Source organism: Monomorium pharaonis, chromosome 5, assembly GCF_013373865.1.
Source record: "Monomorium pharaonis isolate MP-MQ-018 chromosome 5, ASM1337386v2, whole genome shotgun sequence".
Lineage (NCBI taxonomy): Eukaryota > Metazoa > Arthropoda > Insecta > Hymenoptera > Formicidae > Monomorium > Monomorium pharaonis.
In genome coordinates this window covers 9,056,958-9,129,046 of record NC_050471.1, presented here as the reverse complement: position 1 = coordinate 9,129,046, position 72,089 = coordinate 9,056,958, and the positions used below count along the sequence as shown (strand labels likewise).

At 35.7% G+C, this 72,089-nt stretch overlaps 1 protein-coding gene across 1 annotated transcript; it reads left to right on the top strand.

Annotated features, from left to right (window-relative positions):
- Window positions 1–45,073: 45,073 nt before the first annotated feature.
- On the top strand, window positions 45,074–48,161 carry LOC118645539. Its single transcript, XM_036286821.1, has 2 exons — window positions 45,074–46,521; window positions 46,834–48,161. Exons 1-2 carry the CDS (start codon window positions 46,193–46,195, stop codon window positions 46,883–46,885), a joined length of 381 nt encoding a protein of 126 aa, XP_036142714.1. The 5' UTR covers window positions 45,074–46,192; the 3' UTR covers window positions 46,886–48,161.
- The last annotated feature ends 23,928 nt before the right edge of the window (window positions 48,162–72,089 follow it).

Here is a 72,089-nt window from a genome sequence, read left to right as displayed (position 1 = left end):
ACAATTTCTATTTGCCTAACGTTCCGAGTGTAATAAAGCATGGTAGTCCTATATAATTTTCAAATAATTTCATAGAAACTTTACAAGTTCAGTAACTTGAAAATTATTGAACTTTTAGGTAAGGTAATGCAACTTTGGGAATCTTTCTCTATTTATCTTTCAAGGAAACAGTAATGCTTAGCTAAGCATTCTGAATTAATAAAAGTTTCTATATATAAATTTTCATTCGAAAATTCGGCAGAGTAATGCAGAACTCACAGAAATTTGCTTTACTTGCCGAATTTTTTTTATCGCTACCGCGTTCACGTCTATCGTATATCGCGGTTGATTTTTATTTACGTTGACAATAGATTGCTGAGAAAGAGAAGGAAACGTGGTAGGTAGGTATTTATCAACTATTACGAGCCAAAACGGGAAAAAGGCTTCTGGTAACAACTCCGCTCGAAATGATTTTGCATGAAGGGGTCGCGCGCGCGCGCGCGCGCGTGACACGGGCGCGCAATCCCCGTTTTGTAACCGAGTTTGCGAAGTCGTTTATGCATATCACGCAATTTTCTTACGGTTTTGTCGGTGTTAAAATATGTATGGAATTGAGTTAAGCCGCGCCGTGCACAACACAGTCGGCGTGTCCGCCGCGCAGAGAATACAGGCGCGGAAGCTGTTACCGGGCCATTTGCATGGCATCACCACGATTTCGTTAAAATCCCTCCATTCTCCGTCTCTCTCCCCCCCTTTCCCTCCCTCTCTCTCTCTCTCTTTCTCTCCTTCTCGCACCGTAGAACGCCGCGGTAGCGTCTACGTTGAACTCGATTTACCGAGCGCAATCTAAATGCATCCATCACGTTCGTGCGGGACGATATCACGCTTTATTCTAGCCGGCGTTGAAATTGGATATCCTGACGTCGTCGAAATCCATTCGCCGACGTGCAAAATGTCAAGATATCCTCAATACTCTTGGTCGGAAAATTTGGCTGGGACACCAAGTACAGTGTCTTCCCCCCGATTTTGCTTTTGGCTGGAAATTCTTTAACCAATAAAAAAAAAGGTTCTTTCTTTAAGAAAATAAAATGTTAATTTTATTATTTATCACGATTACTTTTTCAATGTCGATTTAATAACAACAGATCCCAACGTCGTGTGTTGCAATTAAAGATACGGTATTTAAATTTCTGTTAAATTATTGTACTTAAAATCTTGTTGAATTTTTCGTGCTTGCAACTGATTAGAAATAATTGTCATTACGTGGATGTACTAGTGTCATTCCGGAACTCTGAGCAAAATAGATAGATAGATAGAGAGAAGAGAGAGAGAGAGAGAGAGAGAGAGAGAGAGAGAGAGAGAGAGAGAGAGAGAGAGAGAGAGAGAGAGAGAGAGAGATGCTTAGTACAATGAAAATCACGAAGTTGGAAACACGCCTTGCGACATTCGCGACGCAATATTTCTCGTTTCCGGAAGACATATGCACGACGTGTCGAAGAGAACCGACGTTACCCCCTTTGCATACTCCCATCTCTTTGTGAAATAGGGGCATATCGCCAGAAGTTACGGCATCAGCGAGCCAAAGAACAGCGAGGGAACGGAGGGGATTCGATTCAAGGGATGAGACCAAAGAGAGAGAGAGAGAGATTGGCGCCGGTAGACTTTTGTTTCCGAAGAAACATAAAAATCATTTCCCCCCGAACGCTCCCCCTTCACTTTCCTCATCGTCCGACAAATTCCAGAGACAGTTTTATGCGTCTCATATTAATTTGCATAATCGAATATAAAATTTGAATAACGCGTTTCCGCGGCGCACGAAGTCGTGTGTCACGCCGTAGAGAGACCGCCCCTCACTCTCGCCGTATTTTCACCCCCGCCTTCTTCCTTGCCGTTGATTTCTGCCTTCTCACGTGGGATTGATTGTTTGATTGCCTGATGAGGGTCTTGGCATTCGTTGTTTTCGAGGGAATTCCGCGAAATTGTTTGTCCGCGAATAATAACAATGATTATTGTTGAAACGAAGGATTACGAAAGACAAGAAGATTGGATTATTATCGTTTTATCAGCGGATAGGACGAAACCGTCGATAATGGTACAGGTTTATATTAATTGTCGATAGAGCTTGCTAGAAAGTTTTGTTCTTTATCGGATACACAGATTTTTAGACGAAATATTCGACCGTAGGACACACACCGAGTATTAGTAACCGAGCTACAGTTGGATCAATCAGTTGAAGGGATGTTAAAGCAGAAATTTTCTCATACGAAATCTCTACTTTATCCGCGGTTAGTCACGTGATTTCCTGAAAGGATTCTTTGATAATAAGATTGTTGCATACAGTTGAAGGGTTTATTGCGAAAGATTTATTTTCTCAAGAGTTCGAAGTAATTAATTTGAGAAAAAATAGTTTATTTTATTAGTTTATTAGTTAATTTTTGTATAAGAAATTAAATCATATGTCATTATTGGATACTAAATTTTGGACTAGTGTCGTAAATTTCAAGATTACGTCTACATAAATTATTTATATTATTTAAATTTACATTATATTTATATTTATATAATTTTTTATGTAGACAATGTAAATTATTATAAATTGTACAACAAAATACAAAAAGGTAATTAATTTTTAAGATTGTTAATATGTCTGATTATGGTATTAACAAAATAAGAAAATATATTAAAAATAAAAAATGTAATATAATATGCACTATTGTAGATAAAATTAGATTTTTCTATTAATTATTATTTACATAAATACAAACATGTAAAATGTAGATTACACGCGTAAAACATAGTTTACACATATAATTTACATTTTAAACATGTAATGATTATTTATATTTTACATATAAATGCTAAATCTTGCTAAATCTTTCCTTCAACTCCGATTAATATTTTGCTGAAGGGTTGGTTGCCTTTATGACTCCAATAGATGTCAGCATGTTATCCCATTTGTTAAGTTGGGTTTTAATATTCTATATTAAAACCCAACTTAACAAATGTATATTAAAAATGTTAAATGAAGAAAATATTTTGTAGATATCTATTACACGTATTACTAAAATGTTATATATTTAATATAACTCGTAAAAATATTTGAAGTTGTATTTTATTTGAGAAAATAATTGATAAATTAAACGTTAAAAATTACACATTTGTGAATTACATTTTTTAGTGTTTGTTTAATTTATTTAAAGAAAGTATTTGACTTGTGAGATGTGTTACGATAAAATATTTTAAAAATAATTTTGCTTGCAAAATACTGCAATCAATTTGCTTTAATAACGGAGTTTTTATGAATTTAAAATAAACAACACAGCGCGTGCAATAATATTTTCATCGCGCAAAATTATGATTGTGTTTGATGAGACTGGAAATAAACTATACTTTTCACACGCCGATATTAATTTATACCAAAAGTGGATCTGGAAATATTGTAGTATTAAACAGATACGTTAAAAACCAAAATATCATATCAATCTCAATGAATTTATCAGTTTCTCTAATTTGTCAGGACAATACGCAAAGTAAAGGCATAAATCGATGATTAAACGAATTAATCAAGCGATTGGACTAATGCGATAATTAGAGACTACTGACTTTAATCCACAAATTACAACGGCGCGGTAACCACTCATGCAAAATTTGGTGGCGCGGTGAATATCAGATATTTTAAATGGAGTTCAGGCAAAAGCCGCGCGATCGACGCGTATGCATAGTAACGGATAACAAGCACGGCTTATCGCGCGGTTGACACCATTTTCGACTAAAGGTGTTTTCATGCAGTGCGTTTATTACAAATATTTGCCGATATAACTATCGCATCATGATGAATTTTATATGTACAGATACATGGTGTATGGAATTATGAAATATGAGCAATTCTATTTTGAATCATGACATGTGAATAATAAATTATTTGATATGGATTTTATGTGGAAATAATAAAAATTGAACGATTACTGATTACAAAAACAATTAAGAATGAATACCTTTTTACTTTTTAATTTATCTGTTGCTCGATATATAAAGAATTATAAAAAATAAGATGAATATTTAAGATAGATACTTAGACGAATGGTTATATATTACAGTAATGCATAATATTTATCCTTATGATTTAAAAAATGAAGTAATTTTTTAATGCAAAACGGATTTAAGTATTTTCTCATACAGGAAAACATAATTTGCTAAATAATCTATGTAGAATATAAAAGAAAAGATAGCAAATTAAAGTACTTTTTTTTATTTTAATTTTTATTGGTATTAAATTTTGTAAATTGACTAATATTTGTAGTAGAGAAATTAATTAATCTAGTTGGTATTTACAAAAAAGTAAAAAAAAAAATGAAGCCATGAGAATCAATGGGAGACAACGATAATAATAAAATATCTTGTTTGAAGAATTATTATCTCATGTGTGTGTGTTTCTAATCGTAAGAAACTCCATGTGAGTATGAATGGAACGTTTGCGAATCTAAATGAAAAATGTACTCGGTTCGAGGAATTGAGAAAAAGAATCGGGAGAGACTGCATGCTGCTACATTCTGGAACGAGGTTGGAGGTGGAATGAAGTGGAAATTGGCAAATTGTCTATCAACACGAATCGCCGGACCATTCAATATCCGTGTGAGATATTGTGGCAAGAAGGTCGAAAGGGTTAGAGATAAAGGTGACTCAAGTACGGGTAGTTTTCTCGTGTTCAAAGAACTCGTATTTCTTTTTTATATGTGTCTATTGATGCGATTATCTTTGGAATATTTCTCATGATATTTTATTATTTGGAAAATTATCGTTTATAAATTTTCTATAAGATAATTTCTGTTTGTCGAGTTTATTTTATCACATCATTATATTTATATTTGCAGTTACATACATCTATATAAGGTATAATAAAATTTTATTACTTCGGAAATTGTTTCCTGCAGTGTTAGTATTTCTAAAACTATAATTAGTTTACAGCAATTGCACTATTGATAGCTTTATCATATATATAATTATCTTAATTTAATTTTAATTATTATATAGTTGCTGGTACTAATGCGTGTAATTACTCAAGTATTGCTTTACAGCAATAATATTAAAAAGTACTATATTGTAATAAAATTTGTATTAATATACGTTTTATATTTTTCTAGATAATTAAATATTATATATATATGTTTAAAAGCTATAATTTACATTCCATAGATATGTACGTACATCAATGACAATTTTACACTCAGTATTCAATCATTGTTAACTGTTCTTTTAGCAAAAAATTTAATATTTTTATTAAAATTTTGTACAATGTATGCAGAGCATTTATACGATATCGAAACGCATATAAAATCTTTTTATAGTGCTTTGTTATTATTGTCTCTTGTTAACTTTTATTTGAAGAACATAATTTTTTAATTCATGTAGATATTGTAATAAATTGTTAAAGTAAATTTTATAAATTTACAATGTTTATATAATCTCATCAACTAGAACTAACAATAAGTGTCAATTAAGAAATGTGCTCTCATTTTTATTTTGCGTGTGTCGTCGTTTGTTCCTAACACGATTTCCGCGTGTCGCGTAACACAGCTGGGCAAACGACGGGAAGAACACGGAAGAGGCGGTTGTGCATCCGGTTTGCGTATCTTAGGTACAAAGGTCTTTCTTACGAGCTTGTGCCGGCACGTACTTCCGGGTTTGTCGGACCTGATTATATCCCTTCAAAGCGTACGCGATACCTCTTCAGAGAAAAAGCCTCCCTGTGTACATCTTCACGTATAAACGCGTCCCTGTCGCTCTCGAAGTTCAGCAAACGGCGCGACACTGCATGTTGTATGTTGTATATTCCGACGACTGTTTTTCAGTAAATAATACGGCGCGTTTAATAATTATCTAATAGTTGGACTGCGTAATCGATGATACGCAATTTCAGCTTCGTTGCAATGGCAGTTTCACGTTCCGCATTAAATGCCGATATTGATGGTATTATAGAGTAACGAAGCATTTCCGGGTGATCAAATATGCAGGAAGGCCGATCGCACATGTGCACATTGCTCGCTTACATCTGTTTATATATCTATATTCACATGTAAAAAAGTTAATTGCGCATTCTATTTTTTTAATGTGACAAGTGATGAGACTAATTTTTGCCTGATATCACATTGCGATCGTTTTAAATGTCAGTATTATTTTTACATGCAAAAAGAAATTATTTAAAATGTTATCGATGGACAAAGAAAAGTTCTATAATTTTTATAATTTGCATAAACCAAGCTATTTTACTTCATATCATATTTGAGAAGTTTAAAAATACTACTTTTTCAACGTACGCATAATTTAAACAACACTTTTCGCATCTTAAAACTTTTGCATTTATGAAAGAAGTAAATGTACCTAATCTGTCGATGTGCTCGCTACACCGTCGGCTACATTTTATTGACTTAATTGCTCCAAATGTGAAATTTGCGCTTTAGTACACAAATATTACTACGTTCCCTATCTACTGCGTTTCTGTATTTCCGTATTTGAGTATTGAGTTATCACTCGTATGTATTTACGCTATCGCATCAGAACTCGCGCACAATCAGCGTAATTGTATTACTAGACTCTTGCAATCAAAGGATTAATCATGATTTCTAGGAAACCAACTTTTAATAGCTGTGACTTTTCTAGTTGTAGACGTAATGTTTTATAAGTTTTATTAATATATTGTATATTTTTTAATTAATTGGTTTTAGTTTATTATTGAAGTTTTTATTTAATACTGCAAATAGCTTTCTTGTAATATATAATTTGTTATATTACACGGCAATATTGTCACAATAATTCGTTGTAATTAAAGATGACTTTTATATTTTGCTTTTTCGTGGATTTCTCGAATTCCACGATCGTCAAAGATCGTCATTGTCGAGAAACTGAATAGATCATGATACGGAATTGCGTGATCTTGCGCGCTGTCGTATTGTGCCCGAATTTTTCTCGCAAACGCGAATTCGTTTAACATACGATGAAGGCCGCGATGTACATGTACATGTTCATTTTACTGTCTCCTCTCTCGCGTGGCATCTGCTCGTTCGCCGCAAAGAGGGCAGCTAGTTTCAGCGACGTAGAGATGTAAAAAAGGACGATTCGTCGAAAAGATAGCCTGGCGCGGACTATGTCGGGACTTATGAGCACGAGCATACACATGGCATCGCGATTCCTGTCCGCAGCCATTTAGAGTCAGCCTTGTCTTTGGCTGTTTATGGTATATTACTTGAAAACCCGCTTCTCTCTCTCTCTCTCTTTTTCTTCTTTTCTCTCTCTCCCCTTCCGTGGTCTTTTGTTCCATAATCTTCGTCCCAGGCCTTCGTTAATTCAATCACTGAAAGTTTTTATTTCGGGTTCATTGATAAATAGGTTCTAAACGAATATTCTATATTTGACAATCATAGCCATTATATTTTTATTATTGCAAAATGAAAAGTTCGCACAGCAGAGTGAAAAATATTTTTATATTTAAAAAAGCAATTCTAGTTATATAGAATGCTTTAAGGTTTCGTAAACTCTAAATCTGCTACTACTTCTGTATTTAATTCATGCCAATAAAATTCGTTTTTCTATGAAGAACTTAGTAAAACTCGTTAGTCCATAGAATGTATTTTTATTAAATTTTGTAGCAAAAGACAATTGATTGAGATTTTATGCACACAAAGATCGTGGAAAAAAATTATGCGATGAGATTTGACAGCTGGCGATCATATATCTCTAAAGCCCTAAAAGGTAGAGAGAAGAAGTCTCGATACCGTGGTGGCTTTACCGACATTTGTTTAGTAGTTCTGTGTCTTCGTAGCACGCATGCATACTGCGGTGCACCTTAGAAGGCGTCAGATTGTCATAAGGCTTTGTCTGAGATCTTTCTCAGACTCTCTTCTTCTTTCTCAGAACTCTTATTTCCTACGAAATTTCTGGGAAACGTATAGCGATCGTTTCGAGTGATCAATCGCGGATAGAAGAATGATGTTTCGATGATTTCGCAACAATTATTATCAACGAGATTCCGCGCAAAGGAAGTCTTTACCTTATTACGTGTTGTGCACGATTGTATGCGTGTGTCTCACAAGTAAATCTGTCTTTGTGTTATTTGCTGAATTTATTGAAGCTCAATATACTCTTGTAGAGCAGCCAAAAATATGAAACATATTTTTTTCTCGACAACCGAACGTACAGGATAAAATCAGCTAAATTTTCGTTCATAATTTTTGAAAGAAGCATACGATAATAAATATCATAAATTTATAAAATTTCGAAAGCTATTTATTTTGTATAACAATTTTTTATAGCCAATAATTCAGTTGATTTTCGAAGTCTGATAATACAAAGATAGATTTACTTATCAGACTAAAAGACAAATATCTTCATTTGATTTTAGAATCTTCAGAAATTTGATGATCTATATGCTGTCTCTTTAAATCGATTTGAGAAATCTGATATATGGAGTTAAAAGATTAAAGACAACTTTACTCACACAAACGCGTACGCGAAGATATTTTCTACATGTATAATAATTCGGCATTCTCTCGTCTGTCAAACTGACTGTTCTCGTTTCGTCGGAGTGAAGCTTTTAAGGCGCAAAACCCGTTCTCACTGTGTCGAAGCTTTTTCTCGGGGCAATGTGGCGACGAGAAGCACTTTTCACGCGACCGAAGACAGTGCATTCTCTTCAGTAAGATTGATGCTCCTAAAGACAGTAAGAGCCGCCAGCAAAACGTGCGAGGTCGTAAGATCGGCAGTGCTGGGCCGAATCGCAACATAGCGAATGAATCTTGTACAAGGTGACACGAAAGGAAATTATTCTAGGAAACGCGTTATCTGGAGAAAACGTTAGAGTGAACAAGAAAATTTATAGAATTATAAAGTGAGATTCTCAATATGTCTCAATATGACTCAAAGTTAAATATAAAAAATTTGTATTGAACTAAGTCGGCTTTCTCCAGTTATTTATAAGTACAAATAAGTATTTATTATTATCACGATTATTTAAGATCCTCTTTCTCGTTCGTATCTCGCCTAAATTAAAAGTAAATTTTGTAGCTTTTCAAGAGAAGCTTCGTTTATCTTCATAAAATAGAGTTAAAAAACATGCTCTGTCTCATTTATAGTATGCATTATTAAATTTCGATGTCTTTTTATAAAGTATATTAAGAATTTAGTGAGCGTGTGAAGATAGACTTTTGTTTGCAAATTTTTTTACAAATATTAAATTATTAACAAATTTCACACACGCGCAGTTTACATTAGTGAATTAACATTTAAATTGATATATATTCCCAAAAATTAGCTAGTTTTTCTTAATTAAATTTTATTAAATAAATTTCATTAAAGTAAATGTTTTCGTTTTTCTGTCAGGTTTGTTTTTCTGAGAATTGATTCTATGTTTTATTATTAACACACCGCCGTACTTCTTTTACACAGCGGAAGTTGGAACCTAAATTTATCGAGACTTTTCTCTTTACTTTTATTCCCCAGATACGTTTTTCAGGTATTGCGGTTCTCGAATCACCCCATATAAATCGATCCATCCCCGAACGTATCCGCCCGGATTTTGCACCGGTTCTTTTCGTAATAAAATAAAGCTACCGTAACTTTTTACGGTAGCGTTCTTATCGAGTTTACCGCGCCGATGATATTACCAAAGGAAGGAGGAGTCTCTGTCTTCTTGTTTTCCACCCAAGAGAATCGGCATCAATATCGTCCATACGTTGCGCTAATTTTTTTTGCTCGTTTCTCATGATACTTTGGAAAAAGTTGCTATTCGTATGTTTCACGTGAATCATTTCCGAATATGACGAATGATAGACTGTTAATTAAACCGTACTGATGAATGGCACGAATGAAATAGAGGACGGAAACAGACTAGTGCTCAAAAATGAATATTTTTTGTTACCATCTACACTGAGAGACCTATTCGATTGAATAAAATAAATTTTTTTAGCTCAACTATTTTATTAATTGAATTTGTAATACGTTTGTATTATAGTTATGCTTTCAAAAATTTCTTATACGTTTGTGTTAATAAAAAACTATGTTATCAAAAGCAAATCAAATTTTATAATAATTGCATTTGGATTTGTTTCAAAAAATTTGTAATAGCAATAATAAACCCATTTATCTTACTGTGTTTCAAATAATTATATTTGTGCTACTTAAATTAAATGTGAGAAACGTAATTGCACGAATCAAAAGCGCGAGTAAAAATTACCTTTTAGCGGAATATAACAATATATTAAAATAGTGATGAAAATGCGTATGTACGTTACATGTGGCATCTTCAGAAGGTTTTCTTGTGAGAAAACGGGCATTCCGCTCGGAATCGCTTAACGGTGACGTTCACGCTCTCGCGAGGTTCTCACTCTTACTCAAACATCCCCACTAATTCGGGAATTATTTGGGCAAACATCGCTTGCGTACACCACGATCAAATGCTGCCGGCTCGTTCCCGCTGGGACGTGAGAAATTCAAGACCTACTTGAAGCCGCCTTGCATGTGTATGCGACGATCCGAAGCTTCCGAACTCACGGAGGAGGTCGGAAGGTGTTGTCCCGCGGACCATCGTCTTCCCTACAAACTCTGCATTCTTGAACGACATGCTCTTGTCCCCCCTCCCCGCTCTCTTTCTCCATTTCGAGAGTGCCTGTCGCTCCTAATCCGATTCTTTTTCAGGAATCGGGTCAAATTGTGACGTTTAAAAAAATTTAGCTCTTGTTAGTCTTAATTAAATAAGCTCTGAAGATTTTGCAATGAATAATCATAACCTGTGTAAACATTTATAGCATCAATTCAGTATGCAAAATTATATTGGACGTCTTGTATAATTTATATTTTATAAAATGTACTTACACAGCCCGTACGATCGAGTGTGATATCAAGATTCAAAAGATTATCATCAAGAGATGAGAGTTGTCTGCGTAGGACGATAAGATTCGCCACCGCCTAGGAAATCTTTTTAAATGCATGGCATTTGGACACAATGGAAGGATACGTATTTACAAAGAATAATGCATATAAAGTAAGCCAGAGAATAGGAGGTAGAGTAATACAGTGCCACAGCTGTAATGGGAAAAGTACAGAAGACAGAAAAAAAGAATCGCACATATACATGTGTATACATATATGCAATATATGTACCGGTTTCCACTTTTTAGTTGAATTTCGCCAAAACGAGACCTGACGTAATTAAGAAGAAGCCAAAATAATCATTTCGTAATTTAACCAAAAGTAATCTTTATACATAGCTTGCACGTTTGCACTTTATATAAATCGGCATTATCGGTCAATGAAAATATGAACGAGTTCACAAAATTAATGCCATGAATATTGCAACTGTTCTACACTCTACTGTCTGACGTTTATTACATATTAATAGACATTTTTGTCTATTTTCAAGATAGAAAAGAAATCGACTCTTGAACTGCTCTTTTGGAAACAAGCTCTTCGATTGATTTTTTTATATTGAGTAAAGTCGACACGAATTTCAACACGACTGTGGTTCGATAAAATCGAAAGGAACGATTGAGTGTCACGAAAGAGAGTCTACCAGTGCACATTGCTCGTAACTTTAGTTTAGAGAAGGAGAAAGGTCGGCGTTCATTTATCGATTTATTATTCAAACTCCAATCAGACGGCGGAGTACGAGAGAATTGCGTTTCCGTACTTCGCTAACAGGAACGCTTACGACTCCGAAAGAACAAATTTCTTCGCATCTGACATTTTCCTTGCATTTCACGACTTTACGAACGCTCGTTTACACCGCCATACCGAAATTTACGCGGCCGTATGCAATCTGAATTGTTTCGAGAAGTTTTTTTTTAAATATATTTACTTACTTTTTTTTAGACATTTCTTCTTTCTATGAAACAATAAAACACAAATTTTTGATAAAACTTGGTCTTTCGCATTGAAGATATTTATTTCTGACGGTTTTTACGCCAGAGAAATTACATGTCTTGAAGCTTCTAAAGTTCTCCTACAAAAGGAACATGATAACATCTTGCATCGTAAGAATAATTTATAATATGATAATTCAACCCTTAATCTAGCAAGCTCAGCTACTACAAGCTCTGCTTGTACTCGCTCTACGCTTCACTAAAAAGATGTACTTCTTTTTACATGTTTATAATGAATTTATTCGAAAATTATATGGAAAATAAGTAAGCAACGTTTTTATATATTTATTATTTAAAGTAAATCTATATTTAAATATATAACTTTTTTAAAGGTGTTTTAAGGTTTTTCTCCTATGTTCAAAATTTTCGGTGTTAAAATAAATGTATGTGTATGTATATATGTATGTATGTACGGACGTATGATATTTTAAATTAACGATTAATTAACGATAAAATTAATGATATTAATTTAATTAAAACAATAAAGTTAAATTTAATATATATATATATATATTTTACTAGGTGCACACACATTAATATGAACGTTATTTTAAAATTAAGTAATTCTATCACAGAAATTGATTAATCAGATTCTTTTTTTCTTCTTTTAACTTATAATATTAAATTAATAAATTTCAATATACATGAAAGTTGTAAAAATAACAAAATGTTATTTAACTTAAGTAATTGATTTAAATTTGCTTTTTTAAGATTTAACAGTGTAAATAATTATATGTGCACCCCATATACATTCTTTCAATATTTTTCCATAAATCTTTGCTTACAGAAATGACGATATATTATGATAAAACTGTTTGATGCGAAAGATAGCACATGAATAGATCTTATAGGACACATAGACACATACATGCACCTTAGTCAACCAGATCCACACGAAATCTCCGCGAAATCATTAGACCCCCCGAGAATGCGATTTAAAAGAGCCTTACGGCGGTGAGCCAAATCCACGCCGGCGGTCGGTGGCCGCGCACGGGTCTGTTTCGGACGGACATATATAATAACGTAAACTAGGTGGCAGGCAGAACCTGTCCAGAGTAAACAACGCGGTGGCCCGGGACTAATCGCCGTTCGACCAGGGTTATGGTTCCCACATCGAACACCGTAGCATTATGGGACCCATCGTGCTCTTACGCCTTCGCTTCTCTCTCTTTTCCACTCGATTTGTCTTTGTCCTCCTCTGCTTGATCTTTCAGCGGTACGGCTTCTTCCTCCCTTGTCCACGTTTCTAGACGGCGTGCGGCGTGCGGCGTGCTATTACCTAGACCAGTTTGCCGTACGACCGGCTACCAATAACTACGTACGTGAGGACCGAGTCTAATGTTGTCAATACACACAGCGATCGTGCGGAAGGCTGAATGGCCTCCTCCATCCCGGTTCACGACCCAAGTTTGGAAAGTTCCGATCATTCTAGGGAGGGGGTGGAGGAAGGGAGGAGCGCGACAGCGACATTTGCTGCCGCAATTAATTCTTGGGTCACGTTCCCGATATCGCTTACGTTCCCGATATTGCATATGACGGCTTATTTAATCGCGCGCAAGCCTCCGAGGTAGGTTTCCTATGCGAATAGCGTACGTCGCTATGAATTATTCTTGTGCGAAAGTAACAAAGAGTATCGAATTAATTCCTCTTCGAATTTACGCTAATTCAAACATCAAAGACAGTTTGCTTTATTTTTAAATTTCCGTTAATCATGTAAATGCAAGAATTAACTCTCAATCCCTACCGTGTTTTTCGGCACCCTCTAATCCTACCTAACCCTATACCCTTTAAACATTTCTTTTCAAGAAACTACCATTATATTACCCCCTTCCCTCAAAAAATTTAATATGTATTTTTTAGTAAACAGTTATAAGAATTGGTAAAAAAGTTAATTAAAAAAAATATATATAGCGATGTGGTAAAAATTTGGAAAACAAATTTTTTTTAATCAGTTTCTGGAAGAAAAAAGGTTTCTCTTTACGAAAAAAAAATGTCTAATTAACGTAAAATGAAAGCAGATATCCAATTTCAGCATATAAAAATTGGTATTTTTTGAGGATGATGAAAAGCGTTGCAAAATAAAGAAAGATCAATAAATCAACTTTTTTTTCAGCTTAAAGTTTTGACAAATTATTTTTTAATACATAATAAAAATACAAAATTTTACTATAAAAATAGAAAAAGGACAGTTTAAAAGCAGTTGCGACAGCAATTTAAACGATGGTCATCGCAAACGATGGTCATCATCGAGTTTGTTGCATCGAGCACAACATTGATTGGTCTTTTTATCATCTTTATATGAACAATAAAAACATTTTTCTTTTTTCCAATTTATTAGTTAATGGATTGAGAACAGAATGAATAAATGGTTTCTGAATTTCAAATTTTCATTGTAGATGTTTAACTTAAAGTATATACATAATTATGTTTTAAAATGCATGTACGTGTCCAAAAATACTTAATTAACAAAAAAAAGTTTTTTAAAAAGTCATTGTTACTTACGTAATCCCTACCTATGGGTCGAAAACGTCCTATTCGAATTTTACCTGGTTCACGCTTGGAGTGGAACAAACGGACAGGGCTGACCTTGTGCACTGAAGACTCTTCACCCCCAAAGTTTTTTTTAATATAACTTTGATGGCATCACGGTTGTACGAAAAATTAAGGATAGTAGTTTTAAACAGGACGAAAACGATAGGGATTGAGAGTTGATACAGTAGCATAACTAGAGCGAAAGAGAAGCGGAGAAAGAGAGAGGGGGAGGGAAGAGAGAGAGAGAGAGAGAGAAGGAAGGCAAAGTCTTTGTCATTAAATAATTTCTGCGTTCGGAAATTCTTTAGTAATTAAAATAAAGTAACGAAATTGTATTATCTCCGACGCGTCGCTATTTTTATGTATAAAATTATTCGAGAGATGGTATTGTACACAAGCACGCAAACGAAGATTCTTCATAAACATTGTAATCACATTTTTCCATTTGCTTTCTCTCGTATCTTTATGAAAATATTTCTCTCCCCTCTGGTGCTTTTCCTTTGTTCACCAGGGAGAACGGCTGAGTACCGCGCCGTGTTCGCATTGAAGTGAGAGAAACACGCTTTTCTAGCGATTTTCTCACACCGTCGCTATCGGCCGGCCGGGGTCCGTTCGTGTATTTTCTTCCTCTCTTTTAACAGCTAACTTCAATATTCATGAGAATATAAATATAAATAAAAATATAAATATAAATATCGATATATATGAATATAAGCACGTTGATGCGTAAATATTCATGGGACCGAATATTACATCCGAATAGAGAGCTCGCGTAAGGTAAAGGGCGGGAGAGGGAAGAAGCAGAGGGAGCTCCAGGTTGAAACTACACTAGGCAGCTTCAAAGGGGCGCCCTTCAATTCGCCACCGTTATCGACAACGTAGTCACAACTATAAACAGCGCCGTGAGCTATCTCGCCGGTAGCTAACGTATAGTTGCATGCGGCTGCTACATGCGCCTATACGTATAAGCTACCTACCGAAACCGGGGGACTCCGCACGGCAACCAAAATTACTTGCTAATGTCATAATTATATATATTGCGGCGGCTGTGCCTGAAGACGAGAAGTACCGCGATGCCTCTATTGTGCGCCCTTTGAAGGGCCCGGTTAATTTATTCGTAAGTGCCGCGCGCTAAACGGCCGTATAGGATGTATAACGGAATCGAGGCTTGCTTGCTAATGGCAATATTGCCGGGTGTGTGGAAAGCTACACGCTTGTAGAGGGTGATTCGTAAATGTGCACGTCGACGCAGACGGCTCGGCTTTGCAATCTGGATTCATCTCCTGGAACATTGACACGTTTATTTATGAATGACCCGGTAGGGTAGTGCCGGACACAGGCGCCGGAGTACACACGGACCGATCGAAGGTCCAACAATCGTTCAGCCCTTCAATTTGCACCTGGGCGTCTCCCGTACCCTTCGTACCTATTTTCTGTTGGTTAACTTTGACCCTTGAGACTACTCAGGCCAAGACGCCTTGTGACAGCTCGTAAATGAGGTCAAGCAAGTTGCCGACGAGGGCAAAGGGTAGTTTGAAACACTCTAACTTATTATAAGAGGAAACTTAAATTTGTTGAAAAAGTAACAGTAGTGTTATATACTTTAGATACATTAATAGTTTTTATTTACGTAATTGATACATTACTTGCATAATCCATGCTCAGAAGTTTTTTTAAATTTAAATTATCCTTTAAAATCAAAGATTTTAGAGCGTTGCTAAATGTTTATTTTGAAGGAATTACCACCGGCAATAAAATAATAGATTAAATGTATAAATGTAATTAATTAAATTAATAAATAAATCAATATCAAAAATTTACGTTAACAAAAAAATGTTTATACGAAAGAATGTTAGTTTTACGATAAAAAAAAAAATATAACCAATTACTGTAATACATTCTCGTGCAAAAATATTAATATTTTTTAATCGCAATTCAGAAACTCTACGAAAGTTTGACTTAATATAAACTACAAGTAAATTGTACAAGTTTTGATTCCGCCCCGGATTCATTATACTTGTTATTTGTATTATTAATGTTCACTTTTTTTTGCACGTAAATTTCATAATTACTATGCTATTAATGCACATACGCACGGGCGCGCATATACGTGCACGTTGAGTAACGTTACCATTATGCAGGTAGTCAGTCACCTCAATCGATGAAACCGCGAGATTTCCAACGGTAAGATTTATGCGCCCGCGGCTTGCGCACGGAGAAAAGGTTTTCATGATTTTCACGCGCACGCAATAGTTTAATTGGCCCTCGCGCGATCTAACACGCTTATCCGAGGCCCTTAATTGTGCATTCGTCATTCGAATACTCGACAGTAATAAGAGCGTGTCGAAAGTTTTGCACGGCGAACGCGATAACTTATAGAAAGAAATCAAATCGATGTTTTTTTCACTGTCTCTGGGAAGGTGTTTTTTTTATTTTCAACAAATTAAATTCTCATTTGAAAGAAGACTTATGGTTATATTCATAATATAAGAAAACTTATAATTTATGTAAGAACAATTGTGAGTTCAAAAGAGATTTATATAAGAAATAATTACGAACATATTTTATAAGTATACGCTAGAGCGACATAGGCTGTAAAAAAATCGATAAAATTTTTGTATTAAAATGCTTATACGTATTTAGCAGCTGACTAGCAAAGAGACTACTTTTCTCTCGCTAAATAAAAGCTGGAGAGATGAATGAAAAGGAACCCTTCTCATGAAACGTGCGGATTCACAACTTCACAGAGAGAGCGCGTCTTCTTAGAGCGGTGGAATCGGTTAATTACATTTTCTGCGAGGCCACGTCTAGACGGAATGTAATTTCGATTCGCCGGTTCCGGCAACCACAGCGATCAGCCACCTTAAAACAATGGTTGATTTTCGAGCGGAGTGGAACACCGAAACGCGGAAACCAGCAAGCGTATCTCTCCCGCGCCATTTCAGACGCGTTCAGCAAATTGCGTTAAATATAAATACAAAAGAGACAGTAATAGCAGCAGTAATTTTCCGAGAGGCATTAGCACAGTTACCGTTAATTGACGCTGAAATTTTGCTCGTCTTGCGAACTCGAATACTTTTCGAAGTTAGACTGTCAAGATTATTTTCCTCTTAAAATGATCACCAAGACTTTCAGAATGCGGGAATTAGCGTTCTGGAGGTAAGGTGTTGCTTCAGGAAGAATTTTTTAACGATTTTCCACATTAATTGTATGTCGGAGAACTAAATAAGATCCAATATATAAATTCCTGTATTCATCTTCTCATCTAGTTTTTTGATTAATCTAGTTACCTATGGGATTTATAGAGATATTTTGAACTTACTTGATGTACTTTTGTCGTATTCTTAAACATAAAAACATTTTGTTTTTAAATTATAGTTATATCGATACTAATTTTTTTCGTTGATTTACAACAACACATAATTTGCACATTGAATATTCTGCTATGTCTAAATAAATAATTTGTTAATATTTTCAAAACGAGGCAGACAAGAATTTTTTTAGAAGCGAACATGTTTCAAACGAATCTAAATGAGCGCATGTATGTGCTTATTATTAATTTGCCAAGAACCTCTCAAGAACTTCTCAAGAATCTCTTTATTTTATTTTGCTCTTTTTTCACTTTTCGCGGTGACATTTGTCCGTAACGAGTGCGAAAAATTCTCCAGATCGCGTCAACGAAATCGTTCGACGATAGCGTTGCTACACGGTGTGTGGGCACAGCGGCGCGACGGACCTCCATCGTGGGGCCCAGGGCCCTAAAAGAAATGGAGAACGAGGGGGCGGCCTCACACGGGGCTTCGGCCGGCGTGAGTCTCGACGCGAGGAGGTCTCAATCTCACAGGATATGCCGCGAGGCCCGATGTATACACATACATACATACATACAGGGTGGTCCGGTAGATTTTACCACCCGAAATAACTCGCGCATTTAATTTGCAAGGGTGATCGGATGAGGTTCAATAAAGTCACGACCGACGGAACGATGGTAGACTCATGTGTTTTTTTTTTTTTTTTTTTTTATTTGATCTGTCGAAAGATCAGACTAATGATAAAAATAATCTTTTAATTATATGAGAATAATCGTAGAAGTTTACTCTTCTGGTACCATATATATTTTTATTTTAATTGATCTTTTAAATTATACAATTATATAGATGTATTGAGACAATTGCAAAGAGTTTACCCTGTAGATTTACATATTTTATATGGATATATGTGGATATATAATGTCAGAAAGAGAAGAGTAGAGAGAGAGAGAGAGAGAGAGAGAGAGAGAGAGAGAGAGAGAGAGAGAGAGAGAGAGAGAGAGAGAGAGAGAGAGAGAGAGAGAGAGAGAGAGAGGACCTGGCCGAATCGTACCGAACGACTTTACCATCATGATTAATCGGCACCGCCTACTTATCGTGTTAGATTTAGACGGCGGGACCGCAGGGGCGACCGGGCCTTGTATTTCGGACAGCACAAAGGGACTCCGCGCATTTGATTCATTGGGCAGCGAAGGATGCTCGACGTATCGACTTTGAATTTTCTCGGCCTTAGACCTTCCACTTCATTCTTTTATCCTTTCGACTAAGATTGTAAGAATTTAATTAATAATATTAAACATTTTTTAATAATTTGATTTGATGAAAATTTATATTTGTCACGCAAATCTATAAAAGCATGACAGAAATTAACATTAATTATTAATATATATAAATATAATAATATTTAATATTTATTATTGTAAAAAATTAAGAGTAAAAAGCTTTATTTTATAAAGTCAATATTTTTTTATTATATGATGTTTTCTTTAAAAGTAATTGTAGAATTTCATTAAATGCCAACAAAACATATATGGTTCAGAAAATCAAGAATGCCGGAAGTTTTAAATTTTCTCTATATAACAATTCCGATGTCGCAATAGAAACTCGTCGAAAATCTTTCGTGATTTTTTACACACGAAGGTTTCTACGCGATTCGAAGCATATCGTACGTTCCTGCTTTGCGATTGCAAAAAGCGACGCGCTCTCTTTTCCGAATCGTATGATTTGAAACAGAAGAAGCGGCGCAGAAGATCGTTCACGTGAGAATCGAGAATACGTTGGAAAGTAAAAATGCTGGTAAAATATCGAAGGCGCACGCGTCGTCGTCGAAGCCAAAATCCGAATCATTAATCACTATGTTCTCCGCTAGATGTACCGATTCTTCCAACCCTTTACCCTTTACGCTTTCTCTCACTCTCTCTCTCTCTCTTTCTTTCTTTCTCTCAATATTTTTCTTTTCCTTTATCTGTTTCTTCGTCCTCTTTGTTGGATCAATGCAGGGAAGCGTCTTACAGCCGATAGCTTGGTGAATGATGTAGTCGTCGAATCGTGCTCGGCATTCATCCTTTTGCCTTCCGCTCCGCGAGAAATCCTGCGAAAGGAACTTCTGTCGAGATTTGCCGTCCGCCTAGTGATCCTAGCTTCTTCCAACGAGTTTCCACCTTTTTTCTGCGCACGTCGCAAAGAGGAAACTCATTACAAAAACTTGCCAAGTTACTTATTCCAGGATCGTGACATGTTCCATCGAATTTAGAGGCATCACGATATTATATGGGATTGCCAATATATCATATTTTTCATAAAGATGTACACTTTTACTAATTTGTACAATCGTGAATTGTTTTTATTATTAATTTAACTTGTCTTTATGTTAGCTAGTTTTAATTAGACCCATATTTGTAATCGTGATTTTATATAATTTGAAAAACTTAGAACATAGTTTTATACGAAATACGCACGGTTTGAATTAACTGACAATATATTTGTTTAATCAATGAGATTTGTGTAAATTTTTATCAGGTTAATAGGCATATAAATGTATATTATTATAAATAGCAAATTTTTAAATATTACAAATTATTTATTTCATTAAAAATTTTTTATGACTGATATACATTAACTAAAAAAAAATCTATTATTTGAAGGATAAAATTTATCTTTGTTTTGATTAAAATTATTTGTGTAAATAATGTGTATTATTATAACTTTTAGATTAAAAATAATAAAACATTAAAATAATTTCTACAATAACATTTTCAATCAAAACAAAGATAAAGTTTATTCCTCCAATAAACATTAAATTTAATATCGCTGACATGTTATATCGAGTTTGGAAAAGTTAAAAATTTCAACAAGCTCGTAACGTTAATTTATTAAATCAATACAAATATCACATTCACGCACACTTTTCCCAGTATTACTTTTCAGGATAAAAAGATATCGTTATAAAGCAGTGTATTAAACATTTTTTAACTTGTTTTAAAAGTTTATTTTAGCATTTTAAATTAAGTTTTCTGTGTAAATAATTGTCTTAAATTTTAATATCATGCATTTACAATTTACAACATTTACTTACTCATAGCATTATAAAGTAAACGGATACTCGTGCTAGATTCTTTGTGGAGTTTGAAAATACGCAGAGTGCTTCGAATTTATCTGATAAATGAGATGCGGAGGATTAATCCTTTTCCCGACCATAACGAGTCACATTCGTGTCAAGTAATCGCATCTTGCTTTCTCAGTTACTAAGGTTATAATGGCAATATTATATTTAGAATATGCAAAATTTTGCATGCATGTAATCTATATTATTTTCATATGGATGCATGCGGGGTGAATTTTTATACGCTTTTCAGTCGTCGCGTGGTGAAACTTTTGATCAAGTGATAAATGATTTTTTAATGCTTCACACGGAGATTATTCTGCTGTTGCGCCTCGTATATTAATTAGGTTCTTTATTAATCTCGATCCATTACACTTTATTAAAATTGTTTTTCTCGCGATTACAACCGCGATCGTACGACATTGATCGATTTTTAACATGCCTCATAAAAATTATTTGGGTTTTATTTCGACGTATTAATTACTGCTAACCTCTTTATTAACTTCATTCGAGTACCCTTTGCACTTCTCTTGCGATAAATCGCGATTAAGGCAAATATGGCGATGACTTCCAATTGCTCTTTTACATTCATTATTTAATTAATAATTAAAAAGCACTTTGTAAATTAAAATTGTAAGAAACGTTTTAGTCAATGAAATTTATTACTTTCTATTTCTCTTTTTTATGTGTATATTCATGTTCTTGTCGTATTTCTCCTGGATATTATTGCATCGTTCGTCGCTTATCGCTCATGTCGATGTCTTCATTGATCGCCGTCGTTGATCACCGAGTTGTTCGCGATTCGGATGTCAATAGGCGCTTCAGTAGGCGCGTTGATAGCATCGAGATGTCCGCCGTTTAAAAATAATGAAGTCGGCGTTCGCAACGGTCCGCGCGGACTTTTTTATCCGCGCGCAGGAATTATGGACGCGGTAATATCGCAGTGTATAAGGCTTTTGATTGCCTTCGGGGTGTTTTAATACCGCGGAATATAAAACTCCATCTCTCTTCTTCCGTGCCACCCGTTAAGGGCCCCTTCGCCCGCTTGCAAGAGCGTTCGCGTGACTCCCGTCCCGCCGTCTTGCGCGTTCGGAATTACTTTATTTCAGTGGGCGTTCGCTCATGTTACTTAAAAAAGCATCTCCGTGCCGAAATTAACGGCCTCCCCGTTCCGTTCACCGCTGTTCCGGACAGAAAAAGAGATTTGCTCATCCAACGATTTGCGTATATTAAAAAAAAAAACAAACTTTCTTCTCTCTTTTTGTAATTGGTAAAATTATTTTAGATTTATGTGGTTTTTTTTTGGTTCTCTACTATGATAACTTTATGAGAGGCTGTCATCAAGAAGTTAGCAAAAGATAATTTGTATAAATGGTTAATTATATAATTATTATTAGAATTTATTTTCAAAAAATAAAAAAGTCAAATAGTGCGTAGCGCGCTTGTAATTTTCTAGTTCTAATAAAAATAAAAAATTAATTTTTATTTTTCGCTGTTACTTCAGAAAAAGCGTAAAGATCACCTGTCAATTATCCAAGTTTCAGAGCAAACTATATCAGTGACAATATTTCGTATATCGTGTTAATGATATTTTATCGATATCTCAATTATTTAATAACTTCTGACGTATATTTATGTATAAACACATGTGACAAAATACCTATAATCAGTTTGATTTTTTGCGGATGGCAGAAATGTTTTATTTTTTTAATTGAATTGATTTTTCTGTCTCTTAGTCAGATAGCGAACTGATTGCAGTTTTTTTTTTATAAAGGTAACAAAATGAAAAAAATCACATAACTGATAAAAGTCACAGTGTGTATCCTGCGTAAGATTCACGAGATACCTTGTCCGATAAAGCTTTCGTTATCAACGCGCAGCGCTCGGATCCGCGATTTAGCCTGCAACAGGCACATGCAAAACGCTGAAAAATGGATGTGGAAGGGGGCCGGAGGAGCGCCCTTTTAATTTCCGTCGAGAAGGTCATTTCGTGACAACGATGACGGCGGAGGGACGTCACCCTTTGTAACGCACATCTTCGCGAAAATTAAATAGACACTCGAAGCCGCGCGGCAGGACACTCCTATTCATTTTCCATTTGGCGGGTCCCGTTTTATCTTTCGACAATCGACATTTGTATCGTTTTTCAGAAGAGCGCGGCGATAATTATTTCATACGTGCAGCATAGCGGCAGGAAATCATCCGCGCTGTTACGTACGAACGGTACGCCGCGCCGTGGAAAACTTTTTCAAGCGACTTCTCTCCCTATCCGTCTCGTTTGATTTATTCTCTCTTGCAGCTTCGGTAAAAGCTCGACTCTTCTTTCAACTTTTACATACGTTTATAGTATTCATCTTTATTTCTGATATTAATGTGCAGTTGGGTGAAATGGATCAAAAACATACATGCATTTTACACGTGTATCTTAAATATAAAATAAACACAAGATCGGCTAAAAATTATATGCACACTTATACCTATTTTCGGTAACATATTGTGATGATTGATATTTTTGTTACTTATGACACATGTTTGCAGATATCATTTAGTTTGTCTAAAAATCAATATTTGTTATATTGAACTAAAAAATGACTCACAGATATACAGAAATATTTTTTTATTTTATTACTTTTTTAAGTAAAACATGCATTATGAGAAGTAAAGTACTTCTTTTTCTTTGATATTTAATGAATTTTTATGTTGTCTATCAATTTTTCAAGTTGTTAAAAATTTAATCTATCAAATGTAATTATTTGGGTATAAATTGTGACTATACAAGATATAATTATGTAGAATGTAAGCACATTTTATCATGTATTAGGATGAACGTGTCTTTGCTTGTAAATAATTCATTTTTTTTTGATCAATTCCGAAATGCCGCAAGGAATATCGTACACGTTGCATTTTTAAGTAACTTCAAGGCCCAGAGTTGGTAAAATACGTATGTCGCATCGTATCATTGATACTGTGCGATGACATCGGGCGCGCGGGAGAAACATTTTCCCCGATTGCAATTCCAAGATCGATAATGCGCATAAATATTGACGTTCTCATCTCACAGGAAACATGGACATTTGACATTTAATTTTTTCGCGCGGGAAAAGCGACGATAAAATTAGGATTATAATCGGTAATTTTCTGTAATCGCTCCGATAGGTTTATATACATATAACATTTTTTTATATAAAAATAAATAAAATGTAAATTTGGTATTGTAAAATTTTTTAATACAAATATAGTAGAATTAGAGAAAAATGTAATTTAAAACATTCTATGTAAACTTTTCAGAAAAGAATAACTCTTTATAAATAAAAAATCATATTTCTTATTAGATTTTATAATTTTACGTGTTTTATACATATTTCTATATGTTTGGCACCGCGTCAGTTATACACCTGATGCATCTATTCATCGGACCTATTGATTTCGATTTCTTCTTTTTTTTTCTCAGAAACACATAAATCCGAATCTTTCTTTATTCATTTTTCTACGAATGGTAAATAACTCCTTTTCCCTTAACTGATTTCGTGACGGCGCCAGACTTCTTTACGACGTTCGTCTTGCCTATGCGAAGATTCATCTCCCGATGGAGACGATTTCGCTCTTTGTGGCCGACGCTTACGTCGCCGTCGGCTGAAGAGGCGACACTCGTACCCCCGCGATATTCGGCAGTTCGTCGCGACGAGGAACGACATATATAAAAGTGTTCTCAATGTGAAAGCATAAGCCGGCCCCTCGCGACAGTAAGTTATCCTTATCTCGTTTCGGCGTAGAAGTAGGACTTCGATGCGATAGAAGTAGTCTCAGACTGGCGCCGTCAGCTCTGCACCGGAAACGTACAAACGACAGAAATTTGTCTCTATCGTCGACGGAGAGAATTGAGTTTTAATTTTTACTACGTCATATTCTCGACGTAATATAAACTGAGAATTGCAGCATAGAATCATACTTAATATTAGCACTACTGGATCTCGTTTTCTTATTTTAGTATTGTGATTATTTAAATTATTTAGTTATCATTTAATGTTAATATATCTCTTTATACACATTTAATGTATTGAGGATAGAAGTACTCACAATATTAATATTTTCTGTCTGATCTGAAGTATCAGTGTGCATGTCTGATACACAAAATAATTTATATTCATATGTATATTTACTCATACATTTTATTATTTTTAAGAGTAATTGAAAGCTTTACGGTCACCGTTCCGATTAATCAACAGTAAATGATACAGTGATATGCATTATCCTTGATTGCATCGTGCTGTGTCGTACCGTTGTTTTAACGAAAGATATAATGTAATATTATTTTAATTGATCAACTGTGAGGCGCGTACGATGTATTTCCTGCTGGTGTATATGTTATTTACATCGCGCGTGTTATTTGCTAATTAAGATTAACGGCCACGTGTGTACGGTAAACGCGGCCTATCGAATTCACTTAATGTAACTATCGATATTTACCAGCCGTGTAATTATAATTGAATGTATATGGGAAATAAATTTCGCGTCCCTATCAAAGAGAGATCGGGCGCATTTGCTCGGTTCAATTCCGAGAATTTCCAATGATGCGTTTTCGTGAGAAACTTGATTTAACAAAATTCTTAAACTTAAAAATATATTTTTTATCATTTCTGAGCTATGTTTTTATGTGAAAAATGGTGCAATTTAGGCAACCTTACAATTATTCTTTTTTTTATAATTTTATTTGTACGAGAGAACATTTTTTTATGACATGATTATTATTCTCTTTTGCAGTGATTGTAGCGGTTGTCGATATGAAGAAGTCAGAATGGAGTATCTTTATTAATAAAGGTAAGATTTTTGTGAAAAATTCCTTTATTACTTATACATATTCTGTTAAGGTTCTGGTTACGGAGAAATTTCGTAAGTTTGAATAAAATTAAAATGCTCTTAAAATAATTTCTTATCGATTTGTTGGTAAATGAATAAAAGGAAGAACAATATAGTGCAGCAGATGTCATTACGCGATTTCAAGCGATGAAATTAGTTTCTGCCGCAAAGTCGTTAGATTTGGGATGGACAATCCTTGACGCCGACACGTCGCCCGCATTATGAAACCGCGTTCTTCTCCCTCGTTGATCGAGCAAGCTAATCAGTGACGGATGCGATTTACGATGAATCGCGAGGTGTGCCGCTACACTCTGATTGCCGCGATAACGATTTCTCCGACCGCCACGATAATTGACGCCTCGGATCTGCCGTCAATGGGATCTCGTTCGCCTATACGAGCTACGGGGCGATTGGTAACATGATAAGCATCTGCTTCTTGAAAGGTCACATGAGGGTTTTTGGAGGATGAATGATTTATTGCGGTTGAACGATTTATTACATCTCCATATGAAGGATGAGCGGGGGGTAGAGCAAATATTTATGTTAAGCATGACATTATGAGATACATGAATAATAATTTAATTTTACATTGATAAATTGTATAAATATAAATATTTAATTATATACGGATAGAATGATTTTCCTGCAATACAGATCTAAAAATAATTACGTTGGACCATCACAATAATTATATTGAACGCTTAAGCTGGTTGATAAAATATTAGAACTTTGCAATAATATCATTATATGTTTCATCTTTCTACACGATTATTTTAATGATACAAATAATGATAAAATTACTTTTTGATTTGTATTTAACGAAGATATTTCAGTATCCGTAATTATTCTTTTCGTACATTAGATATAAAATATTTAATTGCATTGTATTTTTTAAGATAAAAGTCTATTTATATTGTGTATGATATAAGTTATAAAAATAATTTAGGAAAAAAAAATAAATATCTTTTTATCTAATTCATTCAATGTATTGTCAAAATAACTTAACGTTAAATCCATTTTGATATTTGCTGCGATTTTCTTTGGATATGACGTAGCCGTATTTTCCGATTAGTTTCGAAAACTACACGGAAAAAAATATTTAGTTGGATCAATCAGAAATCTGGATATATTAACCAGATCGTCTGGTAAAATATGGACGATCCATACTTTTGTTTAAGTTAATCAGACAAATTTGGTAACGCGTTTCTGATAAAGACAACCAGACAAGTTTGGTGACTCATATTATGGTTCAAGTAACCAAATAAATCTGGTTGAATTCTGGTGAAAATGACTACATTGTTAGTTGTAATATGATGGTAATATCTTATAAATATAACTAGACTTCTGATTGAAGAAACAAGTATAGTGTAGTTCATTTATCCAAAGTACAAATAACAAAATGTTTTCTAGCAATTATAAAGAATATTTATTTTATACTTTCTTTTACAATAACAAAATAATAATTACATTAATTATATATTATACATATATATAACTTATAAGTTTACAAGGCAAATTTAGTTGCTACTAACAAATTGCCGCTCAATGGCAAACGTGCTACTATCGCAGGAAAAGGGTTAAACAAATGAGATATATTTACAGCGGTTAAGCCTACGGCATCCTGAACTTCGAAACCATGTAGGTTTTCATTAAATCCTTTTCTTCAAATCCCCATTCACGAAGTAAATCGCATGTTTTATCATCCATTTTTAATATATAATCGTTTTTGAGGTTATTTTTATCCAACAACACGTCCACAACACGTCCACAACACGTCCACAACACGTCCAACACGTTTAACACGTCCAACACGTTTAACACGTCCAACACGTCCACAGTCCAAATTTATGATTTTTGTGAGGAAACTCGCGACAGTGTTTCCAGTCTCGACTCTTTTCACAGCAGTGTGCTGTAAGTGGAGAGGATAGCGAACAGCTTGGTCGACGGCACTCGACTATCTGCTGTTTCCTTTTCTCTCGAGCTGTCTCCTTCATGGAAAAAAGACAGCAGATAGTCGATTGTCGATCGCTTGCTGCTGTAAAAAATTTGAGACTGGAAGCACTGCTTACGATCATCAAATGAAATAAGAACTGCGCGTATAATTCCGATGCGACATCCACACACGGTATCCAATGAACTGTTACGGATATTGTAACAAAATATTCTGGTTGGTTACCAGAATATTTTATTATAATAACCAAAAATTGTGTTTAATTGTATTAACTATACATATCATGTTTATCTATCTATGTTATATAGTTATAATAACCAGACACTTAGATATTATAACTAGATTAGTAATAATCAAAATTTTACCATTGTCACACCTAAATATTCTGGTTGGTTACCAGAATATTTTATTATGATAACCAGAAATTCTATTTAGTCCAACTAAATCTTGTTGAACCAAGCATGTCATGTTAATATAACTGTGCTTGTTTTTTCCGTGTATTACCGTGGAAGCAACGAACCGACGAGTACGCCGCGTTCGATTTAAAAACTTTCTTCGTTTCGGAGTTTTCCGCTTGATCATAACTTTACGTATCATTGAACAGGTTCTTTCCGTTATTTCGTAAGTATTACGCTTCTCGTTTTCTTGAAACGAAATAACTTCAGCGGAAATTTATAGCCTTTGTAGAAAATGAAGCTAAACACCCATGACATATCGTTTTTACCATATTTCCAAACAACTTCCCATTTATTTGGAATAAAAACCCACTTGCGTTTAGTTTAGCGTCAAAATCGCGATAAACTATTGGCCGGAAAATCAGCAGATATTACTTGAAACAGATTTAGCACACCAATTAAGTAATGTTCAGTTCAAGTAACACCCATTGATTCTCACCAAGACTTCGATTTTACGTGCTCAAATTTTCTAGCGATTAACTCTTCATTGATTACGAATGTTACGAATGATCCTCGATCTCTGAAATATATCTGATATTATATTTGAGCAGACGGACGTTTTATTGCTCTAACGTCGATTTATATCAAAATAAAATCGTCCGTCGAAGTTGATTCGCCTGTAAGAAAGCAATAGATAGTTCTTCAAAATCGAATCTTTCGTGGTTTCCGCTTTCAAGATCTTATTTTATTTTTTTTACCTCTCTTTCCTTTTCTCTCTCTCTTTCTCTCTCTCTCACTCACTTAAATTGTCCATCCGACTGTCCGTAAACCAAAAGATTAGTAAAACAATGAGAACCGATAAACTTTTATTGGTCTGTTACAAATTGGAAACGTGAATTAGCAAAATTTGCGGAAAATTTATTCTTCGCGCGTGATTAAAACTATTTTTTTTAAACATCTATAATAAGTATTACAGTAGGGTTTGCATTGCTCAGGAGGAAAGTGCAACGCGCAAGTGCAACTTAGAGGCACAATCTACTACTTATCAATGTGCACTTCCGCTTCCGAGCACGGACTAATCGCCGTACCTTTCAATCAATCACAATGCAAGAGAACAGAGCTAATGTTATTCATGAAATCGGGCGTGCCGGTAAATTTCCCGGGGATTTTCCGACGTCGATAGCTCTTTTAATTCGAGTTTGCAAACTCGCAACAAGTCGGCGGCGCCCGCCGCCGGCCGCGCTAAGCCGCTCCCGTCGAGTTCCGCTCGTGGACGGCTTGAGAGAAAGTTGAACCCCCGGAAGTTGAGGAGAACGGGGGATAAACCAGAATGCAAGAGGGCGCGAGACGGTGGAAATCTATCGGCACAGGAGGGAGGAGGATTTGTGAATGTCGCGCATCGTCTTGCAGTCGAGTGACATTAAATAAATAAGTGTGGGGCGTCTGTATAGAGGCACGTTTCGACCCGCGGCGCGGCGCTGCCGGTCGTTTCCTCTATTTTTCAGTTCGGTACTGCAACTAAGAGTTGCATTATGCAGCCCGCAGCGCAGACAAGCGACGTCCCGCGGGATGTCCCGACGCGTTATTCCGGTACCATTCCGCGTCGCAGATCCGCCAGACGCACGAGCGTTCCTATCGCGCGGTGTCCTTGAAACCGGGGAAGGGGATTAAATCGATGAACTCTCATCTCGATATTATCTCGATATTATCTCGATAAGAAAATATTGTGCATTATGTTTTACTCTAAACGACAAAGCGTTCTTATAAATTCACACTTAAAGGTTATTTTTAGTATTATTTTTCTTTTTGGAAAAAAAGTTCTTTTTTTTTTAAGTGTAAAAGCTGTAAACTTATTTATTTAGTTTATTTATTCTTTGATATTTAAATGTTCTTTAATCATGTTTTATAACATTAAGAAAAATAATTTTGACAATTATTAGTAAATCTGTATAATTGTCTTAAAAATATACTATTGCTATAATTTAAGATGCATAAATTATCTAAAATAAAAAATTGAGAGGATTTCCTAGTCTGTATAAATGGTCTCATCAGATCTATAAAAGTAACAAAATGATTTTTGTGCAATAGCAATATTTTGAAAAATTAGTTTTTTTGAAAGTAGAAAGTTGAAAAATTGAAAATTTTATTTAATTGTCGCACAAGAGAGAAATATGTTGAAAATATATCTTAAAAATTTTGAGTCAATGGGATTAAAACTGGATAAGTTTTCATGGCAACAATTTTTTTAAATATTATTTAGAAAACGAGTTTTAAATGTTGCAGTTTATACGTTAATAAAAAGTTAAAATTTATAAGTCTTCTTTAATCTGTTCTGTTTACTCTCAAAGTTTGAACTATTAAAAAATAATCAATTTTTTAAGTCCAAAGGCGAGAATATTTTTTTTATGTAATACATTTGTTAGGTATATGTAAAGAACGACTACTTTTTAAAACAATTTTCTATTATTTAAATAAATTTTTTTCACACTTTGGTTATCTATTATGTATTATTATTTAAGTTTACATTACTTTGATTATCTATCGTTTATATAACACATTTTTAGATTATTAGAATTCACAGTCACTGTCCTTTTGTTTGAATTAACATTCTTCTTCAATGTATAAGACAGTAAGTGATATCCAATCCATTGATATCTTGCATACTATATAAAGAAGATATAAAAAGTAAATATGAGAAATGTTTCCGATATTTTTATTCTCCAGTCTGTGATTATTGAATCGCCGAGAATTCGCGCGGTTCCAAGCATCAAAATGCACGCGTTCAATAAAAAAGTACTTACGTATTATTTAACGTATTGCGCCGTGTACTTTGCGCGAATTAACGTGAATTCGCGAAGAGAATCGACATTCGCGGCGTAGCAGTTAAATCTTTCGAATTTAGGAATAAAAACGAAGGTGAAGGGACGAATAGTGGTCGCGAGTCTTTCTCTCTTTCTCTCGCGAAACGGTTTCGCTCGCAAAGCGCGGAGGAATATGACGTTCAAATTTCTCTCTAATTCCGGCGATGACGGTGGAACTATTTTAAAGAGGATTACGCGTAATTCCTGCTTCGGTAGGGCGTAGAACTCGACGCGCGCGGGAGATCCCTTCCGCCTTTCGGCAAAGTGGGATGCATTATGCTGCAAGAATTTCGCGAGACTTTGAAATTCTCGCAGCTCTCGTAAATCTTTGTCTGGACTGCAGGCGTACGCGAGGGAGCTTAAATATTTAAGCTTAAAATATTAAATATTTGTTAAAGAACATTCTAATCAGAAATAAAAGAAAATATTCTAATTCGTAAGCCAAAGTGATATGAATCATTTAAAGGATTTGCTATTTGTTAAAGTATCTGTTTGTGAATATTTCATGAAAATCTCGCCGCTCAATGCCGAGTGTTGCGAATTATGTAAAAAGAGAGAAGCGGTTTTGATAATTAAAAAAGTATATTATCTTCAATAGTTCCGCGTCGAATCTGCGCGATGAAAGAACAGCATTGTCGCGACAAGGAGCCATGGAACTTCACGGAAACCGCGAAGCATGTGACGTCTGAATTTTCGTTCGTGTGACGAGACGCAGTTCATCGGCCCGGGGAGGACTTGTTTAAACAGAAAACACGTGAAATTGCACGCGTAAAGCGTGCCGGTTTACCCGCGTAGAATCATTGGACGAGACAGTCGGAGTTCAAAAAGCTCTCGTGACGAGCGCATCGAAGGGTAAAGCGCATCCTAAACGAGATTACGTATAAGCGGCGCGTGCCGAGGCGCTGCGGCTCACAAAGTTCGAACGTAAAATCGCGCTTGACGATGCGGAGAAGTTTTGCGCTAAAGGCACGGCGGGTAGTCCTTTCAAATTGGCCAAAGTGAACGACGCTCTCGGGATCTACCGACGCCCCGGAATAAGAAGAGTTCGAGAACTCACCGCAGAAATCGGGTGATTCCGGCCCACAATTCTCAGGAATCTTTGCCGAGAACCCAAAAATACTTATGCAGGCAATAAAAGTATATCATTTTTACGCGGGAAATTTTGTGGAAGATCGAGTACTCTTTTCTGCATTTGTAGATCTTTTAAATAAAATACAAATGTCACAGTACACGATTTATTTAATATTAAATTTCAATCAATAGTTGTTGTACCTGTTAATTAACGTTGATTAATGAAGTTATAAATCTCAAGTCAACGATAATATATGTAATTAAGTAAAAAAATTTAATTACGTAAAGAAAATGTTTTATTCCTTAACATAAATTGCTTTGTTTTCGACGTAATGATATTGAAAAAGGGGCATGTTTAGATCTCGTTTCGCTCGATTCATGGGGCTTTCAATTTTCTGTTGATTCAAGCAGGGGTCTCCCAAAGTGTCCGAAACGCGTGCTATTTAATCGTTTTCATTTCGCGCGACGCGGCCCAATCGTTTACCGCGGGGAATGCAAAAAGACCAATGGCGTCCGCGACGAAAAGTGTTTCCGAGAGCTTTTTAATGACTCGCGTTCGGCCAGGTCTAATTATTTGCGGGACCCGCAGGTTATCCCGTTAAAGCCGAACGTGACCGGACTGTGGGACGCTTCCTCTTTCACTGCGACGAGTTACGCGATTTTGCGAAATTTCGCGAAGCCCTCGTCCGTTTTCGCAATTGATTCTATTCGCCGAGAAGTTCTTTTGCAAGCTTTCACTGAGAAATATTCTGCTTTCGTGACCTTTATCAGTGACAGCACATATTTAAAATTTAAAACTCGAAAAATTTATATAAGTTCTTAAAAGAAGAGAAAAAGTGATTCATAAAGAATATTTTACAATTAAAGAAATTTTTTCATACAAAATTTAATAAATTTTCTGGGATATTTTTTTTGGAAGAAGCGAAAATTCTTGCAAACTTTTTCTTGCCAATTTTTTCGAAAATATTGAGCGGTTCACAAATTTAATTAAAACATATAAAAGAAATAAGAAAATCACAGTGTGAGTATAATGGCGCTAAATACGTCATAATTTATTATTAAGAGTTCAGTCAAGATTAAGACATTTCTTGAAGTAATACCGACTTTATCTGAGAATTAATTAAGAATTCGCGTTTCTTCTTAAGAATTTCTCAGCGAAATATTGCACTTTGTATCTCACGTTTGTAGAAATGAGCGCAGTATTTTGATAACTGAAATCCGGACGAATAAAAATCTACAACATGATTTAAAAAAAAAAACAAAAGCTTAATCATTTCTATTATGTGGTCGTATGGCTGCGTCTTGAAAGAAGTTAAATTAAAAAATATATGTATGAAATTATTGATCATTGAAATTTCTTTTAAATGCGTAATAAACGCAAGCATATATTACTTTTCAGTGGATTTACCGCCATGGATTTTTTATTATATGAGAATATTTTAATCATTCTTTTTATTTTATATATTATATACATATTGTAATATTATATTTTTTAAATTTTATTCTGAAATATAATTTTGCGTATTGTGCAAATTCTTTATTAATTTAACCGTATTTTTTTAAGAATAAAATTATATTTAATGGAAATATATTTATTAAGCGATTTATTTATATCTTAAAAATACATATTTATGTTTTCAAAAGTGAAAGTGTCCCCCTGAAATGAAATGAGTTTTTCGCCTTGCATCGCTCGTTTCTCTGTGGCCAGGTTTAATTCTTTGTTACGGCGAAACGGTCGATTAGTGTCACCTCCGCGACAAATGGAACCAGTTCGAGAATCACTCGTAATACGTTATTAGTATGTATTACACGCGTGCAATGCGTCAGTTTATCGCGGGCGGGCGGGCCGCCGTAAAAAGGGCAGACCGCGTTATTTTTCAGGCCGCGTATCGGCTCGAGTATAAATCGATGCGAAATTACTGCAAATAACGAATGCGACGTCCTCGGTCGCCGGTACTGCCGGTACAGTTAACTGGCCACCAGCACGAAGCACTTTGCATAATATTTGGATCGCGTAACGAGACTGAATAAACTTTGTGTCGGAGGATCGACCCGGTGATATTCCCCATACCAATTGCGCCTCGTCGATAGCGACGTAGTCGGGCGTCGTCACGGAGTGGTGTGTATCCTCAAAAACTCTCGACTAATTTATATTTCAATTCTCCGTCGAATAATATAAAGAGAAAAACAGTTTCGGCGAAACCATTTGTAACTATTTAAAACTGCCGTTCTTACAATTTCTGTTCTATAAAGAATACTAAAACGTGTTCCACTGGTTTCACACAAGAAATGATACTGCAAGAATACAATAAAAGAATTTTGTGATTAAAATTGGCCAATAATCTTCAGAATATGCTATTACTATGTTATACGATTACTATAATTACAATTAGACACGTATGTGTTCTAAGAAATCATCTAAATATGCCTATGCTGTATTTTTTTATTCTTGCCAGTCTTTAGAATTAAAAAGAAATTTTGCATAATTTTTATATGAAATAAAATATGAACAGCATTTTAAAACTTTCTTTTGCCTCTTTAAGAAGAAAATAATTATGAATTATTATCATATCAGATTAATTAATGGCGAATTCATGAGTTTAAGCCGGAAAAGGTGTTCCCTTAAAGGTTGCGCATGTATCTACCCCTCGCAGGGGCTCGTTTTAAAGGCGTAATTTATCGATCATCCGACTTTTCTTCCGCCCGCAAAACTTACGCTAAAGTTGTCGTGCCTGTTTATGCAAAGCAGCCCGGGAAACTGATCCTATATTCCGCATATACAGTAGCACTTTAGGCACTAAGTCTCTCCAAGCGAGAAGGAAAGAATGTAAGTCACCCGGACTGGCAATGAATTTCAAGTCTACGCCGTTGCGTAATGTTGGTGTATGCGACCGCGGTAACACATTGCATCACTCGAACGCGCGCGCGAATAGTCTGAAGAATATTTTATCGCGGTTAAATTGTTTTGTGTGAAATATGTAGCATTTCATATTTTTTAATTTATATTTTATATTTAATGAGAATAATAAGTATTAATTATTTAAGTTCCGTTTATCTTCGATTATTAAATTGCATAATGTAGCACACGCACAGTTACCATTTACTCTTATATGATATACATTATTAAAATTGAAAAAGATATACAAATATAAGAAATCAAGAGCTAAAGCTTTATCTAGTATTATTATTATTATATAGCACTAAATTTATATTATTCCGTGTGTACAAATAAAAAAATTTTGAAATAACATTAAACATATATGTATTCTGTAAAAAATTATCCAAATATTCTATTTGTGTATTTTTTTAAACTTTTCTTAATCTTTGGCTTTAAGAATTTCAATCTTGCATATATACTTTTTCGTTTAAAATAAAATAAAATATATATTGTACTTAAAAATTTTCCTCTCTAATATTCAAGTCACGTTTACTATTTATCCTATAATATATATCAACAATTCATGTAGTTCAAGAAAGTAATTTGAATGTGCATGTCATTTTTAACGCGTTTTCTTTTACAAGGATATATGTAGATCTTAGCAGAAACGATCCGTCTTTTTTGTGTACTTACCCTTATATAATAATCTCAAAGTCTTTATTTGTCATACGCCCAGTGTGTGGCGTAATAATTCGCACGCCAACCCGCAGAAATATTATCCGGCCGAAAATGATTTCGTTCGGGAGATGATATATCGCGGTGCGCAGCGCTCGTCGTCGAATTCTCCGTTTTCGTGACATCATTAATTTGCCTCCCGCAGAGCCATCGATCACGGCGAATCGTTTGAATATTTGACTCCTCGTGACGTTTTGAGAAAATTTGCGTGAATCGGGCTTCTTGAAAACTGATGGCTTGAATAATATTGTCTATCTTTTCTCTTGATTTTTCTGAACTCAAAGTAATTTTATTAAATCTAAACACAGTATAATATATGTATGATAAAAATCAAAAAGTTGAATAAACAATGAAAAATAGTTCTTAATAGTTTTAATTTACTATTAGTAATAGAACAATTAACTTACTATTATTAAATAAAAAACTTTTTATTCAATAATTTTTAAACTTTTGGGAAAAATGCACTTGAACTTTTTTTTAGGATATAAAGTATAGAAATTTGATCTGACTTTAGAATTGAACACTCTGGAAAAAATAAGTGCGATTATGACCCACTTTAAGGCCTACGATTAAGTAATCAAATTATTTGGATTGCTCATAGAAAGTGCATACATCTTATAGCTACATTTTATGGCGACTGGAATTAATGAGTGATTGCGAGCCCGTGTGTCAGTGGCTCTTATTAATTTGCTTTCGTTTAGGATCAGTGTGTCGGTTATAGTCGAACGGACATAAATCTACCGGGGGTTGATACGATGAGGAAGGGTGGGTAGGAAGGTGGGGCGGCAGCCCTTATCGGTGTCGGTAGATCGATATCACGGGCCAGGTAACCTACCCCGTTAACAAGGCAATCAGGGATAGTTTCTCGATACCGCACGAGCCGGGGTTAACTTAATTAAGGGTTGTTCTACGATTGCCGATTGTACCGATTGCGCGAGTCGGTTGTATTCACCGGCTGTGTGTGTGTGTGTGTGCACATATATATATGGACGCAATTCGACGCACCGGTCTCGTACAGCCTTTTCGTTGGAGTTGGAAATATTTAATACGTTGTATCAAGATGGTGAGACTTTTCGAACATTTATTAGAAGAAAAGAAGAGAGAGAAAGAGAAAGAGGGAGATTGAATCAATTTATATTTATTTGACGATGTTAAACCTCGAAAAGTTTATATTTTTAAGGATTAAAAAGTATTTATTGATAAAAAAAGTTTAAGTATTTAGCGAGAATATAATAAAAAGGTTGTATTTCTCTGCCCTTAACTCCCCTAACGATACTAAATGTATGAAAATAATGGTTGCTTGATAAAAGCGTCGGATAATAACGCAGCTTTCCTTTGAGTAACGAGTAGCTTCCGGTATTCAGGTTCTATTTATTAGAATTCTAGCAAACGAGGCGCCTTGCATTTCTAACAATTCTTTCTGACGCGCGGCTGCATCTCCCCAGAGTTAAACAGGATGAAAAAATACCGATTATGAATCAAAATGTTGTACTATCTTCTTCGCTTCGAAATGAAAAAAAATTGCGCAAATTTCTCTGTATTTCCTTAAAGAAAAAAAAAAGTTAATTCTCCGAAAACCGGCTTCTACTATTATACTTCTTAACAACTCAATTTTGCTACAACGCTTTTCTAAAACGCGGTGCTGCTATTTGGTACACCGCTTCTCTTACGGCTTCCTATTCCTCTTTTCGCATCGAGCCAATGGAAGAACGAGACTCATCCTGAGATTCTCCGGAGTTTTATCCGGATATTCTTTTTCACGTCGTCGACGAGCACCGAATGGCGCGTCGAAATTGCCTCCTTTGGAAGACTGGAAGACTTTCGGAAACAATGAACTGATGGGGTTCAATGGAGCCTGGCTTAAGGCACCTCGAATCGTTCCGAAGAGCGATTTCGATTAACCGTAAAAGCATTTGGTGTGCATACACACGTATTCACAAACCGACAGCATACAGACACACTCATTCGCGATGGAGAGAGAAACGAAAGGAAGGAGAGAGAGAAAGTGTAAAAGAAGGAACGGACAAGAGAGGCGTATGCAGCGAGGAAATCTTCTACTCGACGATGAACTATATTATTTCCGGTAGAAAGCGCTTCTTGACTAGAGAGGTGGCAGGCAGGAGCGGCTTCAAACACAGCCCTGTAATTGGTTCACTTAAAAGCGGATCGATACACAATTACAGAGTAATTGGAGTACCAATTAAGACGACGACGATCCACCGTACTGTTTTTCTCATTGCTCTTATCGCATTACGTCTGCGTATGCTATACCGTCTAAGCGCCTAAGGAATCACCGAAGATATCACAATGGAATATTTCACGTAATTAACAGTTTTGACTCGGAACACTTTTTTTTTTTAGTTAGAAAAAGTTTGCCGTTTATGTTTGTAAAAAATATTTTAAGACAATTGTACGATAATTTTGGGAACAATTTTTTAAAATTATTTATTATTTATTATTTATGTAATTAAATATTTTTTTATTAGATGAGACAAATCCAAATTTTTATTTTACAAAGCTTGTTCTATTAAAATTAGAACGTTAGCAAATTATTTCGGAGAATCAATGGTATTCGGAGAATTAACTTGTAGATACAAGTTTCGATTTTATAACATTTACAAGTTTGCTGATTATATGTACGCGATCTTTCTGCATTCAGCACAAATGTCATTGTGTGATAAATTGGGCGGCAAGACAATATTGTTCCCTTAATTCCAAAATAAAAGAGCGGGAAAATTGTGGTTGCAACGGTATTATCATATTTAGGGCGTATAATATTGGGGTTTTTCGATTTTCTCCTCCCTCTCTCTACGATCGTTGAGCTGTAAGCGGATTGCGCTAGCTGTTCATTAAATTAAGTAATTAATATCGGAAATGGTCGTGCGATATAGCGCAAGCGGCATACTAATGCTGAAGCTGCGTGTGCTGCACAAAATTTAAATAGATTTCATGGATCTCGTATTGCCGCAATAATGCAGATAAGTGCGGTTCGGTATTTTTTTCACAAATCAACGTTGATTAAAATGAGTATAATGCACGGACATATTTTGCGGATTTTTTAGATTATATTACATTTTTGGCTTTATATCTAATATTTTGTATTTCTTGAAATATTGCTTTTATGAAACATTTTTTGAAGATATTTGATTCAAAAAGAGAAACTTATAATTCATTATTTTTTAAAGATCTTATCGACGAATATTAAAATTATAAATAATATAAATAATATTTATGAGAATATCATATTAAGGGAAACAAATATTAAAGAACAAAATATGTAAAAAAAATATATATATTTGGCTTCGCACACATACAATATTTTTTTTAATAACTAAATGTTATTTATAAATATATGTAATCTTTTGAAATTTCTTTTCTTTTGGTATTTCAATTTTTTAAAATCAATTTCATTATTTATTATACATACAATATCAATTTAATACTGCTACTTTTAACGAAGTTAGACCATGGATGAAAAGTTTTTGTGCAACATTAATTTACACTCTAGTAAACATCAATATAACTTTAATATTGGTAACTTTAGCAGACTTCAAATTTTACATAACACCATTTATATACTGTCATTCCCTATGAAATGCAGTAGAATATAATGCACAGATTTATTTAAATTCATCGTTGATAAAGATGTAATTTTTATAATAAATAAATGTCATGTCTAAGATGTAACGATATGTTTAAGATATAACTCTTTAAATTACACGCAAAGCAAAAACAGGCTATTCTCGTTGCTCAGAAATTGTGCGTTGAAGTGGCGTAAAGATATGATTATGTCAACCGGGATAATTAAGCGCGGTGGCAATTATTCAAGAGTAATGACGCGCAGATGCATTTATCATATCAACGCACAAACTTACTTCGCCAATGTTCAGAGACACGCGTAATATCACATTAGTAATCTGCTGACCTGATGCTAATATTTTTTTCGAAAAGTCATAATTTTTAAAATTTACAGTCTATCCTACAACTCGTTATTTCTGTCGAACTCTATAATAACAGCTATCATTTTACGACTATTGATTTATTACCTATAGTCATTTATGTATTCTGAAAACTGTATACCGTATTTTTTTATTATTCTGAGTTATTTTTGTTTTTATTTTATTGTATTTTGTATAGATATTCATATAGTGAATCGAGAAGTTAATAAACGTGCATGCGATTCGAGCCACGAGCTTCGTGAATAACTATCAAGGATTGTCCCAGGTAATCTTGACTCGCTCATCGGTCTTCGTCGAGCAACCACGGTATCGATCGTTCGCTACTCACAATTATCCCAGTTGGGCACGTGAGATTTGTGTTTGATATTTATTTATCGACCGCACGACATATTCCACGTCGCACGAGCAAACAATCGCCGTGCAAACAGTTGGACCGCTCCGGCAGCGCGACGCACCGGTGCACGTCGTTGTCGTTAGGTGACATGAAATTCCGTAATTTGCGTGTCATCGGGACGACAAGTGCTTTCGATATTGAGGGAATACATTGCGGTTAATTCCATGGCTTAGTAGATATGCCGTTTGCAACACGGCCAATAATGGAGGTCTATTTAGGGATAAGTAGGGCTTGCCAGCGAATTTGCTGCGCGAGGATAACGTAACTGTATCGTATTGAATTATTAAGGCACGAAGAATTACAGAGAGAGATTGAAATTGCAATTATAACAAGATTAAAATAATATTTTTATAGTTTATTGATTTTGTAACTTTTCTAGTTTGCTTCTCAAATGCTTTTTAGGATTTTTGATGTAATATTAATTTTACTATTATAGTATACATATATATATTGTTACGCCCAGCTGTTTTGACCGATCGGTATATTGATTTTCTGTGAGGAGCGTTGTCATATAATATAATAAATAAATTAACGTATTTTATTTCCTGGCAAAAACTGAAATAGTTTATTTGCAATTTTGAATTACGTTTATATAAGTAAATCTTAAATTACATTTTTGCGAAAATAACATATATTTTAAATGAAATTGCTACTACGATTTTATTATTTATATGCATTACAAAAATTATTTATAAATTTTTCATCTTTTATAATTTAAAAACTGTTAATGTCTCAATGTTTAAAAGAAAAAGAGTTTTTAATTGACATTATAAATTTTAACCGATTTATAGTACGGAAAGTTTATTCATTTTTTCTGTTTTTTGTTTCTTTTTTCTAACAATGCAAAATAACGCGGACTGTGTGCTTTTACAAATCTTTAAATGGGCTTGTGTCTCTCCGTGAAAAGTAGAGGTCTAATTGCACGATAATAAAGTTCACCAACGTGCAGTGTTGCATACTGTGTCGGACGCCGAATGTGTGTAAGAGTTAGTTAGATGAGCACGAGTTGACTCCACAGCTAGTTGACTCTTTGTTTCTGAAAGTAACGCAAATTAAGTGCCAGTCAACTGTGCGGGGCAAAGTTCGTCGCCTGCAAAAGAAAACTGAGGGAAGACTCACGCAATCGCATTGGGCATATAACGAAATTACTCGTTTTCGTATTCCGGTTTTAATTAACTGGTGACCGTATTCATACCTGTCATACATTCATTAAGTCTTATTTTCAATTTTTTCCTGTTTAATGTTGTCTCCTATTTCTACCAGTAAAAAATTCGCCGGAACGTGGAAAAGTACGTGGACAAATTTAATATAGTTTAATATTAGTTAAATTAGGTGAGCTTCGTAATTAGTGGAAAGGGATAAAAAGTTAATTTAACGTGGGCGTGTAAAGAATATTTTTTAAAAAATTTACCGATAGTCAGGTTCAATGGAACCGAGAGGAGATCCGCGGATACTCGTTAGCTGTGCAGCCATGCTGCTGATGTACTCCCGACAGTAATTGACGTTCATTGTTTAAAGACGACAGGTAACATCGGAGCAGTGGCAAATTGTAATTTAATGACTTTAACGCATTGCAGCAAAAAAGTTTTCAAAAATAATTTATCAAAACGAAGCAAAGGATGTAATCTTTCATTGTTTTTTTGTTCTTTACTTGAGTATATTTTTTTTCTTATGTTAATATTTAAGTCATTAAGACTTCTTCATAAATTGAACGTAAAGATAATTAAATATTCAGTTTACATAATGAATATATTCTTATATTATTTTGATACAGAGAAAAGGAAGCGTGCTTTCACGCCTCGTTACATATGTATCATTTGCAATGAAAATTTGTTTGCAACTTGTTTTCGAGCAACGTTTATCGAACTATATTTGTGAGCATCCACGCTACGTTCTGACATCGTTCTCTCAATATTTGGTCTATTCAGTTTATTCAGGAGATTTTTACAGCGTAAATAGCTTGACAACAATGTGATCTTTATAATAGGACGGAAACAATGTATTTACCGTTTCAATTTATTCTGCCTTTATGTACTGTATCAATATACTAATTACGCAGCGTGTTATGCGACAAAGCGGGCCGACGCGATACTTTGCAATGTCGCATCGCGCCGCGCGTTAATGCGCGTCCCGTCGCATTGTTCCTCGCGCCGCGTCGCGCAAGTCTTGCGCGGTAACGAGGTAGCGCGGCTATTCGAATTGCTCAATAATTGGCGGCGTAACAATAGCCCGGACCCCATAGTCGTAAGGTCATTAATATTCGAGCTTTGCATTCGCGCGGGCCCGCGCGCGGCGCGGCGCGTGAACAATCAACGTTGTCCGCCGCGCACGCACAACATTGTATTTAATTCATCGTGTTTTAATATTAATTTTAATATTCATGCATACAATTACCGGATGGGTTTCTCGTAATTTGCATGCAATTACCATGCGCCGCATCCAACGCGCCGGAGCGTTTGACGGTTACGAAAACAACGCGCGGCTATACGGTGACGTTGAAATAATACTGTCGGTCAGCCGGCCGGTCCCCCTGAATTATTCGCGCGCACGGCTGAGTGGCTCTTGTCTGTGACTTCGGCTGTGATTTTGACCGTGAATCGGTATATAATACGTCCGCGGTGCTCCTATTATTTTGAGGAAAAGATTTTGCCCCGAGTGCGATGAGCAAGATTATAATATTGTGCCCTGATTAAACACACATCCGTATTTATATAGCGGGTTTCTATTTCAAGACTCTTAAGTAATCCCTTGGGATGCTAATACGGATCTGCAATCAGTTTAACGCATTTTAAGACAATTTTAAGACATATGAATACCAATTACATTACAAGTAATAATTTGGCAACTTATGTAAATTTACGTCACATTAAATCTTGATGATAGATAATTCTTTATGCATATTAGCAAATTGTGCAGATTATTTTCTCTTTTATTAGATAAATTCTTTTGAATCTTTTTTTCTCTCGGCGAGGACTGTGTTTCTTGTTTTGCTCCTCGATATTAATATTCTTGATTATTAGTCCTAAACTGAATCGTTGTTAATGTAAATTTAAGTCAATGTGAAAATAAAGTTTTATATATATAAGGAGCATTGTAATTACATTACGGTATTTGATTAAAACTTGACCCTGCGAATATTGTCCGTACTGTAACGCATTTATACAGTCAAGTCGTCGCGGCGATGTCGATATCACCGAAGGTAATTCGATTCCTCGCGGAATTACATCGTATTGCAGGATAATCCGCGAGATCTGGAATCACCTTACCGTATTATGCGATACACAAGGAGACGAAGTCAGTGTTACAATTGCAAGCGTACATTTCCGAGATAATCTGGAAACAGTGCGAGTTTCACAAGGCTGTTACATTACCGATTGGATTTTGAGCATCGCGTTATTTACAAACTGTGCAATAATAAGAAAAAGCATTCAATTTATTCGCTCGATCTTTCTTAATGCAATTTGCCTCTTTACCTTTACTTCGTTTGACCAGCCGATTTGAAAACACTGTAACTTCAGCAATTAAAATTGTTCGAGAAACAATGAAAATAACAGTGAAAACTGGGCTGAAGTCCAGAACTCAAACTTGTGTATCAATATCTCTTAATAACAAAGTGAAGAAATTTGAGAGAAAGATATTTTTACAGTACAACGAAGCATAAAACGAGTTTTCTCATTCATAACTTTAGTTACGTTATTTGAAATTTTATCTGCATTCTTGCGACTTAATTTATATGCATTTCTGTTTATTCATTTATAAATGGAAAAACATTATTGTGTGCATCTTTATATTAATCTTGCAAAATATAAACAATTATATAATTTAAACAAAAATAATCTTTTTGCTTGCTGTTTTATCGCATTTTGCATTATTTACATCTAAATGCAACTAAAAAATTTTTTATGTTAGATGTAAGTTTAATAAACAAATTTATTACTTATTACTTATAATTATTTTATCTTTTATTATTTACTTTATTATTACTATTTTATTATGTTTCCTTCTTTTGATTTTAAATTGCTTATTTTTAATGTCCGATAGACATCCATCTGATAGATTAGCATTACCTTTTTATTTAATGTCATTGCCATTGCATGCTTTAAATCAAATAGCAGTTCACTGTTCAGCCATCATACATTATGATGACTTTTATATTATATCTATTAGACAGAGCAAAATTGAAATTTATTTTATTTACTTAACGCATTTAATAGAGACCGCATTAAAAATAAAGATGAGCTATTAAGTTACTGATATTTTCTGTTCCATTCTCTTTAAGGTATATTTTTTATTGAATATTTCTAACATATGTTGTTCTAGATATTATACATAATTTAATAATATTCGTATTAGGTTTATTAAATTATGCACTATATCTAAAGTAGCATTATAATCAAATATTTATACTTAGCAAAGATCACGCGTTTTTATGTAATATGAAATATTAATCACGTGCATATAGGGTTGCCATCCGTCCTCTTCTTCCCGGACACTATCCTCTTTTTTAGAGTATTTGGGGTCCGGAGAGGGTCGTCCGGAGAGATTTTTGAGAGCGTTGGAAATTTGTCCGGGAAAATTATGTGCGTCCGGACTTTTTAATATTTTAATTATTTATTTCCTTTACCGTGCTTTTTCCAATGGCACCACTTATTGAGCAGCTGAGTAACAATTAAATATAAAATTGAAATACTTAATTAATAGATTTACAACAAAATACTGGTTTAATTTTTAATTTTAAATTTGTAGCTGATTTTTCTCATGGAATTTACAGTAAATTTAAGAGTGAATAATTTGAATCTTAATTTAAATCGATAAGTAATCCAGATATATTTGTGTGTAGATCTGATTGTGAGAATTGTTAAAGATATAATAATCTTTTGTAAAATCACAGAAATCAAAATTGTAGATATTTTATGGATTTATATATTTTATTCATTTATATAAAATATTTAAAAAAATAAATAAATATTTTAAATAAAAGAATAAAATGTTTGAAATAAATATTTAAAAATAAATATGTTTAAAATAAATAAGTAATTTAAAGAAACATTAATTAAGTAAATTAACTGACATTTAAAGAATTTAGCAGAGAAGGAAATAATTAATATTTTATAGTAAAAATGTCGAATTAATTTTTTCTTTTCCTCTTTCTTTTTTATTCTTTTAGAATTAAATGTTATATAAATTAATATACGAAAAAGATTATTAGATCCAGCCAGTTTTTCGAATATATGGGTGTATACAATAATAAATAAATAAATAAAATGTTCTCTTTTGTCTCGTTTCTGATAAAACATTCGTGAATTTCACATTGGACATTAATGTGTGCTAAATAAAATAATATGAAGAGATAAGGCTACGGTGACTATATGTCCCTTATGTCAAGTAGCTATCCTGCAGATTTAAATATTTTTTAAAACTTAAATTTACCCTTTATTTTAAAGATAGTATTGCAAATTCTTTTCTGAAAATTAGCGTTCCAGTATCTAATGAGTAAATTTTTATGAAAACAAATTTAATTTCGTGCAATATAATTTGTATCTTTCGTCAATTGTTTTAAATTAAAAAATTATTCAAATTAAATCTGTGTATGTTTCATTTTTTATTATTTTAGACCGATTTCATATTTAAACCAAGAGTTGGTTTTTTTTAAATACAGACGAACCAATACAGTTTCAAATTATTAGAGAATGATGCGGTGTATATAATTCTGATATATTGCGAAAAATTTTTAGATCAAAACATCGAGCCTCGCCATGTGTGTCTCTAATCTCTTTTCGGAAGCAGAGCTCATGTTTTTATGTGACATTTGGCACACGCCAAGCACGAGCCGAAGCGCTAGAATTTTTTTCTTTTTCACGAATTTTCTCTTCCGATTCCCAATCGACTACTTGCCCCCTCTCACGGTTCACCAGGCAACTCAGTACCATCGCGAACGACGCGTACACGCAAGCGGAAGGTTACGTCGTTTACGCTTCGCGATCGTGCATTTTTCCACTCGGAGTCGTCTTCTTAGTGCCGCGGGGTAAGATCTCGTCGCGTCCCTCGCGTCCTCTCGTCCTCTCGTCGGTCGAGAGCGAATTTCCCCGTGGAAGGCATCGCCCGAATGCCGAATCGAGTCGATGACATTAATCGGCGCGAAAATCGCCTGAGTTTTTCGTCGCGTCGTGTCGCGGTCGCTGTCTCCGCTCGATCTCGTCGCGTCCCCGCGTCCTCTCGTCGGTCGAGCGCGAGTATCCCCGCGGAAGGCATCGCCGGGGATGTCGAACCGAGTCGACGACGTTAATCAGAGGGGCAAAGTGGTCGCGTCCCTCGCGCTCCTTTCCCCTCCCCCCCTCCTACCGTCTGTGGGAAATGGCGCGAAATCGCTTGAGTTTTTCGTCAAGTTGTGTCGTGAAGTGACGCAGTTCATGTACAACGGTCGCCGTCTCCGCTCGATCTCGTCGCGTCCCCGCGTCCTCTCGTCGGTCGAGAGCGAGTTTCCCCCGCGGAAGGCATCGCCGGGGATGCCGAACCGAGCCGACGCCGTTAATCGTGTCGAGCGCGTGTGTGTGATGCAACGAGGAAAACATCATCGATTTATCGGCTGGTGAGTAAATTTATTTATTATATTCGTGGAATTAATCGGCATTTTCATTTTTTTTAATTAAAAAATTTTTTTAAATATCTCGATACTTTACATTTTTGATATTTTAAAGAGGCTGGTGGAATGATGGTCAAACTTGATCAAGGTCGATAATGTAGATTCATTAGTGCACAGCTTTAACAAAATTTCGTATGTATTTCTTTTATAGATTTGGAAACTAGCATTATTAACTCTGATCAAATTTGACCATGAATCTATCATTTCCAGTATACTTATTAAAGAATTGTATAATATATAATATAATATTTTTATTAGCAGCACCAACGAGGATTTACCACCTTCATTGACGAATCATGATATGGGATGACAAACAATTTGTCAACATTTGACAAACATTTGTCAAATCATCATCGATTTATCGGCTGGTGAGTAAATTTATTTATTATATTCGTGGAATTAATCGGCATTTTCATTTTCTTAAATTAAAAAAATTTTTTTTTAATATTTTGATACTTTACATTTTTGATATTTTAAAGGGGATGGTGGAATGATGGTCAAACTTGATCAAGGTCGATAATATAGAATCATTAGTGCACAGTTTTAACAAAATTTCGTACGTATTTCTTTTATAGATTTGAAAAACATGATTAACTCTGATCAATTTTGACCATGAGTCTATCATTTCCAGTATATTTATTAAAGAATTGTATAATATCTAATATAATATTTTTATTAGCAGCACCAACGAGGATTTACCACCTTCATTGACGAATCATGAAATGGGATGACAAACAATTTGTCAACATTTAACAAACATTTGACAAACAATTTGACAACAATTTAGGACACATACGAGAGGTGATGCTGCTACCACTTTTAAATTACTTCTTGGTAAGTGATGCTTGCTTCCGTAATGCAGAATTTGTCTTATTAATAAATTTCTCTCGTTTATAAAGTTCCATGCTCAAAAAAAGCTCATTTTGCAACAGGCTGAGTGCTATCGGACTGTATGAATTTGAAAATATAATTAATTTGAATAAATGATATAACTATTGTTATCAATTACTTGAAATAATTTTTGTAAATTGCATTACACGATTTAACTGATTGTTATTATAGATATCGATATTAGTTATAATATTTCCATTGTGAAAGTACTTATATTATTTGCAAATTTTACCACTACGTAAACCAATTGCTCTCCATCAGCTTTTCTATAATAAAAAGCACATATTTTGAAAGTATTGAAAATTTATCTGGGAAAATTATGCGCGTCCAGGGTTTTAAATATTTTAATTATTTGTTTCCTTTACCGTACTTTTTCCAATGGCACGATTACTTATTGAGTGGCTTTTATAATATTTATTGTGTGTAATTAATGTATTTTCGTATATGTCCGGGGTTTTTGGCTTGTAAGTTTTAGTTAAAAAAATTTTAATATGGCAACTCTACGCGCATATAACAATCTGAGCTTATCAAAGATTGTCGCAAGAAAAATGTCGAAATATCGGATGTTGTCTTCATTGGGTAGCAGCTTATTTAAGTGATTACGCTGTCGACCTGCCGTGAGAACCCATAGCAGCGGCGGTCGAAGTTTATTAGCAAAGCCGAAAGTTTCGCTTCGGTGAGGAGGAAAAACGGTTGCGAGTTAGCGCCGGGATTAAAGGTTTTTTCGAGGATGTAGGAAGCTTAGACCTTTTTGACGCGGCGCAGCCTCATCTCAATTGAACATTCTGGCTGAACTTCGTTATGAAAATACTTTAGAAAATAAATTTACGCATTTTACAGTTTTTTTACAACCTAACTTAACCTGCAGTATTGAAATAAAAGAGATGTTAAGTTTTTGTGCTGTTTTTCATTTAATATGAAAAAATTCCGAGATTTATAAATTACATTATAATAAAGGGATATTTAAAGGGAATTTTTATATGATGTGTAACTTATGCGTTTTCAAATTTCTTCACAATTAGACGAGAAACAGTTATGCAATGCCAAAATTGAACATTTTCTTTCTCGCTCTGACGATCTTTGCGTGATTAGATATTTCTAAATCGCTTTTTTTATATTTTTGAATTTTGATTTTTGAATGAATAAATAAGTACCTATGCAACCGAGTGCGATATCAAATTCAACTGCTATAAACAGAAAACTAATTTTGATATATTTAGAGCGTTGTTTAAAATAGTTTTTGATTTGCAATTGTTTCTCAACATATATCTGATTTTTTTTTTTAAATGAAAAAGAGGACCAACTGCTGTCGCGTGCGTTAGAAGCGTTTCCCGGGCATGCGCTAAATTAATCTTCGCCGCGAAAATGATGAAGATAGAATTTTCGCCATTTATCTCAATACAACATTTTCATCGCGCTGACGTCCGAGGGATACCGCCGCGCTCAGTGGCGTGGCCGACTACGCTGGTAGACGACATTTTTCATCGGTAAACGCTATTTGCGCGGGACTGCACTTTAAACGTTAATGCATATGCCGTCCGCTTCTTCATCCGGCGTCGGTGTGCGTTAAATTGCAGTTGCGGATGATCACCTGGCGGCGATGACAGCGGCGAGCGACGTCGTCGGGACGCGCACTAAAATGCCTCGGCGGGAACGTGACGCCGCCTCTTTCCGTGTTTTAAATTAAATATCAGTTAGGAAGATAAGGAGCTGTGGGGGGGGGGGAGAGATAGGGGCTCCCGATAAAACAAGGGGCTTCGACGTTTCACGGTGTACACATTGGGGCCGCGGGGCTTTCGGGAAGCGGAACATTTCAGGAACGTCGCGGTCGGGAAATGGCATTAAAGGTTGACCGAGAATCTCTTCTCTTCATAACGACGAGCGTGTCGACAACCTTCTCCCGCTGCTACGTCATTTTCTTTTCTCTGATTTCTTGCCCTCGCCGATCCGTTCTGCACTAGACTGGGCAGGATTGGAAATACACACAGTCCGCTTTCTATTACCAATTGCGCAAGAAATTGAACTAATAAGACACAAAGATAATCAACAAACAATATTCGCGCTCTTTGAAGACAGCCTTTGATCGTTAGCCGCTTTAATCCTTTCCCGACTTTATTTTTTTCAATCAATGACTATTTCAATCAATTTATGGCTATGACTTTTATTCGAGAAATTTTTTTATTTGGGAAATATTAAGAATAGACTTGTTTTAAGTCTGAGATCATTCAGTGATAATGTCTACATTGAGAAAAAGATACTTGCATCTTGTTTTCAAGATTTAAAAATTTATTTTACTGAAATGAATTTTTATTTAAATACGGGATGAATAAGGAAAATGAGATACTTATATATTTTGTCATCATAATTAAATTTTTGTATAACCAATAAATATTGAGAGAAATGTGACAAGTAGCATTTGCTTGCTAATAAGTATTTTGACTTTTATCTGCGCGGGTGAACAAAATGAAATAATTTCCAGATCTTTACATTTTATTTTTACTTTATCAGACGCTTTCGGCTATTATTTCTACAGAACTAATTTTCAAGATTAGCGACATTTATCGCATGCCAAGTTGCGTCGACGAATCGTTCCCTTGACGTGGACGTTGGCAAGGAATGCGTAATTTGTTCGCGCGAGGAATTATCCGTGATAGTCCTCCCTTCCCTCCGCCATCCCCTCGTGCCACTCGAAGCTAGCGACAAGCTGCACGAGAAGCTGCAATTAATATTTAACAAATATATCGCTACGAACATCACTTCCTTCGAAGGATGACGTCGCGCCGGCCGACGAGACGTCCCATGGTTGGTTCATTCAAAGCAACCGGAAGCCTCAGGACAAGGATTAATCGTCGCGTGCAGTCCGTGAGCGCCGCGCAGGATCCATTCAATTCGCTCAAATCGTTCGTTCCAACTCGCACGAACGGCCAATATGGCTGTTCCCGCGATATGCACCGACACCGCCGCGTAACAATCTCTCTGCGCGCACGGTTACTACACGTCATTCTTACTTCATACATCTACTGCAACCCCCCGCGCAACATCCTCCCCTTTTCGTGGAGCGTCGGCTTTCGGTATACAGGCATCCTAAACGAGAGACATTTTACATGACGTCACATTATACATACAAATATTATTTTATATGTCATGAAATATGAAGCAAAAGATTATTAGAAATGTCCATCTTTATATTAAAGAAGTCGAAGAAGCTTCTGTTTGAACATTAAGATTATTTATACTCAATTACTGCTTCTCTTGACAATTGATTAGAATAAAAAATATGGCAGTGTTACATTAGTGTTATATTAAAAAAGATCTATTGAAAATATTAAAATAAGCCCACACGTATACTTTATACTTTTATTCTTATATTTAACATTTTTAATAATTTAATTTTCTTGAGGTTGTTGCTTTGATTTTGTGTATATTAAAGTCTTCTCTTGAATAATAATGAAAAAAAGTGTTTATATATAATATTTTAAAAACTTACAAAATTAATAGGCATGTTAATTGCCATTATTAGTACTTAATACATTATCATTCGTATTATTTATCAACTTTTTACGAATTGAATAGACCACGTTTGCACGAGCAATATTTTCTTACCAAAGTATTTTAACTAGTTTGAAATTCTCTCTGCGTTCGCGCTGCTCATCTCGATCAGTCTTAAGATCTTACTATCTCTTCACCCTTCCCTCGCCTCATCTCTTCGAGCCATCCGAAGGAAACCACCCTCCGACCTCCGAGTCATTATCTCGGTGAGCTTGCAACCGACAGCCTCGCCGTGGCTTAACACCGTTTTAATCATGGTTTCCTACGGAGCTGCTCGAGAAGAGAGGAGACTTGACGCGCTTCTGGGACGCAATGGAAGAAGAGGATGTTAAGGAGCGAACGGGAGCTGGGGCTGGGAGGAAGGTAGCGAGAAAGGACGCAAAGGCGAAGGATGCTGATTTGTCGCGCGCGCAATGCGACCTTTACAGCGGCGCGGCTTAATAAACGGGCTAACGAATGTGCAAGAACTTGCAGAAACCAATAGACGTGTTTCCCGGCTGATGAACGAGCCGCGCCGCATACACCAGGAGGAGAGCAGATGCGATACCGTTCTTCCGATTGTTCGTTCCGCTCCGTCGTTATCGGAACGTGAGGTTTAATTAATCTGCAATCGCGCGGTGTACCGCGCGCGTATGCCGTTCTCCTGACTGAAGAACCCGGCTGGAAAACAAATAATTTTAGTATATATTTTTTTTATTGATAATAATGAAAACAATTGCTCCTCGACGATGCGAAAAGTGAAAAATAGGACCCCGCTGATTGCTTGCCGGAGATACGTCTTTGTTACCGATAACGAATCCGAGTTGCCCCGCGTAGAATTTATACCCGGTATTTGTATGGCTGTGCATCACGCGGAGACACACAATGCGAAACACCGGTCTTCCGGAAAAGTGCCTTCTTCCTCGACGGTGCCTCGTTCTGAGGACGCGCTGCCGCCGATGGTTAGGATACGAGGGAGGCAGGACGCGAATGGGGGTTGGGCATTACTTAACTTATCCGTGGAGGTAAGGTTGGGCCGACGACGACGGCTTTGTACCCGGTAAGCAGCAGCCAGGAAAGTCGTACGTCAGAGGTCGTAAAGCTAGCTCGTTTTCCTGCTGCGTTCTAGTTTATCGTCCATGCGGAGGGTAGCCTCCCCTGGCTTCTCTTGTCCTGCTCTTGTCCGGTTTGCGTCTCCTCGTCGTGTTTCTTCTTCATTCAACGTTGCACGCGCTGCACGTCACAACAGTCGATCTATATGTGTGTCAATCTACATATATCAAATAATATTACATAATTTATGTTTTACGCATTAAGTGCCTTCGCGATAAAACTCAACTGTTTAATTTTCTTTTTAGACTCCCTCTAAAAATTCTTTGAATAATTTATTGAGAAATATTTTCTTGAATAAAAAATTTCATATCAGCGATTTCAAATCATAATCGTAATGAAAAATCAGTTTATCTAAAAAATAAAGAATTTGATTATTTTTCAATTGCGATATCACGTGTTGTATTAGGATTTGTACTCAATAATTATCTCGGGAAGCATGTTTGAATTAAACTTCTTCCTTCTCGGGCGTTTTCTCATCCCCGCTTTTGTTGAAGCGGAAAATTGCTTCGTAATCGATTGTTATGGCAGATATTTATCAATTTTAGGCAAACGCGACGACAGTGTTTTCTTTTATTATCGCGGGCATACACCAGCTCGTCGGAACTTAACAAACTTCGATAACAAACTTGCGTACAACAATCGTAAGGTGTAATTCCGACGAGACTCCGCCAAGCGAGAGGTTAAGCATACAAATTGCCTTGCAGCGCAAACAAACTTACATTAACAAAGTTTACCTCGGCGAACTGGAGTGACGCGAGTCATATGGGAAGAAAGTGGCTGGAAGATCGAGTCGAAGTTTTATTTGCTGTATAGTAACTTTGCTACGCGTCATCCGCTGTCCAAACTTTTCAAGTGCGTACACTCGCCGCGTGACCCCTTATCATACAAGTTTGCCACACAAGACAAAATAACTTGCAAGATATCTCATAGCTTAACGCACATATTTTTTTAATCTATTGATTGATTGTACATAAAGAAGACTATAAAAGTGCCGTGTTCATAAAAATAAAATATATTGTCATAAGAAGATAATTAGCGATAAAGACCCGAGAAAAACTTAGCTGAGTCAAAAACTGGTTTCACTTCTGACAAAGTTATTAATTTTACAGTATACTAAGTAAAAGAACCGCGAAAAAGCTATTTATTTATCATTAAAAAAGTCATTTAATATTTATATAACGCGTTATACTACCAAACATAAAAATGCTGAACGTGAGGAAATTAATACTTAAAGAAACGATTCGTAAAATTTTTTAACGATGAAGAAACATTGATTCTTGATTCCGGGTAAAACGTTATTAAATTGAAATGTCGTACGTTTAGTTTTCTCAGAATTTTGTAAATTCCATTTTCGGTGGCCGAATTTTCGAAATAGCTTTGTCCTAGGGGAGGACTGGCGCCGTTCGACAGTCCTGGCGTGACTTCAAGTTTCGGCGCTGCAAGTTCCAAATCGTGGTGGGTGCGAACCAAGAGAACCTGCCGCGTCTGATCGAGGTTTCAGAATGCCATGGCCAGTGTTATGGGCCAGTTATTACCCAAGATGTCTCAGGCGTCGCGAGCTGATGCGAGATCGCTCGGAACGTGACGGCTGCGATGTCAAAAATGTCGATCTTGGATATAAGATTGATGTCTAACGTGCCCTAAACGTGTAAAATACGTGAATAAAATGTTGAGTTTCTGCTTTTAATATATGAGATATTTTTGGGTAGTCGCATATCTCTCCGAGTAATTATTGTAATAATAATAACATAAGAAAAAGATTGAAAACACGTGACAGCGTAACATTAGCTATGTACCGTTTTATGATATATTAAAAAATATACTATTTTTATTTCTATCTTAACAGTATAATTTTAATCACAGTTACTGTTACGCTGCTTTTTTATAATGACGATCAAAATATACACTGAAAAAACTGTCTGATTTAATTATCCCTTTGAAAAGTAGTAAACGGATATTTTAGATCGGACAAAATTCGACCACATTTTATTGGAATTAAATTATCAGAATGTTGCAAAAACTGATTATCTATTTAAAGTGATGAATAAATATTTAATTTTCGTTTATTTTCGGACATTCCAATGATTTCATTGCCAATGAAACGTTTATTACTCCTTGATAGGATAATTTGATTATTATTCTCTGGAAATTTTTCTCAGTGTATTTCTGTTTTCTAAAAGTTTAATGTTAAAATTTGCATAAAATTTATATTATATATGCAAAAAATTATACAGGCAATTCAAATCTACATCTAAATTTGTGTAAATTATGACTAAAATCAATTCTTTAACTAAAATTGCGATTTGAAATGAAATTTTATTCGCAAGGAAACTTTTCTCTCTCTCTTTCGAGTCTTTGAACAAAATGTATTATCTAGAATTTACGATGCGCCTTATAAATAAAATTCGTTAAAAAAATTACAGCGTGCAGGTTGTATGTATATAGTTCATGATATTAGATTATGCATAATGTTGAACGGGACAAGCTTCATATGCTTATAAAATTTTCTATGACAGGTTCAGCGAAAATGCCTCATGTTTGATATTATTCCGTATTGTCAGTGGGGATTATACAATATTGAATTATCGATGCGAATATCGAAATCAGGCTTCGATAAAATATATAACAACACCTATATACATAGATATGTATGTAACAAACAATACGCGCGCGACGAATACCTTCACCGCTGTTCAGTCACCGCATTTTAACATTAAACAGCCGCGATCATAATTTGAATGTTAATTATGTTATCGAGGTAAACCGATATTAAGTCCCTCGATGACATTTAATTATGACTCTTAATTATTTATCGGATCAATTTGTACCAAATTTAAGCGGGACGGATGATGAACCTAGTTTAATTTTTCTTCTTGCACCATTTTATTCACTTTCTTATTAACTTTGAAATTTTTAATAATTCCTTAACGTATATGGTTTGTAATTAAAATAAATGTGCCAGTAACCAAATCTGTAACAATACAGAGCCAGGATTGCCGAGTTTTTTGTAAGGATTTATGATATAAAATAATTTATTTATTTAATTAATTAAAATATGAAATATGAAACGTTATTATCAACATATGAAAATATGAAAAATTTTTTAATTGTTTCGAAAAAATAAAAAGAACTTGTAAAACAGAATGAACCAAACAATCTAAAATGTTTAGTTTAAATACTTGTTCTTAATTCGGTATTGTTTCTAAAATAAATGCAAAAAATATTATCTTGACAAATACAAAACTTAAAAAATTTTAACATCATTGAAATATATCGTAATTCTACAACAAATTAAATTTTAACGTTAATTTTTCTAATACTTAAAATGATTGAAATTACTTTGTATATAAGTACCTTGAAGTATTTAAAGATTTCAATTTAAATTTCAATATTATAAGAAAACATATTTAAAAGATTAATAATAAATTTCCATGTAGGTGTTCGAGCATAGAGATATATTCGGTTACTGAGACATTTACCTTATTCCTCGGCAACCTCGTAACGCTAGCAATAAGTTCCTCCGTCTGCGCCGCGCCGGGCGACGACGGTTCTCCTCGGGCACGGTATGCGGGGACCCCCGTCTGCATGCGGGCCCGAACTTCGTCGTTTTTGCATCGTCGGGGTCTGGCCAAGCGACTTTCTTTGCCGCGTGCCACGGATTTTCGGTGGGAGTCCTCGCCGACAGCCGAGCGAGGTGGTCGCTCGTGCACACTAAATCCTGATTAGTTTAGCCAAGTGGTTTAGCCGATCTACCGCCACGATCCTGGGAGATCGTAATGTCCGTCTGCAACCTTCAGTTCGTACACGAACGTACACTTACACGCTACATGATTATACCTTACAAGGAAACACTCGCTCTTTTGCCGAATTACTCCATTTCGATCATTATGAGATGCGTTATACGGCAGTTTAAAATGAAAGTCAAATGTTTTTAATGTTCCTTTTTTTATACTTTAGAGATTTAGACAGCTTCTCATTATTTTTTAAATGTATTCCTTATATACATTTTATGACACTTTAAAGATGTATATTTGAGAGTAATTAAATATTTAAATTAATTATTATTTATAGTTGAAGAGTGTGTTAAATTTTAAATGCAGCAGTAGAAATATAAGAGTCTTATTTCCAGCTACGATATTTCTAGATTTATAAAAGTTGGGAGGGACAATGGCAAATGTTTTCTTACCGCTTAATGATTCGGATAAGCTCTTTTGGGTTGTCAGCAATGTTCGTTACACGCTCTTCGGCAACGAATGTCTGATACAGCGATTTTATTAACTGCAATTAAGCCTATCTCGCTTGTTCAAGCGCTTTCGCGAGACTAGAGGGGAAATCGGCCGGCAAAAATGAGTACGTCTGACGGATTTATTTATCTTCCGGCATGGCATGTTGTACTATTTATACGTCTGGATTTCGCGTGATAGCGCATGGTACATATTTTATGGTATTTGTGTAACAAGCCGACGTGTATATAAATTTAAACTGGAAAATTTATCCGTAACTCCAATTGCGACAAATGATGGTAATGATATTCAACTGCGAATTTAACTTACCTCATTATCAATAATATCGTCGATCGACTTTATTGTTACTCGACAAATAGCGATTCGTGCGTGTACGGAGGGCGGGGGCGTTCAAATACTCATTTTGCAAAATTTAACGATGTATTCGATCATTTGTGGCTTTGTTCAAGCAATTTATTTTCCAAACGCAAATGCGAAATGTAAATGCCAATTTTTCTTCCTTCTTTAACATTATATATTTACAGAAATATGCTTTTTTAAATTGAATATTTAAAGATTGAATATGTTGTAGAACCTGTTTTTTAAAGCAATTTTAGAGAATTTAAAAATATAAATTATTTTTATGTGTTACATAAAATTTCTAATCTATATGAAACGGTTTGAGTTTATTTTGTTTTTTGCTTAAAAAATTTCAATTTTGGTTTAAGTTAAATTAATGAAAACTTTATATAAAGTTTAGCGCGCGACCCGACTGTTGCCGGATAAAAATTAAAAAGTAAGTCTCCACAACGTGTGTGTACGTGTATATATACGGTGATTAAATTCTGTTGAGAAGATTGCTAATCTGTTTCTAACTAAAAATTAAAGTTCAGCGCAACAATGATCTTATTCGGACTTCTCTCTTCTAATTGTAAGATAGTGAAAAAATTAATCTTAAGTACTTAAATCTCTCTGAATGTTAAGATTATACAAATTTAAATTCCTTAATATTTTTAATACGTTATTTAATTTATTCAGTTTAAAATTTACTTATCAAAAAGATTATAAAAATAAAATTATATACTTACGTTAAATTGTTTAACATGTAATTAAATGCAGATTGCAAAATAAAATTGCAGCATCGCGCCAAATTATATACATCAGACAATATGTAAGAAGGATAAAAAAAAAGCACGATAACGATTAAATAGCAACGCCGTTACCATTGGCGTCGTCCTCGTCATTCTAATCATCATCATCATCATCATCCTTATCTTCGTCGTCGCCGTCGCCGTTGAGCTCCGCGTTGCTATAGTCATCGGCCGTGATAATAATTACGATCCGGCAATAACGGCGAGCAGAATGGCCGGTCACGAAACTCGCTGCATCATCCGCCCGTTGGAAAAAATTAACGACTGCAGCTCAAAGCCCCCGGCCACCCCCGCCGCTTCATTCGCGCCACCGCCGCCGCCGTCGTGCCGTCGTCCAATTTGCATTTTCGTCCCGAACAACATTCTCGTTCCGAACGTATTTCCGCGTACGTGATGTCGTATGCATAATGCCCCTATGCGGTGTTTTCATCGCTCATAGAAGAGCTTCTATGGACTCGCCGCGCGCTTCTCGCCCCGTTCGTTGTTTCGCCCGGGAGCCGCCCCGGGTTGCTGCGCGCTAGAGTGGAAGATGCTGCCGGCGCGCCCGGCGCGACTGCAAAAGCAGAAAAGGGTGTATGGTTACGTCCGGACGCGTCGCCATACGTGTGTTAAATTATCGAGTACTCCTTTGGGTTTAATTACTTTTGTCTCGCCGCCGCCGCGGTGCGACATCGTCCACCACAACGGCATCTTCGCCGACGAACTGGCTTGTTCCGATGGGAACCAACGTGGCTGTTAATTCAGGTGAATCGTGTCCGAGGTATCTCCCCGGGGTATAAGAAAACGCGGTCGTTTTCATGGAGATATATTTAAAGGAGTGCTTCCTCACTCGATTCCGTTTTACAAAGGTTATTTGTTGAATTTTATTACGAGCTTTGAGAAACACGGAAATTATTCGAAGTTATAAGAATATTTGCGCGACTGAATTTTTATTCGCGACCGTTGGATGTTCTGTACGAGAAGCATAAAGTCCAACAACGCGACAACAAGCGCCAACGTAGAAGCCGCCTCTCTCAACAGAAGTTACGATTCCTACGAAACGTTAATTTTCGTCGGCGGCCAAGAGGGGGAGAGGGAGGGGAGGCGTGAAAATTTACGCGACCGTTCGCGCAACATGCGCGTGGATATCAAAATAACAAATTGCGCGTATCACGACGGCCGCGGCCGGCGGGCCGAATATTTTCACGGGCGCGACGGATAAACCAAACGAAAGGACGAGAAGGGGGTGGGGGGAGCAGATAAATTCGCGCGATTTTTCCACATTCGCGGATAAAAATAACAACCGCGAGACAGAAGGCGACGAGGGTACGCGCGCGACGGAAACCGCCGTAAACCGGCGGATCGTGATTAAATTAATTCGGCCGCTGTAAATCTTCGAACGTAATAAACCGAGGTTATGGCTCGTTTCGACGCGCGATCATATAAAGTCGTCGGCGGGCGTCGCGACGCGAGCGAGAGACACGTCAGAGGCCGCCGCTTCGGCCAGGGATCGAGAATTGCGATCGGAGCGTTAAAAGGGCAGGAGCGGCTTAATTTCCAAATGAAATCACGGAGCGGCAAACCGGAGGAGGAACAAAGGAGTCGTTCTGCCGTCGTCGCGGAAGAATCACTTGTCTTTTCGCCGCGCGAGCGCGTGCCGCGGGGCAAAGTTTGAACACTTATCCTTTATTCCGCGATAAGGCGCGCGTCGGCTGCGTCGGTTGCCGGCCGCCGTCTCTCGCACTTGGCTTCGTTCACCGAGACGCTCCGAGGGCCGCCTTCGAGCCCACCCCGCCGCGCGATGCCGCCCCACAAAGTAAACTCTCGTTATATTATCAGGCACGAAGCTGGAACGAATAACTTCGTACTTTGCCGAGGCGCGCGCGCGCCTAGTACGTCTCCTCGATTACACGGTTCTCCCGGCAAGAAATATCGGCAAGCGCGCGCTTTGTTTGAGGGGGAGAATAATGAAAAATACGATGCGCGAGTTATCGCGGGTCAATCGAGGACTAACTTTCGGTAACTGCCTAAGTTTCCTCGCGCTCTGGCACTGTTTCTGTGAATTACGCGTGCGAGAGAACATTTCGCACTCGATCTCGATGGTAGAGATGTTCGCAGTTAGAGACTCCGTCAATTCGCATTTTCATTTCACAATTAGGTACTTTTACTCTGAGTTACTTTGAGTCAATCCAAAGTGATTTGAATATAAAGATTATAAAATACTAAGGATGTAGAAAACAATTTTTTTAGTATTTTTTCTATCAAACAAAAAATATTATTAACGTTAAAATTAAATTGGGCAAATTTATTTTGCGAACTTTCTTTAACTGCAGAAATTAAAATAATGTTAAATGATGTCAATCAATTAATAATAATAATTTTGATTTAATAATATCATACAAAATACTAGTTCTTATTTAAAAAAATATTTGCGTTTCATTTAGTCATGTTAAAATGTAAGTAACGCTGATGAAATCTCGAAATTTTCTAAATGGTGGTAACCTCCATCAAATTTTCGTTAACAAAGATTATTTCGTAATCGCTCGTGAAATTTGTAGGATGAAATATGTGACTTAATACAATATCTTACATCATTATTATATATACGCCGGGACGTGATAGTTTCAATTTTGACAACATATAACAATATTACGTTGATGTTACTCTGAGCGTGAATTTCGCAAAGATGCGCGCGGTGAATTAACATTAAGACCTAATTTAATTAAACTGTGCCGCAAACTCGGCGTGAGAGTAGCTATTCGCTAAATAAGAGAAGAGCTTCGTCCTCGATAGCGGTTCGTGATCCTGTTACGTTCCCTCATAGTTCTCTCAGAAGCGAAATTTCTCTCAGTAAGGAATCGATACGACTGTATATGAATGCGCGAGCAGTAACCTAATTTGCTTCGCATATTCAGCCGCAACGTATTGGTGAATAAACATAGATTTCTGATACGATCACCACGACAATCCCCATCTGCACTTTCTACCTCAGTTCTTTCTATATTCGTCTTTCACATAATTTACCGGATTTGGTACCAAAATTTGTGAATTAGAAATAGTATGAGCACAGTAGAAAATAAAACAATTATTTTTTTATACGATAGAAATAGGGGAAGGTGATGACTTGTACCTGTAAACGTGAAATTATTTTTTAAATATTTGAAAAATTAAAAATATAGAGTTTGCAATTTGCCCACCAAAATTATTTTATAATAAAGAGAAATGTGTTACTATGAAAACTTATTTATTGTTTGAGTGTACAAAGCAGTCTAAGAGTTTTTTTAATTTTATAAAATGTGTATTTATAAAAATAGAAATATTTTATACACGGAAAAAAAGAATATTCTTGTTTTGACAATATCTCCAGTTTCAAAACGGAAATCTTGAAATGAGTTTATATCCTGTTAAATCAAAAAGATTTACTTGAAGATTTATTTCAAAATTTTATATAGTTAACCAAGAAAATAATATTCTTGTTGTTTAAGAATAATTTTCTTGAATGGAAAAGACAAATATTCGATAGAAAATATTACACTCTCTAAATTTTCTAGAGTGAAACATTATTCTGAAAGAGTGAAAATTGAACTTGTGCAATGTTCGAGTGATTTATCACTTTAATTATAGTAAAAATTCACTCTCATAGAGTGCATTTTCACTCTAATTAGAGTGATAAATCACTTGAACATTGCACAAGTTCAATTTTCACTCTTTCAGAGTAATATTTCACTCTTTTAGGAAATTTAGAGAGCATGTTTAAATCGAAGATTATAATTTTCTTAGAATACAATTATCAAAACAATTATATCATATTGTTGCTTATATATATATGAAACAAGGATCGCGTTAATTTGAGTACATAAGTTTCAATTTGAGAGTAATTTTTTTTTGTGTATCTAAAAATAAAAATATTTTAAATTAAAAAAAATTTTTTTGTGTATATTGATCAGAGGTACATAATGGATGTTGTACCTTCGATCAAAACTCATTTTTTTTGTTTTAAAAAAGTGTGAAAAATTAAAATCAAATATAATTCTTTATTGGCAAAAATATATGCCAATAAAGAATTTGAAAGAATATTTTAAAATTTTTCGTATTTTTAGAGATCACAAAATAAAATTTGCATAATGAAAATAGTCAAGATTGATCACACTTTCTCTTATAATTCGGGAAAATAAATCTAATCTTGGATACTCCACAGTTTTAAAGTTATTGCGAATTGATCGAATGTGATCAAGTTTCTCCCTGAATCTAAAAAAAAAGTTAGATTTTTAATTCTCCTCGGGTTTAATTCGCCTCTCGTATCTTACGAACATTTACACGTTCTTTATCATTTCAAGCCATTCCTAGTTATTGCCGACATTACGGTACGTTGTTTTTATGACGATCGTTCCATTAAGTAATAATCTTTCTATCTGCTTGATTCGCGGAGCAGCAACAAACCTTCCCCGGAAGGATTCGGGGGTGGAAACGGACGACAAAAAGGAGGAGGCACATCGGCAGAGCTGATTCATCGCTTTTACGCGGTGGCGAGCGTGGCGGGGAAGATAACTCGTTTGTCCCTGGGTTCCGTATCCGATGGGTTTGGACTTCTTATCGGACAATTCGAATGAACTTTCTCTTCGAATCAAAGAGAGGGGGCGGAAGTTTGTTTCGCTATTTGCCGCCGCCATAGCGGCGTCTCGGAGGGAGGACGGAACGGCTGTGGAAGGAAATTATTTGGAGGAAGTTCCTTGATATCGGAATTTGTGGGGCCGAAGGAATGCCGCGAGACTTTCTCTTGGCTTTTTACGCGAGCGCCTCTGCGTCGTGTCGTTTCTTCTTCGTCTTCGTCGTCGTCGTCGTCGTTGGCGGCGGCGGTGGCGGCGGCGGCAGCAGACGATGGTGCGGTAAAGGGGTTTTCGTTGGAAAACTTCGACCCTCTCACGAATCTTTGTAACGTAGTTTGGCTCCCGGCAAAATGGCCAGATAACGAGTGGACTCTTTCGGAAATCTGGCGCGACAGCGATTCCCGCGCGCAGTAATCATCGATTTCTTCGTTCTCCCTCCCTCTTTCTCGCGCGCGCGCGAGATTTTATCTGCGCCGAATCGATAAAGATACTCCATCGGGATAGCGCATATAAATTTAAACATGTGCGGTCTTAATTGTTGAAAATTGTTGGAATAGAGATGTAGTAATAAGAATTTTGCGTAGATATGAAACAGTTGCAATCACATTCTATTACTTAGCGAGTATTTTACTATCGGAAAATTTAAATTTTCCAACTATTAGTACATTTATGCTTTGATTAATTTGGTTTTTTGACGATTTTGTATAGTTTGTACAGGGTAATGAAAATGCAAATTAAAATATAATGCATTACTTATTAATTTTTTAACAAGTAATTATTTCTTTACTCATTAATGATTAAAACAGTAATTCGAAATGGAAAAAAATCCTATTGATTATTTAAAAAGTAATGCGTAATAAAAAAAATTGCATTAATTATTTTAAAAGTAATGCGTAATGAAAAAAATCGTATTAATTATTTCAAAAATAAACGCGTAATTGAGAATCTTTGTATTGGTTATTGAAAAAATATTCTATAATGAAACCGTAATGCATTACAAAAAGTAATACATTATTTAGAACCCTGAGTTTGTAAAAAAAAAGGATGGCGAAATAACTTGTTAATTTACCCTATCTGCCGTACAAACGATCGAGCCAGAAAACGTGGTTAAGTACCCGTTGTTAATTTCATATTTCTGAGATGCATTAACGTTTGATGAAAGATTCAGTCCTTTTAATGAGATGCGAGCGCGCGCAAAATTCGTGTACCGGTCGATGAATATTTGATAGACTATTTCAGAGACCGACTCTCTCTCTCTCTCTTTCTCTCTCTCTCTCTCTCTCTCTCTCTCTCTCTGTCTCTGTCTCTCTTTCTCTCTTGCGCGCGCGCAACGTGAGCATTGAGTATACTCTCTGATCCGAGATTATTGAATGTTATTATAAATCCCGAATCAATATTTTGATATTGTAATTTTATTATTATTTATTATTGTGACCATAATATTTTTTATAAATATATAAATTTATGAAAGAATCGACATAATTCCATTTTTATCCGTAAATGAATTTTATCTCATATGTGAATAATTCTTTTTTTTGTGTCACTCAACGTTTTAATGGAAGAAAAAAAAGTGAAAATGAATAAAAGATAAAATTTTATATGAAATATAAAACATTTAATCTTTGAAATTTTTTGAAAAAGTGAAAGACGGTTTTCTTTTTAAAGAGAAAATGAAAAAGACCATTATTTGCGCAGCAATATTCGGATATTATTTCGGATAATTATATCAAGAGGTAAAATTTTTTTTGTACTCTAAAATTGTAGATCATGATACATTTTCCACGATATAGACGCTTGTATTAATGAGAGCATTTATGAAAAAGTTGTAATATTTTGTTTATTTAATGGTGTATCTTAATTGAGAGAAATTTTAATTAAAAAAAATTAATATTTTTCTTTGTATTTAATTTATTAAAGAATTTTAATAAGAAAAGGTGAATTAAAATTGAAATAAGGGTAAGAGAAGGTTCACTCAAATATTATTAAAAAAGCTTTATTAAAATTATAAGATCTCTCTCGGAACATTCTGTACGTTTATAAAAATAAGTCATTGACTTTTATTTATAAAAGATTGTGATCTAATATATATATAACCCCGCGAGTAACTAATTTATGTGGGTACTCCGCTTTTGTCGGATCAAGTTTTACAAATCAGAGAATATAAATTGCATCGTTCGTATTCTCGTAGTACGTTGATACAAAGCAAGCACTTTCCGCGGGCGACACGCGAACCTTCTGCAACTGTGTTACTCGACTTCATCGGCTTGCAATATTGTCAGTTGTATTTCTTCTCTTTTTTCGCCCTTCTGTCATTCTCACGCCTCCTATACAATGCGAGATCGCTTTATCGGCTTATACTAATAGATTTACAGCTTCTCGTGCGAATTCTGATAGAGAAAAGACAAACAGGCAAACAAAAAGAAAAAAAAGAGAAACTCTTCAAACATGTGCGCGGCATAAAATTAACATGGAACGTAGCAATATTAACAAATTGTGAAAAATAATTTTCTTTTTGAAAAATAATTCTTATTTTTTAATATTTTTATAATATTATGCAATCAGAGAAAGATTTGTTATATACAATTGCGTTTAATAACTACGCTAATTTTGTTGATTGCATTTAATTTTTTACATTTCTTTATTTTTAAATTTTACACGAACTTTGGACAAAAAATAGGCTAATTAATATAAAAGGATACTCTTTTGATCGTAGACAAGATCTTTTCTAAAATGAATGATCCATTCGTATGCTAACCACCGCTGGCAAGTAAATTTAGCGCAGGAGGGTATCTTTTTTCTCTGCAAAATTAAACGCGTTTTCGGTTTTCTTCTTCGAGACTTCGGGACGATTATTTCTCAAAACGATTCTTCGTCGGTATGCATCACGAACGGAATAGAACTCTAGACGCCGATTTCACGGTATCCCCCCCCCCCCTTCCCCGCGTGGCCTCGTTTCCCCGTACCTCTTTTCGCCGCGTATCGCCGATGAAATCCGCAGTCTTTCCGCGAACGCACGTTTATCTATTCGCGACGCGTTCAGCCCTCGATCCTCTAAAACGCGATCCATACGGCATGAAGAAGCAACGTTTGACCTCCCCTTTCGACCTATCGTAGGATAGGATTGACTGCAGTCAGTGGATTTTCCGCGCGACGCGGTATCGACGTTCCGGGGGATTTTGCACGAATCCGACAATGGGAACCGCGACCCGTGCGGGATACGACTTTCCTACGACTCGGCGAAATAAATTGAAATCCCCCGAGGGCGGCTGCGATCCCGTAATTTGCGGCGCGAAAGAGACTCTCCCCTCTCCTATCGTTCCCGTGAGAAAGAGAGCGATGTTTTAACGTCGTTCGCGTATACGCGGCGTTGTTCCTTTCGCACGAAACTATGAAAAATCCCCGCGATGTCTACCGCCGACGATAAGGTTAATAAATTACCATGCATCCGTCTTTAGGTCTTCTATCCGAGTTTGCAACCGCGCGTCGGCGTCGCGAGCGCCGTCCATTACGACGCGCTGAGTGAAATATTACGACGTAATTCGGCCAAGTGTCACTGAGGCAGGTACAGCAGTATAAATGACTGCTGAATCTGTGCTTATTTCTCTGCAGATGTGTAGTTTAAAGTAACATTTTTCTAAAAGGAAAGCAACGAATCCCTTCCTCCTCCTGTATTAAATAAATGTTATATTTTTGTATTGTGTTTTGATTGTAAATTTTCTCATTAATTTTCTCATTAACAATATTTAGAAATTTCATTCAAATTATTATTAACGATAAACGAATATGTTTTTGAAATACACCCTTTGCAACGCATATAAGTAGTTCAGTGAAAAATCTGTATATAACAAAAATTGTAATAATTGGAAAAACTTTGTTAAAAATTTTTATTACTCTTGATTTTTGTCTTGTTCACTAATTATCTTTATCGGGACACTGGCTACATTGTATTTTTCTCCGTTTCACGTTGAATTTTACAATTTTCGGCGGAATCTCCGTTTAGTATTCGACTGTGACAAATCGCGAAGCACAATCGAACGGGCGGCTGGCGACGCGTTGCGTCGCGACGCTCCCGAAAGTAGAAGTTCGCAAATTCAATTTCCCGATTCCACGCGGCGACGCATATTCCACCGTTTTCGCTGAAGTACACGAGGCGTGTAAAACCGACAGGTTGGTAAGGAGTTCTCGCCCAAGCGCCCAACCGCCTTTCAGCGGAGTTTCCTCTTGCCACGAAAAAGGTACGGCAGAAAGTTTCACGTGCGCGTCAAATGTTTCACGCTTGCCATGTCACGCATTCGAATCTTCGTGGATCCCGCAAATGCTTACGAAGCGTGATTAGGATAAGCCGATGAAGACGAATTTACAAATTTAGGAAAGGTAACTGCAAAGGCAACTTGGAGAAACTTGAGAGTGACGAAATGTTTAAACGCTTCGCTAATTTGTCGAAGCGCATTTTATTGGATTTTGTTACATTTTAATAAAAAAAAAAAAGATATAGAAAATATACATTTAAAAAGCAAGGAAAAGCAAATAAATGTATTTATTAAAATAAACGTGGCGAAATTGTATCGGTTCCAATCGTTGAAACCCGATACGCGGCATTATTTCGAGCGATCGCGTCGCATCAGAGCGAACCTCTGCGTGAGAGAGTCGCGAGAGAGCCGCGCACTCGGGCTCCTTTTGTTTTTCTACGGTCGACTCGCGCTCGATGCATTTGGTAGCCGATTCGACCATATAAAGCGACAAATGTCCTTTTACGGCGGCCATTGCCATCCAGGGACTGCGTGCCGAGAGAGTCCGAGTCCGGTATCTTATGCTCAGAACTTTCCTAGTAGCGGACGAAGACGTTCCTCCTCCGGCACGAGCGTTTGATTAAAATCCTTAATGATTCCTTGCTTGACCACGACGAAATCCAATGATGTTGTTTACGACGTGAAGAGTTTTCCGTACCTATTTTGCTTGCTACAAAATTCGCAAATATTTTTCACTGGAACTTTTAATGACCTACATGGTTAATTACCTTTTTTTTTCATACAGTTCGCGTTTTAATTAATATACATTTTTGAAATAATAGCGCGTTTGTATGAATCTAATTCTTCGAGAGCCATTAAAATAAAAACTGCATAAAATTTACATTATAATTAAAATTCTTAAAAATAAAATAAGATAACATATTATAGAATAGGCAACAAGTAATAATTGAGTACACGCACTGAAACACACTTCTCCATTCTCGACAGTTAAGGAAGACACGAAGCGACCTTAAAATCGTTTATTCAATCTTCGATACGATCCGCAAATATCGTTACTGCCGTATTTCATTTTGTTTCTCATAAATCTTCATCGAAGAGCTCGAGTCTCGTTAGGCGTTTCCAAGAGAAAAATATTATTCAACCAGTAAACAACTTGGTACACAAATGAAATTCATTCACAGCTTAGTCACTGTCTTGTAACTGTTATTTTTACATGAGAAAAAATCGCATTTTGTTTTATAAAATGTATGAACATATTTCTATCGTTTATAACACGACAATTTATACGTTTGAACTTATTCGATTTAGAATATTTTATATTTAATTTTCTATTGATTTGCGGATATTGATCTATCTTACTTTTTCTCGACAAAAAATGAATTGGCTACTTCAAATAGTATTTTTATTTCACATATCTTCTATCTTTTTTCAAATGTGTCTCTATTTTTCAAAAATAAAATAAAATTATATATACTTGTTTTTCACAGATACAAATCCGAGGAAAAAATTCCGAATGCTGAAGAGATTAATCACGGATTCCCGAATACGTTCCTGCGCTTGCAAAACTGCAAAAGGAGATCACTCCAAGCAGGTAAGCACAAAGACAGCCATTATCATTTCCTCTCGCTCACGCCCGCGCCTGCAATCCAGTTCGATATTTCGTTCTTCGTCCGTCAGACGCGTAGATCTCTTTCTTCCACGCAATATACATGCACTCCGCACGCACTCGCGCGCATGTCGGACGGACGTTGCTCGCGTGCAGCTGCCACTTGAAGCGTGTACGACACATTAACCGTACCTGTTACGACCGACGCGCCTCTACGGTGATATCATCAATAAGCGTAGCGAACTGTCGCGTTAGATTAGCTTTCCGGAACTATTCCAAAATTAATGTAACAGAATCTCGATTATATCACCTTGACTGCTATACTGCAAATTATGATTATGCATATACATTACTTTTATATAGAGTCCTTATTTTTTATAAAAAAGGAATTTAAAAGTCTTAGAAAGTTCATCTCAAAAATGGTCTTTCTATTACTATATAAACTTAATTTATTCTTTATGTTTTATATCAATATGCAACGTGGCAAAACAAAAGCAAAAATTAATTTTGTTACTGAGACTATAGCATATTATTATAATAGCATTTTATATTATATATTATGTATATTACATTTGAAATAAGAAATATATATTTGCAATCAGATGTTCAAATATAAACATATATTTTGCTTAATTAAAGTAAAATATTATATACGTATGTATATGAGTCAATTTTCCGAAAGAAGGATAAATAAACAGAAATTACTTGCGTTTACAGATAATTGTGCTTTATTAATCGGACGTTTAATGAGTACCTTGTGTGCACAAAAAGTGCAATTTTTAAATGATTTTACTTTTCGGTTCTTCCGACATCTTAATCCACGCGGAGATGATGAATCCGACAAAATGACGAGAAATTCGAAGGGCGCGAGAAGGGGTGGTCCGCGACCGACAAAATTAAAACGACTCTTTTTTCATCTCATGCGATATTAACGTTAATTCGCGTACATGCGGTATCCCCGCCAATATATTATTTCAACGACGTGTGCGTGATACTTATTTCGATAACCGCCGCGGCGCGACATTGTATTTTATATCGAATAATCAAGCCGGGGGTACCACTTTGCCCGGTATAATTATCACCGTCCAAAACGAAATGCAAATAACCCCTCTCCCCTGCCTCCGTAGCCCCGGTATTTCAGTGCGGGCATACCGCGCAGCGATATTATCTTAAACGTTGTAATATATTTAATGACGTAAGAAACGGGTTCAAATGCGCGCGTTACGTCGCGCAACACCGCTATCCGCTTAACATCCACGAAGTCGAATACTTTACGAGCTCCATCACTGTCGGACCAGTTGCCAGGAGATAGTAGAAAGAGGGGGAGAAAAGAAAGAGGAAGGGATGATTGAGGGAGAATGGAAGAAGCCAAGCAACTGGGCCGAGATAGTTTATGTCGTTATTCAGACCAGACTGATCCTCATTGCACGCGTGTGAAATCGGTATCGATTGGATCGCGAGATTGATGATCGTCGGACTAAACAGATTCAGCAAAAATCTGCAGAATTTTAAAAACGAAAAAAAAAAAGAAAAATTTGTGAATGTGTCGAATATAGGAAATATAATATGAAAGTTGTTGAAGAGAGAAAACTGAAAGAAAGCCTCATTGCAAGATTGATGGAAAATCAGACCTTTTCAGATGTGAAAATATTGAAAGATGTGAATTTTCAGATGAAATGTTGAAAGAACATATGAAGGATTATGTCAAAACAAGTCACAAGTCTCTTCTATAAGCATTCAACCCTTAAATATTTCTTTGCACCAATTAAATGTCTCTCGAATTTTTTTCTTTTAAAAATGTGTGCTACTTGTATAACTATAATTGCATAGTAAAATAATTATAGTTAGAAATATCATTTTTATAATAAATTTAAATTTATAATTATTTTATAGTAAATTTAAGTTTATTATTTATATTGTTGAATAACTATAAAAATATGGTTTAAAAATGATTATAATTCATAGTGATATTATAGTTACTGCAACTGTTTTTTCTCTCTGTGTAATTATTTAATATGGACTTGTTTGATATGAAATGGTACATCGTTGGATTGTGCGGAATGGCTGCTAAGTGAGTTAGAGGATCGAGTTAGAGATCGTAAAATTGTATCTTGGATCGCGCGCACGATTGTGTCTCGGTTATTTGATGCGCCGGAGACCATCATAAGCGCATGTGACAGTTAAGTAACGATCAAATCCCTCGTTCGCGAACATTCGATCGAGCGGGTCTTAATCACGTATTCACAGAACACAATCGCATATACGCGCGATGCGTGCCGAACATCTCCAGCGTTGGGACGCTGGGTGGATAACGGCAGGAGAGAGCTAAGTGGTTGAAGGCTCAAAGGGAGATAACCGGTCATCGAGACGATATTGCAACGTATTGATCGATAAGAGAGAGAGAGAGAGGGGGGGGGGGGAAACCTCCCTCGACGTCGTGGATAACCACAAAGTGCTATAATTGTCTGAGAGCAATCTCTCGACGGGTGGTGAGGGAGGATTAAAGGGGGCCAGATGATCGAGAAAGATGCGCGTGACGCAATCCGGAAGCTGCAATCAGGCGCGGCTAAAAACTCTGTAATCGAGATAAACAGCGCGATCGATTCGTTCCGTTATGTTTTAATTGAGAAGTTATCATATTTAATTCTGGGCTTCGAGAGAAACAAGTTTAGATTTAAAACACGTGAGAGAAACATGCTCGCGAACGCATAGAATCGATCCGGATCGTTATTCGAGCACGTTATTGCGAGACGTCTCGGCGCTGCCGCGGGCGAGAAATTATCCGTCGAAGAAACGGAACCGAGGCCGAGCGCTGGCGTTTAAACAGGAAGTCTGATTAGGAGCGCGTGTCCTCGCGCGATGGAATCCGCGCTCGCGTTGCTGGTAGTATTTAACGTCGGAATGCGGCTCGCAGTTCGCGCCGGTTACCGGTTACTATTGCTATTCGCAGTGCGGATGCATGCCTGCGGTTAGGTTCACGGATATCTTATCAAGGACACAAGAATGCTCGGACACGCTCGAACGACACCTATCTATCCTCATTTGCCTTTTTCTCGCATAAGCCGGAAGAGGATGAGCTGACGCGCGAGATAAATTAAACGATACGCGACTATTGATCCCGTTAAATAATACAATTCTATTTTATCTATGTTTAGAATTTTGTCTGATATGCTACAATATAAATGTCTGTCGAGAATAAATAGATTGAATAAGAAATTACGATTAAATGCTAAATTGACATAATGTAATCTTTAATAATGTATAATGAATATGCAATATTTAATCTTTTCTTTACGGCTGGATGATAATAATTTTATGATAATAGTTAATTTTGATATTAAATTATTCTCATTTCCTGCTTGTCGTTTTCGTGCTTGTCTTATGTGTTTTTGATACTTAAATTTATACATAAATAATTTTTTGGCAATTTTTTTCTACACATTTTGTGTCACAATACTTCTGAATTATTTTCACGATATAAAAAATATTTTTAATGACTCTTGCACATACTTTAACATCTCTACTATGATTATTAGAAAAAAAATGGTGCATAAATGTTATAATTAATTACAGCTGCTCTTAGTTTTTCAAAGAAAAGAAATACGCGGGACAAAATTGTTGAATCGTGTGTACGTATTGTTAAATATATATATATGTATAAAAGAAAGAGATAATTTTTCCCTCATTACTGTTACAAAAGAAAAACCATCAGTGCTAATTGAAGAAAATACAAAGAGATATAGCAACTTCTAGAAGGAATGGTCGTTTCTAAGTTAGTAGCTTCTCTTAAGGGATCGTAATTTTACGCTTCGTCCTTAAATAACAAGAGTTCAAGCCGAATCGGGATTCCAAAGCCCCGCGGGGAAGAAAGGGCGAGCTACCCGTTGTAAGGCGGTGCACTTTGATCGCATTCAAGCTACGGATTCCCCGACCAAGTAGGTCGCTGCTAAAACGGGGGTTGACATTTTCCCTTCCTCTTCTCCGGGGATCTTTCGATCCTCTGTCTCGGCGTTCCTCTTTCTTTCTCCGTTTTGTATCTCTTGGCTCCCAGTCTCACCGGCGCGGACGTGGCAGTGACTAATTATTTAGGGTGAGTTCACGATCAGCCCTCTTCGTCCTTCTTTCCCCTGATACCTCCCTTCTCTCCTCGCTTTGTTCCGCTCTTC

Coding starts and splice junctions, on each gene's coding strand:
- LOC118645539 (XM_036286821.1), top strand. CDS start 46,193: ATGTCGAACCGAGTCGACGACGTTAATCAGAGGGGCAAAGTGGTCGCG. Junction 46,522..46,833: donor CATCATCGATTTATCGGCTG/GTGAGTAAATTT, acceptor TATTTTTATTAG/CAGCACCAACGAGGATTTAC.